General features: G+C 43.6%; 4 protein-coding genes across 4 annotated transcripts in view; 2 read left to right on the forward strand and 2 right to left on the reverse strand.

Annotated features, from left to right (window-relative positions):
- Positions 1–7,263, forward strand: part of amdhd2 (amidohydrolase domain containing 2) — a 13,961-nt gene extending 6,698 nt beyond the window's left edge. Inside the window, exons 7-12 of the mRNA XM_080723812.1 lie at positions 395–483; positions 921–1,065; positions 2,244–2,351; positions 3,256–3,324; positions 4,591–4,692; positions 4,814–7,263. Of these exons, the coding sequence (XP_080579938.1) occupies positions 395–483; positions 921–1,065; positions 2,244–2,351; positions 3,256–3,324; positions 4,591–4,692; positions 4,814–4,887 (587 nt within the window). The 3' untranslated portion in view covers positions 4,888–7,263. The remainder of the gene's footprint in view (positions 1–394; positions 484–920; positions 1,066–2,243; positions 2,352–3,255; positions 3,325–4,590; positions 4,693–4,813) is intronic.
- Positions 7,264–14,240: 6,977 nt separating this feature from the next.
- LOC308282678 (calpain-15-like) lies at positions 14,241–49,678 on the forward strand (the record flags this gene model as incomplete). Its single annotated transcript, XM_080723068.1, has 16 exons — positions 14,241–14,404; positions 26,701–26,901; positions 28,263–28,412; positions 29,083–29,351; positions 30,098–30,251; positions 31,124–31,469; positions 32,111–32,319; positions 33,186–33,369; positions 34,190–34,413; positions 36,259–36,384; positions 38,721–38,873; positions 43,446–43,607; positions 45,476–45,726; positions 47,065–47,210; positions 48,275–48,453; positions 49,501–49,678. 16 exons carry the CDS (start codon positions 14,241–14,243, stop codon positions 49,676–49,678), a joined length of 3,096 nt encoding a protein of 1,031 aa, XP_080579194.1.
- Positions 49,679–56,602: 6,924 nt separating this feature from the next.
- On the reverse strand, positions 56,603–57,580 carry LOC308282679 (RNA ligase 1-like; the record flags this gene model as incomplete). Its single annotated transcript, XM_080723069.1, has 1 exon — positions 56,603–57,580. The coding sequence occupies one exon, from the start codon at positions 57,578–57,580 to the stop codon at positions 56,603–56,605; it is 978 nt and encodes a 325-aa protein (XP_080579195.1).
- A 381-nt stretch (positions 57,581–57,961) lies between these two features.
- Positions 57,962–58,771, reverse strand: LOC308282680 (holocytochrome c-type synthase-like; the record flags this gene model as incomplete). The annotated part of the gene is made up of 1 exon (XM_080723070.1): positions 57,962–58,771. One exon carries the CDS (start codon positions 58,769–58,771, stop codon positions 57,962–57,964), a length of 810 nt encoding a protein of 269 aa, XP_080579196.1.
- Positions 58,772–60,948: the final 2,177 nt, after the last annotated feature.

Raw genomic sequence — 60,948 nt, forward strand, 5'->3', positions numbered from 1 at the left:
AAATGATGGAGAGTTGGCAACCAAATGTACCCTTATAGATATTTAACTCTTTAGAGCGTAACATGCTTTTGTCGCTCTCAAGAGTTAAACTATTGTTAAACATATGCATTAGATAATTCTACAAAATTAGAGAAAGACAAATGTTCATATACTTTCGAACATTTTTCAAATATGGAAATAGACGATCCGATTTTATTTATATATTTTTTAAGTATGAAGTTATTACATATGTCAGTAATTTCTTTGTATATTTTGCTTATTTATCATATCGGCAACTTTGGAACTTCAAAGCCTAAATATTGAATCGCAATTATTTGTTTGACAATTGTCATGTAAAATGTCATAATGTTGACAACCCTAACTGTGCTGTGCTGTGCTGTGCTGTGCTGTGTAGGTCACTCGGTGGCCAACCTGTCCCAAGCTGAGGATGCTGTTAAGAATGGAGCCTCCTTCATCACGCATCTCTTCAACGCCATGAATGCCGTGAGTCCCATCTGGTCCTCTCTGTGTCTGAACTGAGTACAGCCCAGCAAAGAACCGGTTCCAGAACCAGTGCCGGTTCAACTTTCTTGGGAACCTTGGTTCGTTCTTGCGAACCAGCTTGCGTTTCCACCAGATTGAACCAGAGCCAAGGATTTGGCTCTGGAACCACAAAAAAAATGGATTTTGTGGTTCCGGTTCCGAACCAACTTTTACGGTTTGGAACCAACTCCGGTTTTCGTTGGGAAAGCACACCTCTGGTTCATCCCATAGGCGGGAGAAAGAACCGGAACTGGTTCTTTGCCGGTGGAAAAGGCCCTGCAGTTCCATCTTGCTTATTATATTGATGTATTACCTGCTTATTGTAAGTCGCTTTGGATTAAAAGCGTCTGCTAAATGCCTAAATTGTAAATTGTGTTTGTGGTGGTGTGGTCATGCAGTTCCATCATCGGGACCCAGGTATCGTGGGTCTGCTGACCAGCGACCAGATCCCTGCTGGCAGGAAGGTGTACTACGGCATGATCGCAGACGGAATCCACACCAACCCCGCCGCGCTGCGCATCGCCCACAGAGCGCACCCTACTGGTCAGTATTTGCTTTTCTTTCTTTTATTTTTTTCTCTATTTTGAACTCCCAGCTTTGCATGGAATGAACTGAAAAAGGACTTGGCCCTGGTAAAAGCATAGCTACGTGGAGCGCTGCTTGAAAACGGACGTGTGGTTTTGTCTCAGAATGTAATTGGTCCGGTCACGCGTGTACACGCCGTCCCGTATCTTTTTGGAATAGTGTCGTGCCTCTCACGCGCACGGACATGCATCGGTGTTAAACAACCTCAAAGTTCACACATCGACAACGCTTACAAGCGCTTTAGTGTCACACCAGGGTGATTTAACAAAGGGATGAGCCTGTATGCATATCAATAGAACATTGTCTGGTCCTGTTAAAGGGCCTACACCATGAATTTTCATTTTTCCAATTTTTATGTATTTTCTTGGTGTCCCACCAGCAACTTCTATCCTCACAAAGTCCTATTTCTGACCATTGTGTCTTTCTCAGTTTATGGGCAGATCTATGTTAGCATGTCTCAGAACGGTCCTGATTGTGAAATGTCAGATTTGTGATGTCACAAGGCCTGAGAAGGAGGCAGGAGGAGCTGGGAGAGGGTTGGGGAGGGGTGGGCAGGCCTGAGAAGGAGGCAGGAGGAGCTGGGAGAGGGTTGGGGAGGGGTGGGCAGGCCTGCTGAGCAGGAGGTGGGGAGGAGTGTGGGGCCAAATCTGGCTCAATAACAAGGTGGTACTGCAGCTGAAAATGCTCTGAAAGCCAGGCAGAAATGACAGGGGCTCTGTATTCAGGAGTGGTAATTTAGCCTCAAACCTTTTCAAAAACGTTTTTGGGACACAAACAGTGTTATATAAATTATTTTTAAATGCATGGTGTAGGACCTTTAACTCCTGTAATGTAGGAGGTGTTAAGCATTAGGGTTATCATTCAATTTGCGCCGCCCCAAAAATGTAATCACCAATGCAACACTGGCCGCGTAGCTTGTCTCAGACACAATGGATAAATAAGGATTTCACTGTTGGTAACATGAATAGATGAATGTTGAGTTTGTGGGGTTTGTGCTTAGGGATGGGACGATAATCGTCAATATCGTTTATCGTGATAAAAATTGGATTTTGGGGATATTTTGATTATCGCAATAATATCGTAAATTTCTATTCCATTACATTTTCATTATGGTCTCATCCCTATTTGTGCTTCAGGTATGGTGTTGGTGACAGATGCCATCACAGCCATGGGTCTTCCACCTGGACATCACACCCTGGGACAGCAGGTTCTGGAGATCCAGGGGCTCCACGCCTACGTAGCAGGTCCCCAAACTGGCACCAGCCAGTGTTTCATTAGTTCTCTTTTCACCGCTGGACATTGATTAAGTCACTGTGTTAGTCGGCGGTTGGGGTATCTCAGGAGCCATTACCGTTAGCCTAAAGATAACTGTTAGCATGATTGACAGAATATGCAGATTTTGAGCTTTCAGATGATGTCATACACTGAAATCTGATCACAAGTTGAAGAATGATATGCTGTTATTTCTACAAGCGAGCTTGTAGATCTGCTATTCTTTTTTTAAATCATGACATTTTGTGCAAATCTTTGAATATATACAGTATATATTTTCTTCTTTTTTTTGTACATTTTGTAACTCAAATATTTGCTCTTCTGGGGGGTCTCTGATACATAATATTTTGAGATTGGGGTCGGCGGCCAAATAAATATACCAGTAATTCTAGGGGTCCTTGACATGAAAATGTTTGAGAACCACTGACGTAGAAACGTGTGTTTTTCAAAAAACGTTAGAAGGGTTTAGAAGACATTTGTAGAATCGGTTCAAAAATATTCAAAGACTTGCACAAATGTTCATGATTTTTCAAAAATAGCAGATCTACATCCTTGTATATCTGCTATTTTCTAATAGTTAAAGCATAAAGAAGTAATGTGTTCCCGGTCTTAGTGGGTTAAACTTGAAAATCAAGAAGCTGAGGAAAAAGCCTGTCAAAGTTGTTTGTCATCTGACAGCTCTTTAGAAGTTACTAGTTATAGAGAAATTATACCTGTTCTGTGATCCTAAAATGTTGTTGTACAGCCACCGCTGACTGTTAGCTCACCAGCTCGGTTACCAGATGAAATGGATCCAGGGAGACTGCAATGATTCATTCAGTGGCTTTTTACTGAGTACTACTGTATCTGGATGCTGAACACGGTGTCCCATTTTAGGTACCAAGACGCTCAGTGGAAGTATAGCCACCATGGATATGTGTGTAAGACATTTCAAACAAGCTTCAGGTGAGTCCTACATAAATGTTCTCTGAGAAATCCATCCGAATGAATACTTTTGGTTACATAAATACATAATGAGTGTGAGATTTATACTTGGTTTCACGCTGTGTCACGCGCTGCAAATAGACAAAAATAGCGTCCCATTGCGACGCTTTGTGAACTTTTAGATGTAGATTGGCTGTTTTCGGTGTGCGACACTTAACCCTGTCCCAGCCTTTTCTCGTCTCAAGAGGAGAAATGCCTGGAAACAACCAACCAAAAGGCAGAAAGTGTGTGCCGAGTATAGGGCGGAACTTCTGTTGAATGTACTTCCCCTGGAAGCTGTCGTTTTAGACCAATCATAACACTGATTTCATGCCCGGCGAATGTGGGGGGAAAAACGACTTGGGCGGTACTTCCTGTAGACACACTGAGTAGCAGGTCTCGCCCAGCGTGATGCAACACTGGTGCACAACCAAGTGAAACAAAAATCTGGCAATCAGGCATGATACGGCCTGGGCCGCTAGCGTGGTGGTCTGGGCACCCTAGGCTGCAATGCCAGCCCGACAGCGTGTCGCAGGTTCGAGTCACATTCTCGCTGACCTTTGCTGCGGCACTCCCCATCTCTCTCACCATTTCCTGTCAGTCTATACCAGGGGTATAGTAGGCAACCTAAGGGGTAGCACACTGGCAGAAGTGTGAGAGAGGATTTTTATTTTAAAAACAAATCTTTTTTTAAACGTGGTCAATTAAATGAAGTTAGCTAATGTATATATAGCAAATTACATCTAGCAGATAATTCTACATTCATTAAAACTCTGAACTCTGACTGGAGAGGGAGACGGGGAAACTGCTCTGGGTCTAATGATCGTTATAACAATATCCTGCCAATCAAAATATGTCAAAATATTTGTCATTAAAATGTATGTTGACATGATGGCACCCTGATACTCTACAAAATAAAAACATGGCACTTAATTTCAAAAAGGTTGCTGACCCCTGGTCTATACTGTCCTATCAACAAAGGCATACAAGCCCAATGTAACATGTAGTTTGGACATCGTTGCATCACCTCTCTCCATCAGGAATGACATGAAAAGTAATAGTTTATGTCCTATGTCTCGATGCTGTGTGCGTGAAAATATGTTGTGTACCAGTACACAAGATGTACAGTAAACCTTGGTCTTGTGTGTGTATTTGTGCGTGCGTGCGTGCGTGCGTGCGTGCGTGCGTGCGTGCGTGCGTGTGTGTGTGTGTGTGTGTGTGTGTGTGTGCGTGCGTGCGCACTGACAGGCTGCAGTATAGAGGATGCTCTGGAAGCAGCCTCGCTTCACCCTGCTCAGCTGCTGGGCATCACCGATCGGAAGGGAACCCTCAACTACGGCACAGACGCAGGTGATCGATCATTCACTACAGCGATTCTCTTTCTGTGTTTTTCATTCCCAAGTCGAGCTGACAGTCAGGACTTAGCGGTGAGCATACAAACAAAAACATCCAATGTAACCTTTCTTCACAGACCTCGTTTTGGTCGACGAAGACCTCAACATCAAGGCTACCTACATTTCCGGTGAGGAAGTCTGGAGAAAATGACCTTGGGTTTTGGTAGTTGTTTGTCGACGCTGTGAAAAGTAAATCGCTAAAGTGCAAAGTGCCCTCTTCCCAACACCTCTCTGGGGAGACGCTGCCACTGTCCCCCAGCACATCAAGCCTCACGAGGAGACAGGTGGAGTGGAGCCTAGGGATGGGACGATGATCGATATTATCGTTTATCGTGATAAAAAACACTCAGTCGCATCGTGGAGATTTACATTCATCGTGAAATTATCCTCCGTAACATGCACTGGGATCAGTTCACCTTTTATTTGCCAAGCTGCATATCCGATACCATTTAAGCCCTCTATAATTGGTGAAACGGACCTGGAAATAACGTACTTGAATTAATACAGACTTTTTTCCCACTCTCAACCAAATCTCTTTGCCAGAAAAATAGCTCAAAATAGCTACAAGCTCACAACGTTTTGCAAGCTTGTAGATCTGCTATTTTTTGCCAAATGTTCTGCCCCCAGGATAATGGATGTTGGGGATATTTTGATTCTCGCGATAATATCGGAAATACTTTTTTCAGTCACAATAATCGTGACATGAAATGTTCATATCGTCCCATCCCTACTTGGGTTTGGTGGTTGTTGTCGACGCTGTGATAAAGCGCTCTCTTCCCAACGCTCTCAGGGGGCATGCTGTCACTGTCCCCCAGCACATCAACCTTCACAAGGAGACAGGGGAGTGGAGCCCTGTCTGTCTGTCTGTCTGTCTGACACCCAGAGTGCAGCTTCTCCTACAGGAGGAATGCATATAATATAAATATATATAATAAATGACTTCTTTCGTTGCTGTCGGGCAGAAACCTCCTATTTCCATATTTTAAAGGAGCTATAGTCAACTTTTTCTTGAAAAACGGATGCTAAAATAAAAATAATGTTTCGGAAATATTTGATACAAAAATAAGCTTCATACATGTGTTTCTATTCAAAAATGACCACAAAAATCATTTTTGACCATTGTCAGACCATTGATTTGTTTACATTCTAGTCTATTAGATTAGGATGTAAACAAAGTGTCGGCCCGACAATGGCCAAAATGATTATTTTATCATTATTTTACGCTTTTTGTAGTCATTTTTTCATTGAAACACATATATGAAGCTTATTTTTTTATAAAATCGAAACATTATTTTTATTTTAGCATCAGTTTTTCAAGAAAAAGTTGACTATAGCTACTTGAAACTTTGTGTTTTCTTTTTAGGGCTGTCAGAGTTAACTCGATTAATCGTAATTAACTCAACGGTATGTTAATCGCAATTATTTTAATCACAATTAATCGCATGTTTATTCATTTTAGCCATCTGGCCTATTCGTAGTTTAGGACAGCTCTCTATGACAGTGAGCATGCTCCTTATGTTTTGCTGTTGTGGATTTCCATGATCGTTGTAGTTAACCTACAACTTATTAGGCATTACATTCATTTCTTCAGCTACTTCCAATAGGGAGATAAATGCTACTTGTAGATTGGAATGTAACAGGGAAGCTACAATATCCTGCACGACATTTATGTTAACTTAAAATTAGTAAATCAATTTGCCCATCTGTTATTTGTTAGCTTGAATTTATGATTTGGGCATATATTTTTCTCCCATGCACACCTTTTTTATACTTGAAGAAGATTCTGGACAGTATTTGTCATTGTTCCAATTATAAACATTTGCATAAAGCAAGCATTTGTCTACTCCTATGACCCATGTTGATAAGAGTATTAAAAACTTGAAAAAGATCTTTTTAAAGTATAGATTTAGAACGGATAAATAATAAGTGATTAATTTGCGATTAATCATGATTAACTATGGACAATCATGCGATTAATCTGATTAAATATTGTAATCATTTGACAGCCCTTTTTTGTACACAATCGGCGTCACACAAAAGCATCAAAAGTAGCAGATCTGCAAGCTGGGAACGCAGTGTTTTGAGCTTGTAGATCTGCTACTTTTGAATTTTAATCCTTGAAAGTAAGTTTTGGACACCCCACAGAGATGACATGTTGATTTATACGCTTTTGTTTTTCTCCTCTCAGCTGTAATCAACTATTAAGTTTCTGTAATTTTCAGACTATTATTAGAGTCAAAGCTTGACCAGATCCCCAAGGGCTCTATACTAACTATAGTCCCCTTCTGTTTTCCCTCTATATTAAATAATTTCACCAAAAATCGATAAGCTCACAATGCGTTGCGTTGTGAGCTTGTAGATCTGATATTTGTGCCTAATTATTGCCCCATAGCATGGATGCTATGGGTCTTTGAATCTGTATATATTTTTTTTTATTGCGTGAAATGAATGTATGACAGATTGTGACACTTATGTTTTTTTTTTATTGAATATATTCACAAAATTATGTAAATTGGATAGTTTACAGGCTTATTTTAAATCAACCAATAAACTGTTTATTATCACAATAGTTTAATCTGATATTTATTATCTTTGTTGTTTGTATTGGATAATCGCGCTATATAAATGCTGTCCAGTTACCATTTAGTGTGAGGGACAGTAACCGTAAAAACCCCAGGTTTACTGAGGTTACGTTTAGGAATAAGGTTAAGTTTAAGCATCATTTTACTGAGGCTGCATATAGGAACAAGTTTAGGTTTAGGCATAGTTTTACTGACGTTACATTTAGGAATAAGGTTAGGTTTAGGCATAGTTTTACTGCGGTTACGTTTAGGAATAAGGTTAGGTTTAGGCATAGTTTTACTGCGGTTACGTTTAGGAATAAGGTTAGGTTTAGGCATAGTTTTCCTGCGGTTACGTTTAGGAATAAGGTTAGGTTTAGGCATAGTTTTAAATCCCTGGTGCCAACCGTTCTGAGGTCACCAGATTTGACCCGGGGCAAGCGTGTTTTGGGGCGAGTGTTCTCGTATTCAGCCTATACCAGGGGTGGGCAACTTTGATGATGGCGAGGGCCACTATATTTCCACCTTCACTCCAGAGGGCCACATTGCATATTGCTTCATCCTACTTTGTCATTCTAGTATCTCATACAAAAGAAGCAAAAATAGCAGATCTACAAGCTCAAAACGCATAGCAGGATATCGGCTATTTTTGCTTCTTTTGAATTGGAATCCTGAATTATTTTTTGTTCTTTTTTAATTGGAATCCTGAAATGTAACATTTTGCTTTAATTTCAAACTTATTTAGTTATATACTCATGTCAAATTTATGAACTTGAAAAAAATACATTGGACATAAATACTACTAGTCATTAAACTACTAATATAGACTAACGGAATTAAAGCAGGTCGTGTTTAGAATTGTAACAGCTGAGATCAATAATATATCAGTATTCTGGTATTAACCTGCGGGCCGCATTAAGCGAAGGTGGGGGCCGCATGTGGCCCCTGGGCCGCCAGTTGCCCATTGTATGGCCTATACTGTAGGTAAATAATGCCATCAATGGATTGTTAGCAGTAGTGGTGTGGCCACAAAAAAAGAACCTGTGTAACAAAGGATCCGGTGCAGTTAATATGTAGTTACAAGCTATTACACTTTAAATTGGTTAAATATTTATAAATCCCAGCAGACACACTTAAAGGACCACTTCACCTCTGGGACAACCAGATCTTATTTTATTGTTGTTGTTTTTTTTGTTTTTTGTTTTCAATCTGTGTTTTTAGATATTTTAGTGTTTCAGCATGCAACAACTGGTTTTGCATCATATGAGGGCACGTCCTGATACTGCAAACGCCGATAAGGCAAACTAATGTACTAAACCTCCTTTTGTTATGGTGAAATGTGAGCTCACCTGCATCGCGTTTCATGATCCCATTCATGCGTTTATCGTGCGCTTGCCCAGGCCTTATGGCCTGGGCATAAATATAACGATTGCATTCACCACGGCTTCGTAACTCGCAGGCCTTCGCATCGCTTGCAATGTCGTGGACAATAACTGTAACATATAACCATTGTATTGCTCAAAATTCTTTATTCATTTCACCATAACAAAAGGAGGCTACTCTGTTGCATTTTTCCTTAATGGGACGGCAGAAGGAGATTTGCATTTGCCTTATCGGCGTTTGCCTATTGGCGTTTGCCTTAGCAGGATTTCCCCTCATACCAGTTGTTGCATGCTGAAATACTAAAATATTTAGTATTATAGATTGAACAAAAAAAAATAACCCATGTCCCAGAGGTGAAGTGGTCCTTTAAAGCTGCAGTAAGTGATGATATATTATTGTGTGTTATGCAGGGTTCCCACGGTCATGAAATTCCTGCAAATATTTAGAAATTAGAAAAATATTTTTCCAGTACTGGAAACGTTTTGGAATTTACCAAGGGTCCTGGAAGGTCCTGGAAAAAATATCTATGCATTGTCTTTGGTTATTGATTTTGTTAATACCTCTGAAATGACAAATTAAACATTGGCCAAATTGTCAAATATTAGAGGCAGAAACCGTGTTATACAAAATTCCTCAACTCTTAGTGTTCGTCAGGGTGCCGCGTCCCCAGTTAAAACATGATTATTTCGGGGTTCACAGCCTGAAAAGGTTGAGAACCACTGGCATACACTACCTGTCTTTGGGCATTGCGCATCTATCTAATAAACCAGCAAACTCACTCACACACTCACGCTCTAACGCTCACGCTTATCTACGTTTATCTATTCACTCGCTTCAGCAACTGATCCCAAAGTTCACATGGTATTGGCCATTAGCATTATACCAACGGTGACGGAGCCCGAATTTCATTTCTCCCAAATTAAAGCTGTTTATTAGCGTTTCTTAGACTTAGCCTGTTGTCAGGGTTACGGTCCGTTCCTCCAGGCCATGGGATCTGTAGCCCCACACACACACCCCTCTCTCTCACATTTAGGAATGTGCATTCTCTCTCTCTCTCTCTCTCTCTCTCTCCCTCTCTCTTTCTCTCTCTCTCTCTCGCTTTCACCAGGTGTGTTTGATGTGTGTCTCATCTTCCAACGGGTATGAAAAAACTATGTGGAGCAAGCGCATACATTATGCCTTACATTATGATGCTCCCACATATTCTCACGCACGCACCAGTTACAGTAACTTTCCCCACAACCCACACTCTGCACATATTTTGGAGCACATATCTTCGAACGGGTAAGGTCTAGTATTAAATATTCTGGAAAAGTTTTGGAAATTAATTGGTAAAAATGTGTGGGAACCCTGGTTTTGTCTTTCTTCAGACTGCATCCCGGGCCAGTGCACTACAAATACTGAACTTCTGAACCTATTATAGTTAAAACTAGAAGCAGTGCTCTTCCGAGCACAGGTCTCCACCAGGCCACACAAATCGGCCTGTTATAGCGCCACCATGAGGCTGATTTAAAAAATGTGGGGCAGAGGTTCTGAATTAGCATCCAGGGAGTGTGTGTGCTCAGTTTGGCAGCGATCGGGCCAACGGCGCCGGAGATTAGCTGGTAACAACCAGGCCACACAAATCGGCCTGTTATAGCGCCACCATGAGGCTGATTTGAAAAATGTGGGGCAGAGGTTCTAGATTGGCATCCAGGGAGTGTGTGTGCTCAGTTTGGCAGTGATCGGGCCAACGGTGACTGAGATTAGCTGTTCACAAACTGCGAGGACGCACGGACGCACGGACGGACGGACGGACGGACGGAGGGGAAAACATACTCTCCCTCAGCCTTCGGCTGGTGGAGACAATAAGTCTTAAATGGCTCTACATTCTGATAGTAATTACTATGGAGTGTTTGGGGTCTCCGTCTCTCCAGGTATTAGGTAAACCAATCAGGAGAGAGAACTCATACAGGATTCAGATACATTTGAAGTGAGGACTCAAAGAGTGAGCAGACAACATTAGAACTGTCTGTCTGTCTGTCTGTCTGTCTGTCTGTCTGTCTGTCTGTCTGTCTGTCTGTCTGTCTGTCTGTCTGTCTGTCTGTCTGTCTGTCTGTCTGATTGATTGATTGATTGATTGAAAACTTTATTAACAGTTTGCATAGACACGCGCAGGGAAGTACAGTAGGCTACAATACGTCTACAAGGTCTCATGTAGCCTAAAGAAAGCCCATGGCTTGCTTGTTTACATTGGGGTCCTGTTAACTCAATTCAAAGATGTGTGTGTGTGTGTGTGTGTGTGTGTGTGTGTGTGTGTGTGTGTGTGTGTGTGTGTGTGTGTGTGTGTGTGTGTGTGTGTTTGTGTGCGTTTTCACATTTAGTGAAAACGAAACGTGCCCCTCCGGCCCCAACCTACACACAAACCCAACCTATCTCCACCAACACGTTTGACGACCATGCAGGCATGCAGCGCAGCAGCACCGGCAGGCAGCGAAGGAATTCGATCCGGCGGCGTCGATCCTCCTTTAGTGACCCGAGCCTGCAGCCTGCCTGTCTGTTTTGGCTTAAAGAATAGAATAGAGGTCGTTTCAGGCTGGCAGCTTACCTACCGGCTCCGTTCCGATGCGAAATACACTACTACCCCCCACCCACCTCGGCACCCGTTTCGTTTCGTACTTCGTAGCCTACTGGCCCTCACGAGACGCGCAAAAGCCGTCCTAAATTCTAGGGCTTTATTCTAAGGGCAGCAGCAGAGGAGAATGGAGCAGCAGCGGTGACGGTGCACATCAGGCGCTTGCCTTCAGCGTAAATGCATCCATTCCAGCCCGTTTTTATATTACACATCATTATATGATCATCTAGCCTACAGTATGGACTGCCGAGACACTGGTCTTCCTCGTTGAAAGGGTATTATAGCCGCGACGGGGGTAAGTAACCATCTGAAACACTGTCCTTGTAGCGCAGCCACCGAGCGACCGTCGGTGTAATGTAATCGCACATGCAGGCTTTACTGTACTTGAAGTGTCTATTCGAAACTTACTGTATCAGCAGCTCTGACCGGCAGTGGTGGAAAGTAACTAAGTATAGGCTATTCACTTAAGTAGCCAGTAGCCTACTTAAGTACACATTTGAGATGTGTGTAATGTAGCCTACTTGAGTATTTCCAATAGGCTACTCCTACTCCACTACATCTGATCTCGGATCCAAATATTGTACCTACCTTTACTCCACTACATTTATTTGAAAACTTTAGTAACTAGTTACTTTGCAGATAGGCCTATAAATTATAGGCCTACTGGGCTATTATAAAACATAGGCTACCATAACCACTTTGGCCCTATGCACATATGTCTACCTAGACTAGAGTATTGACATTACTTAAGTTGCAATGGAGTATTTCTACATTGCAGTATTGATATCGTTAGGCTACTTAAGTAAAACATTTGAGTAGGCTACTTTAGTAATAGTAAAACATTCTCCACCAAGATGACAGAAGCATCTGCATTAAATTGATGACATTGTAGCCTATAATGCATGCAGCCACATGGAAATATATCCATTTAAATATAGACTATTATTCTGTGTTGAACTTGCTTAAACACTCGCGAAAGAAAGTGATGCATGATTGTTGAAGTGATGGGATATATATAATTCACAAGGTTTGGGTTGTGAATGAATGAATGTGTATGTGTCTGGGTCATATTGCACAGCCAAAATTTCAGTGTTACTTTAACTGACTGAGACGGAGTGTACAAAGGGGTCCATTTGGTTCTATTTGTACCCTCTCATTTTGATGTTTGATTTCTTTTTTAGTGTGACATCTCAAAGCTGGTGTTGTAGGCTACCTTGCACAATAGAGTGAATTTGGGTCCTTTAGGCTATACTCAAGGGCAAAACTGCAGTGCGAGCCCTCTCCTCCCCTAGCTCCCTATACAATAGGCCTACAGATGCAGCACTGAAGGTTCGTGTGGTGTGTGTGTGTGTGTGTGTGTGTGTGTGTGTGTGTGTGTGTGTGTGTGTGTGTGTGTGTGTGTGTGTGTGTGTGTGTGTGTGTGTGTGGGCTACTTGATCATTGGAACGGCGGCAACCTTGGTGGCAATGTCACGTGCAAAATATGTGCCTCTCACATTTCCATAATCCGCTTTGTGTCTCTTTTTTTCACTGAGGATGTTACTAAGATAAAAAAGGAAAAGAAAATCACACCCAGTGTGAAGTGAGCGGTGCTTTTTATGAGTTCATTTCATTAAGCGTCCCGCTTAATTGATTTCCTTAACTGGGGGACCAGCACGGTGCTCTTGTGGTTAGAGTGTCCACCCTGAGATTGGGAGGTCGGGGTTCAGTCGCCGGCCATGTCACACCAAAGACTGTAGAAATGGTAACCTATGCCTCCCTGCTTGGCTGGCGCTCAGTATCAACCAGGGACGTGCAGAGAATGTTACAGCAGAGGCAGGGACTGACATTTCTAAAAGGGCCTTTGGTGAAAATATAGAAAATAGCAGACCTCCAAGATCACAACGCGTCGCGCTTGGCTATTTTCGGTACTTGTCACCACACTAAACTAAGCATAATCAAGTGAATACTGGAGCTGTGGCGTAGAGCATGGATTTCTACACAGAGAGGGCAATTCTTTCAACATAAGATGCTGCATGCGTTCAAGTTCAGGAAAGTTTGGACAAGGCTATTTATTCTCTTGAATGCTGCCTTCAGGTATGGCAAGGACAGAGGGCATTTGCATTTCTTTCACGATAGTAAAAACAGCATTCATGGTCTGGAGAGGGCACTTTTTACAGACGGGTAAAAGGGCTGCGGCTCCTTTGATGTCTATATGTGAACGTGCGTGGTATCAACGGATGGATTAGGTCCCTGGCCTGCGACATACTACATGGACATACATGTCCATGTACATCAAGCCGCCTCGCGCTACAGAAACAGGAGATAGGCACCTGATCTTATGGGCCTCATCATGGCTCAGGAGCCATTGGTTCCAAAGGCTACTTACTTACTTACTTACTTACTTACTTAATAATTAAGAGATGTGGTGAAAGTAGGATAATCACAATTTAGCAATTAGATTTCTGACATGGCCCTCAGAATATAATTTTTCTGCACCGTTAAATCGTCAGTGTGAACTTGTAATGTATAGAGCATACTGTACATTATTTTCATTACATTAAGAAGTATTGACATTTGACACCTCTCATTGTCAAGTCCTTTCGTTTCAAAATTAGCTCCTTATTAGTTCCTTGATGCAATGATTGATATATACCAATGACATTCTCAGTTTTAAATGGCCTATTTTTGTGTTGTGTGGGAATCAGGGGCCCTTTTTTCAGTCTCATTCTTATATGTTCTAAAAATCTGGACCCATTTTGTTCTTACTGTATATGGGTCCAGATTCTGGTCAAAGTAACACAAATGATTTCACCGCGTGCGGATGGATATATATACCCTGTTTCCGAATCCGATACCCTGTATACCGGTGTCAGTACTAACTCACCTCCATGTTAACTCTCCCTCTCTCCACGCCGAGCAGCCTTTTGAGGCCCCGACGCTCACGTTGGTGGAGTCATCGGAAGCCATGGGAAGCTCCACTTCCTCCCTGGTGGACGAGGCGGAGTTGGAGCCGGCGCCCCGCGGTCCTGTGGCCCCGCCCTCGCCCCTCATTGGCTGCCTGAGGAGCAGCCAGAGCACCTTCATACCCCGGCAGCTGGCCCGGACCCCCGGCAGGCACAGAGAGCGAAGGTACCGTAACTACCGGCCTTTTACCTTCAGGGGTCATTGATGTTGTCACATTCAGTACATGGACAAATGTGTCCGTGGCAAAGACTTGTTGGTCTTGTCCGTGGCAAATTCTAGATTTTCTTTTTTTACACACCGTTGCAATATTCCTATTTTGATCATGAGACCCAATTCACTCTTTGTTAGCCTTCTGGTTGGTCCCTGACTGACCAACCAGCAGGCCTATCTGCCTTGTCCCGCCCTGGTTCCTCCTTTTTTATGTTTTGCTAAAACATATTTTTTTGAGAAATAAAAACATTTAAAAACATGCTGAGTCACTAGACTGCCACTGAGCAGCTCCATTTTACTGAAACCAAGTTTGAAATTAGAATTGAACACACAGAACAATACGAAGCAACTGAATTAAAATGGTAGTGGATGGAGTGTCCCACCGAGTGTCCCACCAAGACACAGCAACCAATGGGTGTGAAGAGGGGCGGGACAACTGGCGGGACTTGACAAAGGGTGAATTACTGCATGTCAAGTCTCCACTAGGCTTTCTAGTAAATCATGTGTATGGCACTGATTTACTATATCACACTATGGCAAGATAGGAGTCTAACTATGCTAGTGGTTCTCAAATGTTCTATTTGCAAGGACCCCCTTAACTCTGAGAGTGTACAAATGGAACCAAATTTGTTACAGACCTGTTATGGTCATTCTGGGCTAGCTCTTTATATTCTGGTAATATTATTGTTCCGCTCATTTTGTATGTCCGTGGCAATAAATGGAATTTTGACAGAAATGTCCACCACAAGCCAACATGGCGATCACTGTTTACCTTGAAAGGATAACCCTTAACAATAAAACAGGATCGTCAGGTTTTTGACGGAATTGCTTCATTATACGTACAAACGTCCTCTTTTATGCGTTCCCGAGAACTGTTTTGGTCTTCAGGCAGAGAATCTGAGGTTCTCCGATACACTCACTTTGACTTGGGGGTTGCGGTACCAATGTAACTCCCTGAGATTCGAGCGCGGGTCTCCTGTGCGGGAAGGGACACTGAAGCCAAACAAACTGGGGGAATTCAATTAAAGCTTAGGAATCACTGGTCTAGCTCCCAAAGCCAGCCATCTCTGACCTGCTCACATCAACACATTATAGGGTTGTCTCGGTTACAACATTTACTTAACGATGAATTGTCACACAGATAATTGCGATTAACGATTTAATTGTGTTTTTGTTGCTTTGGACATTGGAACAGTTTGCTTTTTATGCTTTGTAATCAAAAGTTAAATATACAATAACATTACTGACATTTAATAAATTCATACTTGCAAATAAAATTCAAAAACTATGGTAATAGCAGATCTACAAGCTTACAGCACGTCTCAAAGTGAATACGGTGTAAGCTTGTAGCTCTACTATTTCCGCTCTTTTTTTTTTTATATTTGAAAATGTAATAACATCTTTCAACATGGAAACGATAATGACGATTATGCAAACATGCCTACAGTACACATATAAAGGCCTTCTAGTCTTAACACTTTAAAGTCAGATCTAGGTCTGGTGATTGTGGCCACTGTGTGAATGTATACTCTTTGGAACAAATTTCATATAACTAGCCCTTACCCGTTCAAAGATATGAGCTCCGAAATGATGTGCAGTGTGTGGGTTATGGGATGTGCACTGTGCACACAGTATATGAGGGATGGAAAGTAACTTTAACTGGTGCTTGCATGATAATATGTAGGAGCATCAATGTAAGAAATACCCGTTTTGTTTAATGGCTATAGAGATACTGTGTACCGATCTGCATGATTTTTGGACAACATCTGTAACAGGGCCAGACCCCCCCCCCCGCCCGCCCGCGCGCGCGCACGCGCACGCACGCACACACACACACACACACACACACACACAGAGCTGGTTAAACATGTTGCCTCATGCTAGATGCAGAATAGATATGCCTCATGCTAGATGCAGAATAGATATAGATACACCATAAAAATGCTAATATACAGCATATGATTTGTGAAAGTGACAAACGGGCTTCACAGTTATGTCAGGTGTGTTCATTATGCTAATGGTGATGCGATTTCAGATCAATTGCTCCAGCCACTGAGGAGAAACGCTGTGACAGACAGACAGACAGACACTCACTCACTCACTCAGACAGACATTCAGAAAATTTTATGTTTGATGACCTGACATCGGTGGGAACTGGGGCCTTGTTTTAAGACCTTTCTGTTCTGCCAGGCCATTGATGTTTAGAGTGTGTGCTTATGTGTATGCGTGTTGTTGTTGTTTTTTCTAACCTTTATTTACCCAGGGCAGGTAATGGTATGCTGAGCGCTTTTTCAGCAACGCCCTGCGCACACACACACACACACACACACACACACACACACACACACACACACACACACACACACACACACACACACACACACACAGAATGGGTTCAGCTGCTAGTTGTGATAGAGATTGCAGTGATGTGCTGAAGCTTGGCTTGAACCTGGGGCTCCCACTCACCATATCAACGCACAAACCACTGTGCCAATAGGGCTGAGCCTGATTAGCAGGGCAAGGGCTGTTGTGGGGTGGTTCATGGCTTTACTAACTACTAGCCCTTACCCGTTCAAAGATATGAGCTCCAAAATGATGTGCAGTGTGTGGGTTATGGGATGTGCACTGTGCATACAGTATATGAGGGATGGAAAGTAACTTTAACTGGTGCTTGCATGATAATATGTAGGAGCATCAATGTAAGAAATACCCGTTTCGTTTAATGGCTACCCCCCCCCCCCCCCACTACCCCCCCCCCCCCCCCCCCAGCCCGCCCGCCCACCCGCCTGCGCACACACCCGCCTGCCTGCACACACACACACAGAGAGAGCTGGTTAAACATGTTGCCTCATGCTAGATGCAGAATAGATGTGCCTCATGCTAGATGCAGAATAGATAGTAGATACACCATAAAAATGCTAATATACAGCATATGATTTGTGAAAGTGACAAACGGGCTTCACAGTTATGTCAGGTGTGTTCATATGCTAATGGTGATGCGATTTCAGATCAATTGCTCCAGCCACTGAGGAGAAACGACAGAGCTGGTTAAACATTTTGCCTCAAGCTAGATGCAGAATAGATGTGCCTCATGCTAGATGCAGAATAGATAGTAGATACAGCATAAAAATGCTAATATACAGCATACGATTTGTGAAAGTGACAAACGGCCTTCACAGTTATGTCAGGTGTGTTCATATGCTGATGGTGATGCGATTTCAGATCAATTGCTCCAGCCACCGAGGAGAAACGCTGGAACAGACAGACAGACAGACAGACAGACATTTGCAAAATTATAGTATAGATGGGGGCTACAGTAGCATTGTTCTTCAAGAATAGCCTATATTAATTAATGACAAGCATGTGACAAGCCAGAGGCAGCAGCATATCGCTATCAATTACTACTGTGTGTGGGTGTGCGACTGTGCGTGCATGCGTGTGTCATGTACTGTACATACTGTAGATAGCAGACACTACTATGTGGCATACTGTATGTGTTTGTTGCAATATGCGTGGGGGGATTAGTGTGTTTTTTTAAACACAAACTACTGTATATGTGTGTGGGAGGGAGGTTAGGGCGATCACCATTAGTTTTGGTGCATTTTGCTACCACAGTTGTATTTGAAAGTGAAGTGCAGTGAAGTGCATTGGGTTTGTGCTGCAACGCATTGTGAGTTGTCGATCTGCTATCTTTCGTGGGCGACCTCAGTGCACAACTAAATATAAATATGGCTTTATTCCTCTGTGCACTCAGTTGTTCTCAAACATTTTCAAGTCAAGGACCCTCAAATTAATACCCCAGAACGCTCCGGGGGTATTAAGAGGGACCCCATCTCAAACTTTTCAGGCCCCCATCATAATCATAGTTGAACTGGGGACCCCCCATCTTAGCTTTCTTTAAAAAAAATGAGGTAGCCTATTAAAAAGTTAAATTGCCACTTTACTGTCATCTCGAGACCCTGCCCCCGCTGAGGACCACTGCTATAAGCAAGCAGCTATCTCTGAGAATAAGATGACACCAAGACAGTATCACATGGCTTGATACTTATTGTTAAACACACAGAGAGAATATAATACCTTTGCACGAGCCTTATTACTTGACTGGAAGTTATGTGAGTAATGATTGATACAGAAGTGATCAATATGGGATATGAATATAGGAATAGATGAAGACATGCTGTTCTAACAAGCCGTGACACACGACACCATAGTTGTACTTCTGTAGTGGCAGCTTGTATGCTTGATAAACAAGGAAGAGTGCTCTCTATCTATGTACAGTATGTACAGTATATGCTGCGTATGCATACAGTATACAGTACATAATACTGTACATATAGATTACTTTCAACCCGACGTCCCTATATTGCCATTATAGGCGAAGATGTTGAAAAAACATTTCCCCAAAAGCATTCTTACATTTTCCAAAGAAAATCTAAAATGTTCCAAAAACTAAATCTAAAATTAAAAAAAAAAAAAGAAAAGGAAAAAAAGACATACAGTTGATCATAAAAGTGTTCTGTACTTTTTCACATCATGTTTCCCCTTTTAGTTTTAAAAGGATCCCTGGCTAATACTTACATTATAATTGTCCTCTATAACTACCATGTAAAATTAAAAACACCTTAAATATTGTATTTCTTCTAGAAATAGCTAATCCTTCACTCAAAAGGGGAAATGCCTGTTGCAGGTTGATGATGTCACAAAACCATGTGTGGTCTATCCCTATGGAATTTATGGCATGCATGTGCAAAAAAAAAAAAAAAAAAAAACACACACACACATTTGAAATATTGATTTGATGCGCATATTAACCATAGGAAATATTACGTTTGTTTTTATTTTCACATGCATGCCATAAATTCCATAGGGATAGACCACACATGGTTTTATGACGTCATCCACTTGAAGAAATACAATATTTAAGGTGTTTTTAATTTTACTTTGTAGTTATAGAGGACAATTATAATGTATTAAGGCATATTTGTCGTATAATTAGCCAGGGATCCCTTTAAATGTAGTCTTAGTTTTAGTTAACTGTAATATCCCTGATGAGAGAAAGCCCCAAACGTGTCTCGTGTTTCTGTCTGCGTGATTACAATCATTGTAAGGTAGCAGGAATGGATTAAAGCAGGGGTTTTCAACAGGGGGTCCGGGACCCCTATGGGGGCCTCAGAGTTACTACAGGGGGTCCTCCAAATCTTTGAGTGATTGAAAGTTTTTTTCTTTTCTCTTTTTTTATATTTAACCACTCAAACCCTAGTGTCCATATTCTAAGAACTTAGCCAAAAATAGCAGATCTACAAGCTCACAACGGTGAGCTTGTAGATCGGCTATTTTTGGCCAAAGAGGTTTGGTGTAGATGGGAAAAAGAGCAGACTGAAAGCTAAATATTGACAGTTCTAGTGGTTAAATATCTGAAAACACAAATTGACATGAATCCAAAATACACTGATGATTGTGCCGTCAAACAATGAAACTAAATGGAATCTCTGAACAGGTTGTAGGGGTCCCTGCTTCATCTCTCTCTCAACTAAGGGGTCCCCGGCCTGAAAACGTTGAAGACCCCTGGATTAAAGAATGTTTAATTTGTTTGTGTTCTTAGTAGGGACATCCCCGTCTCCCAGAGTGTCCCCCAGCAGTATATTTGTCCCATTCATCTACAGTATGTCCTCAAAACGTGCCACCTCAGCATATCGTCCCTGTCGGGTGGAAACCTCTTGTCCAAAGCTGTTACTGTACTTTTCAGGATGCAAATTCAAAATCAAAAGCATCAAAAGTAGCAGATCTGCAAGCTCAAATCGTGTTTCTTCGCGCCACGCTTCGAGCTTTTAGATCTCTTACTTTTGATGCTTTCTATATTTTTTGCATTACGAAAGGATAGCATAATGTACAGTAGGCCGAGCTATTTTTGAGAATTCCTGCCTAAAATGACATGCCAAAAATAGGGTCGGCAATTAGCACAGGATTTTTACAGTGTAGGCATCTCTCAGTTTGAGTCCCGTTTGAAGAGGAAGCGGGGCCAGCTGCGTTTTGACAAACATCTGCTGCATTTCATAGCTTATTATTCATAGAGAGAGAGAGAGAGAGATAGAGAGCATCCCGTACAGGTGCATTGAGGCGCTAATGTGGCGTCTGAGTCTGAATGCAGGAGATCAATGATTTTCGATCATTAATATGATCAGATCACCCTACGTGATCACATTACAGCGTCACACAAAACCATCCAAAGCAGCAGATCCGCGAGTTTAGAGCTTCATGTAGATCTGCTACTTTGCTATTTTTTAATTTGAATCCTGAAAACAGTTTTTTAACAGTTTTGGAACATAATATGAGGTTTCCAGTCTGACGGAGGCGATAATACAACGAACTGACACAAGAATGACCACTAGATAGATAACTATAACAACAATGATGTGAGTGTCTCACTGATCAACTGCATTCCGTAAACGCGTTGAGCGTGAGTGGCGTGTTGAACTCTTATGTTTGACTTAAAGTCCGGATTCAAAATGTACTTTGTACAGTGCAGAAGTAATGGTATCAACATGTACTTTAGGTACCAAAAGTAGAAAGTTCTTTTTATGAACAAGTCCCATTTCACACATTTTCAAATGTGTAAATGGTATCACGAATCACAAATGGCAGATCTACAACCCACAATTGGGACCCACAATTGGGTCCCGGCTAAATAGGGATGGGACGATAAGCGATATTATTGTTTATCGTGATAAAAAACACTCACGATAATCGTATTGTGGAGATTTCATTTAGCGTGATATCATCCTCCATCATTCACTGGGATCAATTCACCTTTTATTTGCCGAGCTGCATATCTGGTACCACTTAAACTCTCTATGATTGGTAAAAGGTACTATACGTAATTGATTTGATTTACTTTTTTCCACTCTCTATCAAATGTCTTTGCCGAAAAATAGCCGATCTACAAGCTCACAACGTTCGCGTTGCGACGCGCTGTGAGCTTGTAGATTGGCTATTTTTGGCAAATGTTCCGCCCCAGGATAATGGATGTTGATGATTGCGATAATATCGTAAATCGCGATTTCTTTTGTCACAATAATCGTGATATGAAATGTTCATATCGTCCCATCCCAAGCCCCGGCCCACTGTTTGGGAACCAGTGCGTTCATCCTGTATCCTCTATTAGACCTTGGGTCTTTTCTGCTGCCTCTGCCCTTTTATGCCAGTGTAACTGCTCTGGTGCCGTGCAGGAGTCGGGTTACTCACTGACAGGAAACCTAATACCACTGGGGAATCCCTGATCATTGCCTCACTGCCTTTTAGTGTATACTTTATAGTCTGGTACAAGCCATCCCTCCCGTGTCAGCAAGAAAAGGGGAGATTGTCATAGAGGACTCTGAGTTCTCCAATCCTTATATCTCTGGCATGAGGTTAGACTTGAGGTGCAAACAAGAAGCAAGTTTGTTCCCGCTATGGAGGGGATGCTAAGGGCCGAGGGTGGCGGGCGAGAGATTATGTTTTCACCCCCAGTCTGTCGATCTGTCAGATCTGTCCTCTTTTTTTTTATATATTTTTTAGCCCACGATTTTTGTAAACCATTTCTTTTCATGCGGTGTCAATTGTCTAATGTAATCCTGGATGCTGCACTCCCTCTGCCAACGACAGACTGACCTCATGCATCCTTCTATGCATGAGGTGTCCAAGCCGCTTCTTTTCACCTGAAAGGGGGGAGTTTCCCCGGCTGGACGTAGCACGTAGAAGAAACACGTTACTCCAATTAGTTCCTTTCCCCAGGGGGAGGCAGTATAGAGACCAGGATTACTGCATGTTTTTTGTGAGGGTACCTACACAGAAAGGCCCTTTCGCCAGCCCCACCTAGGGTGTGGGCACTGATGACGCGGAGGAGAAAACACGGCCCCAGCGCCCACAGTGTCCCCAGCGGGAATCAAACCCAGGACCTTCCCCGCCCCCTAGTGGCAAAAAGAGAAAACATTCTGGGAACCCAGATTAGCTGTGAGGCGACAGAGCTACGCACTGCGCCCTGTGTGTGCCCCCAATCTGTCTGTCTGTCTGTCTGTCTGTCCGCCTGCCTGCCTACCTGTTTGTGCACACTGCCTGTAGACCAAGGAGGTCACTCCCCGAATATTTTTCCAAATCTGTCAACGACAACCATGTCATTGTAATCGTACTTTCGTGAATGCATTGCCTCAGACCTACCATTCCTCTCGATTACGGAAGTGCTTCCCGTCAGCTACACATACAGATCCGTGTACGTGGGTGGTGACGTCATCACCTCTACCTTTAGTTTAGAGTTACAGGCTCCTGGGTGACCTGATAACCGAGTGGTTAGGGCACGTGCACCACATAGGCTCTAATCATGTCTGACAGCGAGTCCCCGGGTTCAATTCCCGGGCCCGGCCAGGCCGTTTGCTGCATCATGTCACTCCCCTACTCTCTGTCTCACCTTTCCGGCCTCCGTCCACTGACCTATCAAATATGAAAGAGTTACAAGCTTTGTGCTTGTTTGCTTTGACAGCAGTTTTACGATTACTCGGAGAGACATACAAATACGCACAGTGACAACACATAAACACACATACCATAGTGCTCTCGGCTTGGAGGTCGGCTATTTTCAATATTATTGCCCTTTTAAAAAATTCAGCCCTTGCCTCTCTAACACATCCCTGATGCACATCACACACTCCCCCCCCCCCCCCCCCCCCCCCCCACACACACACACACCCCCCACCTTGTGATACGTTGCACATGCAAAGCGGCCCGCTTGTCATCTAAGTATTTATTGAAGCAAACAGTCAAATGGAATCTCATTGGTCCATTTCTATTGCTCGCAACTGAACACTGTGGAAACGGATCTACAAGCTATTTGCCGTATGGTGTAGTAGCATACAAAGTAGATGACGTGTATCGACTCTGTCGGGTGGAAACCTCATACTGTATGTACAAAACTGTGTAGGATTCAAATTCAAAAGAATCCAAAGTAGCAGATCTACAAGCTCAAAGTGCGTTGCAAGCCTTTTGAGCTTGAGGATCTGCTACTTTTGATGTTTTTTGTGTGATGCAAATGATCACGTAGGGCATTCATTTACAAAAAGAAATACTTATATTATATATATATTATAATTATACTAAAATATGGAGATATTAAGTGGTTTCTGCCCGACAGTGACGATATACTGTAGAGTAGGGCTTAAGTGGTTCATTTGAAAATGCTGAGAGATGACAGGGGCCAATGATGTCATCGATGTCATACACACACTTTGCCACACACACACAGCGTGCTGCGTTAAATCAAATGGTATTGATTTCTCTGACTGGTTCTTGGAAGAAAGCCCGGACATAGAATGTCTCCATAGCAACAGTCGTTATGGAATACGTTTATGAGCGGTGCCAGCAGCTCCAACAAGTGACCAGAGTGTGTTTGTGCGTACTGTATGTCTGTATGAGCACGGTCTGTAAGAGCACGGCCGCAACAGCAACCTACCACTAAGCGCTGTTGAGCAGCCTTGAAATGAATGCACAGTGATTTAACACTGTTCCTCTAGTTAGTGTGGAGAACTTTGATGTCACCTAAAGTAAACCTGTTTTTTTGTTAACCTTTTTTGTTTATTGAGTTCAGTGGATGTTTCTTTTGTAACTTTTTCTGTAACCCCAAGAGTCTCTGTCCCTTTTCTGATTGGACAATATAATGACAACAGTGAGTGACATCACAATAACATAACTTTCTATCTTGTCTAAACCCATGAATTACAAGAGTGCAAATGGTTTCCCACACAAACACACATATAAACTAGACCAGGTCAACCTGGTTGTGCCAGACCCCGGTTCTGCCAACCCCCTGTCTGTCATCATCATTTATGACATCATGCCTTTTGTAGGCATGTCATCATCATGTCATCATCATATATACCCTTTATATAGAAAACCCGGACAGACCGACATTTGCTTATGTAGGCCTACCCATTTCATGGGTCTGGCAAATACAAATATGTAATATTAATGGCGAGACAGAATTCATCAAGAACAGAACGTTCTACTATAAATAAACCTATGAATTGCAAGAGTGTAAATGGCTTCCCACATGAAGAAGAGCGAATACTGTACATGAAGAAATACATAGGGAAAACTGGGCAAATATTGGCGCCAGGGAGAAAAATAGGTAAACATGTTTTGCTTAAAGAAACATTTTTCCCCCATGGGATTCCTCGCGACTCGCGTCACTGCAACCACACTTGCAATCAATTTACCACAATTAATTTTGCCTATGTAGCTCAAAGAAAAGTACTCATCAAAGCCACTGCTCACTTCACACTGGGTGTGATTTTTATGCTGTGCTGTTCAGACAGAAGTACCACACAAATTGTGACAATGCAAGCAGCACAGAGGCCTTTATGCATCATGCCAAGATAGCACTGGGGGGAAAGAAATAACTCTGGCCTGCATCAAAGGAACACCTGGCCAGGTTGGTGAGGTTTGCACAGCAGACTGCAGTAAACTAGATAGGAAGGTGTTGATGATGAGTGCGGCTTCATGCCAGCCCCACTAGAGACTAGAGTCTTGAGTTGCCAACTGCAACTCACCCACACACAGCGGTGGGAAAAAGTAGGCCTACTCACAATGTTTTACTTATGTGAAAGTATCAATTCGACAATGTACAGTAGTAAAAGTAAAAAATCTAAAATAAAATAACACTTGTGTATTTTAAGTATTGGTATAAAAATGTACTTGAGTACCAAAAGTAGAGAGTGCTCCTAGAGAGCCTAGACTAGAGAAATGTCAAATTTACCAAGTTTTCAAATGTATAAAAATCTTTAGAAAATAGATCTACAAGCTCACAATGCGTTGCATCGCGACACACACACACGCAAGCGCGTACACACACGCACACATGCTTATGTATACTGTACGCAGGCACACACACTTACACACATCAAGTCAGTTGGTCTGGACACATGTAGTTCTTTCTATGCACAATGCAGGAAAGCAATCTTAAGAGGATTACAGTGTTACTTATAAAGTGCCCCCCCATCAGATAACATTACACTCCATAGTACATGCAGTACAGGCTATATTTAGTATGACGGTGACATCAGCATAGAGCGTGAAAGATGTTAATAATCCATTGTTGTGTGTGGGCCAGCGTTTCAGCGGCTGTGAGGCGGCCACTCAAAGCACACTTTATGCTGCGCAGCTTTTGTGCAGCCTTGGCACATTCAGCAGTTTCATTAAGGTCTTTGAGCTGCCACCGGCCTACAGTAATAAGCACAGTGACATGCTGACGTGTCCCACTTTTCATTTTCACTTACCGTCGTCCCTGGCTTCTTCTTTTTTTACCTGCCAATGCTCCCTTCTGCGAATGTCATCAAAAGTGAGATTTCAGAAATGTTAAAAGCAAAGTTTAAGGTTATTTTCTCTAATTTATCATCGTATGACAACAATAGTGCTTTTCAGCAACATTGCAAATGTGAGATGTTGTCACCTCTCTCTTTTGTCTGTCTGTGTGTGTGCGTGTGTGTGCGTGCGTGCGTGCATGTGTTTTCCATAGTTTCTTTCTTGAAATTGAATGAATTGTAACTGTGATAAATTAATTATTTCGTTATTTTATCTATTTTCAAGTGTATTTTGAGTTGTATACAGGGCAGGAATTTCATGGAGGCCACAAAGGCCATGTCCGCTGTTGCCCCTCAGTTTGGCCATGTGCCCCTCAAACCAATGACATGACCTGAGGCCACAGTGGCCTTAATGCCCCAGCTGACTGTACCAATTTCTCCTCTGTCTTTTTCAATATGTAAACAGTAGACACTGGTGGAAATATTTTGAAATTAGAAAAATATTTTTCCAGTACTGGATACGTTTTGGAATTGATCCAGGGTCCTGGAAGGTCCTGGAAAAAATAACTATGCATTGTCTTTCGTTATTGATTTTGTTAATACTGAAATGACACATTAAACATTGGCCACATTGTCAAATATTAGAGGCAGAAATTGTGAAAATAGCAGATCTACATGCAGCATGTAGATCACAATAAAACCGTGTTATACAAAATTCCTCAACTCTCTTCAAATATGATTATTTCGGGGGTCACGGCCTGAGGGAACCCTGTTTATATCAGGTCGCACTTTTCGGTGGTGACGCCACCACGAACGGTGCTCCCCCTTTGGCTAAAGGCACTGAAAGTAGTACTTGCGTGCTACGCTGGCGCAGGTAATACAACTTTCTCTCTCTCCCTCCCTGTCTCTCTCTCTCTCTCCCCACAGCTTCTCCTCGGGCTCCGTGCCGATGCGGAGCGCCACCCAGTGGCCGTGCGTCTGCTGCACGTTCCTGAACGCCGCCGGCGCCCCCCGCTGCTCCATCTGCGAGGCGCCGCGGCAGAGGCCGGCGCCCCCCGCCGCCGAGGCCCGCTGGACCTGGCACCGCCCCCGCAGCGCCGGAGCCAGGGAGGGGGAGGAGGAGGAGAAGTGGTGGAAAAAGTACTCAAATGTTTTACTTAAGTAAATGTATCAATACTGCAATGCAGAAATACTCTGTTAACACTTTTTAATGCCTAAAACGGAGATCTCCGTTTCATCACTTTTATCCATTTCTGTGCCAGGGTTTTTAGTGTTTTTACTGTGTTTTTGGAGGACGATCGCACGTGTGTGTGCTCCGATTTGTTGCTGTGCTTTCTACACCCTTACTGTGTGTGAGGAGGAATCGAAGGAAAGCGTGCTTCTTCTTCTGCAGTTGGGAGCGGATGGGGAACGGATGTTTTGTTTCCCGGTTATTTCGTCTCCTGGCAACCATTAGCAACCGAGTCTCGATCGAACGGTATACAACCGCGATCTTAACACTTATGTTGCAATGATTTTTTCTCTTCAATGTCTCGCGTTGCCATGGTTACCATAGACTTCCATGTAATTGTGCAATTGTGTAAAAAGTGCACGCCCATGCCTAGATGATGCACCACGTGTGTAGATGCTGTTCACAGCTTTCAAACAAAAAATCCGCTTGGAAATCCGTTCAGGCATTCATGATTTATCAGCCATTATGTTTTCTTCAGATGTAAACAAACATGGCTGCCATATTTGAAATAATCAAATATGCGATCGCGATCATGCCTAATACATTTCTGGAGGTCCAAAAAAAAAATTTGAAAAAAAAAAATTGAAAAAAAAAAAACTTTTTTTTTTTTCAAAAACGGCCCAAACTCGGGAAACTCGGGGTTGGCACAGCGGTAGTACCAATACAAACTCGGGAAACTCGGGGTTGGCACCATATGTGTTAATACGCTGATTAAAAAATAAATTAAAAAAAAGCGATAAGATGGAGATCTCCGTTTTAGGCAAGGCTTATTTAACAAAATCATAAAGTCCAGGTAAGAAATGTGTTAAAACTTAAAGGAGCTATAGTCAACTTTTTCATTGTAGGTGTACATCCTAGTCTACAGACTAGGATGTAAACAAAGTACGGGCCCTGTAAATGTAAACAAAGGGCCAAAATGATTATTTTATCATTATTTTACGCTTTTTGTGGTCATTTTTTAATTGAAACACATATATGAAGCTTATTTTTTTATAAAATATTTTCGAAACATTATTTTTATTTTAGCATCCGTTTTTCAAGAAAAAGTTGACTATAGCTCCTTTAAGTAAAAGTCTGTAATTCTAAATAATAAAAAAAGTTGTCCTTTAAGTTCATCATAATCTGCCCTGCGCAAACAGAAATGTACATATTCATGACATTTCAATGTTTCCAACACCAGAAACACAATACAAATCGTTAACCACTATTATTTGCATGACAATTAATCGTCAGCTTTACATTTTGTAAATGGCTCCAGCCCCAGTCCTCGGCGCTCCATCAGCTGCTCCAGCCCCCTGAAGCTGCAGTCCCACCTTTCACCAGCAGGAGGAGGGCAGCAGAGCCAGGAGAGACGTAAATCGGAGGGCGGCGTCGTCGACAACAAGAGCCTGGCGTGGGACTGTCCCCGGTGTGTAATAGACAATATTACAACACTGAACTGTTTTGTCCATTTTATAGCCTAGTTATGCCTCCTATGAGCCATTACTAAGAGGACATTTTGTTCACTATACATTTATACAAATACAAGCAAAAACCAGATAACTATTACGAGAAAAAAAAATTCGACTACCTTTTTTCACTGACGAAAACTGTATAAAAACGAAGCTATAAGATTAATTATATTGACCCTAACCCTAACCCTAACAAATAAAAACTATGTTAGCGAGGGACTAGTGGAAAAGAGATCCAGTAGAAATAAAAGTCATTTTAACTCTAACTCTAACCCTAAACCTAACCTCTAAAAGTCTGATCCTAACTCTAACCTGAGACCATCCATGTCAGGAAAATGATTCCTTACAAAGTCTAGTTCTCAAATTCTACTGTAATTCTACTGTACATATGTACTACTGTTCTATGAACGCACACACAGGTTCTGCATACGTGGAAAAACTGATCATAGAGTAACTGGAAAATGTTCATGATTTCCATGATTTTTCAAAAATAGCAGATCTACGAGCTCCTAGCACGCTACAAGCTTGTAGATTTGCTATTTCTTATTACGGTTAAAGCGGGTTAAAACCTAAAGCGGCACAGATGCCTTCCAACGTCTCAAGGGGCTTTAATTCTGGTCCTGACAGGTGCACCCTGCGGAACACGCCCACCTCCATGTCCTGCTCGGCATGCGGTGGCCCCCGCAAGCTCTCCCTCCCCCAGATCCCCGCCGAGGCCCTGCTGGTGCCGGTGGTCCAGGGTCAGGCCACGGCGTCGTCGGCGACGACGATGCTGCTGCGGCAGAAGGACTCGCTGCTGTCCCTGTCCATCTCCGCTGCAGGGGAGACCCTCCCTGCGGACCCCCCGTCCGCCCAGCAACCCGCCCCCTCAGCCCTTGGCATGTCCTCCATAGCAGGTACGGTACTGTACATACCTGCTACTTTTCTTGCACAACATGTCTGAACCCATTAACACTTTGATGAGATGAGGCCACCCGGACATCTGGTTTTCCATTCAGACCAATGGTAGAGAATTCCACTCTGAATCCACTCTGAATTTCTGAATTATAAAAACTACCTGGTAGAAAATGTGGTTAAGACCTGAGGCCGATTCTACAAAATATATTTTAGATTTGTTTTTGGGCTTTTTATGCCTTTATTGGATAGGACAGTAGACTGAAAGGAAATGGGGGGAGAGAAAAATAGCAGATCTACAAGCTCAAGCTACATGTACTGCCATGCTTCTATCGTCTGAAACACTAGTACGCCTTCTCGGTTGGCTCCAACGCTGGCCAATCCAGGAAGTAGAGGTACTTCCGGGTGCCTCATGCGCTTGTGAGCAGCTTTCATTGAAATGAATAGCTGGGGTTGGGGCAGTCTACTCTCCAGATATATTATAACTCTATATGGTCTAACCTCATGAACATAGTTGCTACTTTTTGCACGTCTAACCTCAAATTGTTTATGCTATAGAAACATTTACACATCTTAGATTTTTCTTTTCACTTGTTTCTTTCCTTTGCTTTCTCCTTCTCCATCTCTCCCTTTTTCGTCCCTGAAAACTACCGACGGTTGAACTTGCACAAAGAATATCCACCTAAGGTCTGACTCTGACTCTCTACAGGACAGAACAACCCTAAGGTCTGACTCTGACTCTCTACAGGACAGAACAACCCGGTGCCTTGCAGCCGCAGAGAGGTCCCGCCTCCGCCGGCTTGCCTCAACCAATCACAGAATGCCCACCCGCCCCCGTCGCCACTCGACGCCGCCGACTCGGACATCCCCCCCGCCCCCCAGGACGCTCCACCCGGCGGCAGGTAGGGATGGGACGATAAGCGATATTATCGTTTATGGTGATAAAAAAAACACTCACGATAATCGTATCGCGGAGATTTACATTTATCGTGAAATTGTCCTCCGTCATGCACTGGGATCAATTCACCTTTTATTTGCCGAGCTGCATAGCCAGTACCATTTAAACCCTCTAATGGTAAAACGTACTTATAATATACATACTTGATACAGTCTTTTTTTCACTCTCTACCAGGCCTGGAATTTCGTCATTTTAGGGGCACGTCCATTGTTTGAGGGCACAAAGGCCAGATGCCAGGGCAGGAAGGTCATCAAATAAAACAAGATTTTAGTCCATTGAAATAATTTGTTGTATCTAGGGGTTAGGGGTGATAACCTAAGCTGCAGTGAAATAGATAAATGATGGTATTTACAATCTGATCCACGCTCAGCCCTGCACCAGTCACTGGATTGTTTTAAAGATGGGGAGTCGGGGGAGTTAAGATTTCAGAATCTCAACAAAAGACATGACAAGAAAGAGAAAGAGACACCGGTGTCTACGGTCTACATAATGACCAAAAAGAGACAGAGGAGAAAGTGGTACAGTCAGCTGGGGCATTAAGGCCACTATGGCCTCAGGGCATAGCATTTTTTTAGGGGCACAAGGCCAAACTGAGGGGCAACGGTGGCCATGGTCTTCATGGCCTCCATGAAATTCCTGCCCTGCTCTCTATATAGCCGATTTGTGAGCTTGTAGATCTGCTGTTTTTTGGCAAATGTTCCGCCCCAGGATAACGGATGTCAGGGATATTTTGATTATCGCGATAATATCGTAAATCGTGATTTCTTTGGTCACAACAATCGTGATATGACATGTTTAATATCGTCCCATCCCCAGCGGCAGGAGGCTCAGCGTCCTCAGGGAAGAGACGTCGCCTTCGGCGCCGCTCTCCGCGGCGTCGAGGGCGTTCCCGCCGTGCGCCGCGGCCGCCCAACGCCGGAGGGTAGAGCAGCAGCAGCAGCAGCAGCAGCAGCAGCCGTGGGCGTGCCCGGCGTGCACCCTCATCAACGGCGCCAGGGCCAAGCACTGCGTGGCCTGCCACACGCCGCAGCGGTGCCGCGCACGGGCAGGCGCCACCGTGGGGCTCCGGAGGAAGGAGAGCGTCCTGGTGGAGGCGCGGCGGCAGAGCGACGAGGGCGAGGCCAAGGAGCTGTGGGAGAACATTGTCAGCTTCTGCAGGGAGGTTGGTGCACACAGTACAGTAGACCAGGGGTTCCCAAACTTTTTTGTCTCAGGGCACCCCATGAATATTGTTTTAATCCGAGGCACCCCTACATTATAATTTTCACTCCCAGCACCTTATGGTCGTTGTCGGGTGGAAACCTTGTATGTTCAAAACCATTGGTTTTATGTTTATCCTTTATAAAATGTACTAAACTAGTGAAAACAGCAGATCTACAAGCACACAACGCCTCGCATTGCGAGGCGTTGTGTGCTTGTAGATCGGCTGTTTTCACTAGTTTTGTGCAACAGTTCTGTATGATGAAGCAGGGCCTTGCTTTACCAAAAGACGTACACATTTGAAACTTGGAGATATGAGGTTTCTGCCCGACAGTGATTATGTTGCGAGTAAAACGTTGAGATAACAGCCATTTTGGTTAGAACTGACTTTTTAGATTTCCAAAATGCAACGAAAAAACGCACCAATGTTTTAATAATTGCTGGTAAACACCACCACCCAGTGGCATGATGACTGGCAAAGGATGTATTTATTGGTTTTGTGTAAATACTGGGCAAAGTTACCTACCATGCCTTTAATTTCATTGTTGTTTCTGTCTGTGTAACACAAATCCACTTGATTCATTTTTAAACGGATTCCCCCAGAACACGGTGACGTTCGTGGATGACAGCTTTCCCCCCGGCCCCAAGTCGGTGGGCTTCCCTGACGATGACGGGGTACAGCAGCGCGTCAAAAAGTGGCTCCGTCCCCAAGAGATAAACAACTCCAACCCGAGAGACCGTGGCGTGAGGTGGTCAGTGTTCCGCACGCTTCGCCCCTCCGACATCCTGCAGGGACTTCTGGGTAATTGCTGGTGAGCCCAGACTCCCCCCCCCCACCCCCCAAAGAAAATAAAAATAAAATTAAAATTAAAAAAATACTTATAATCAATAATTCATCATTCACACAAATAGGAATTATCTGATTTGGTTGCATTCACTGCTGTACTAAACAGAACATAAGTATGCTGCTGATTGTGATCCTCAATACATTTGAGTATTAACGTTGCACTTTAATAGAGATTCCCTTTTCATTGGATAATACAGAATTTATTTTAGGAATGCATGTTTGGTAGATGAGCTGGCTGACACATCAGAAGTTAAAGATTAAAACGTTAAGGTCCCATACAAAAATCAAATATCATGAATGCTATCCATGCATTAGTAATGCTCAGTAGTGCGAGGGTTGGTGACCTTGAGCAAAAGCTGCCCACTCCAACAGTAGTAGGCGACTCCCTCGCAGATGGAACTACTGTGTGGAACCGCATGGGTGAAGTGAATGAAAAGACAATGTGCAACCTCAGCAACTCTTCCCTGGACGGTGTTTCTTTGAAAAAGACAACTCCATAGACTAGAGCAGGATGCGGTCGTCTCATTTCCAGGTAGATTAGGTTTGACAGTTAATCGTTTCTAACATACTGTCTGTACCCTAGTAGTGCAACCCCTATAGCAGTGGCAATTTCATTGACTAAAACTATGATGGGTAGGCAACCTTAGGCACGGGTGTCAACATTGGCACAGGGGAGGGTGATGTAGATTGGCTATCTGAAGTATTTTGAAATGTTTTTCAAAATTGTAAAAAAAACAAAAAAAAAAGGCAAAGGAGTTTAGGGATAAAGGGTAAGGCATGGAGGAAAATAAACCTACCTCAAAATCTGCTGTCCAAATCTCACACTGTCAGGTTCCTGAGTGCGCTGGCGGTGCTGGCGGAGCGGCCGGAGCTGGTGGAGCGGGTGATGGTGACGCGCCAGCTGTGCCCAGAGGGGGCGTACCAGGTGCGTCTGTGTAAGGACGGCTCCTGGACCACGGTGCTGGTGGACGACATGCTGCCCTGCGACCACAACGGACACCTGCTCTTCTCCCAGGTGGGACCATTTGTATTTGAATATTATTATTAGTGTATTATTAGTGTGGTTGCCCCTGCAGTGGCATCAGTTCAGCAAAAGCTAAGGTATGGCAACATGACGCGAATACCGTGGCAACAGGCATGATGAATTTATTTTAAGAAGTACATTAATCCCCCCCCCCTGTAGCCAAGGTATGGCAGCTGTCATACCTTGCCATGCCCAATTGACGCCTCTGTGCCCCTGTAGGGCAACCAGACTATTACTTTGACGACTTTATTCCATCTTCCATTGTCTCCTTTTTTTTTGCCGCGCCTACTCCTCCCACATTTTTGGTGGCACACACTTGGACCATATGTCAAATTGACCGGCTTCATCGGGACATGCATGCGTGTACTTTTTTAAGAGATATTATCTATAGATGTTATCTATAGTTTAATTTATATAAGGTATCTCTTGAATTAATGAATTTAATTAAAAATGTTACTTTTTATGTAGCAATTACTATTATAGACACTTTATTTTGTTAATTTAATGGAACCAAATGGACTCGTAATTACGGGTCCATTTGGTTCCATTTGTACACTCTCAGATGGTACACTCTCAATGGTATGAAATGGGGGTCCGTGGTCTAATGCATATCTGAGGGTCTTAAAAGGTTGAGAATCACTGCTATAGAGCCACACTGTCAAAATGTTCTCTTACATGGCGGTCCCAATCTTCTCAAATGGGTGTCCGCAAGTTCATATGTTTCGACTTGGGGGTCCTTGGCACTAAAAGTTTTGAGAACAATAATTTTCTTAAATGAAAGAATGTCCCCCCCCTGGTGTTGTGTCTGCAGGCCCAGAGGAGACAGCTGTGGGTGGCGCTGATAGAGAAGGCTCTGGCCAAGCTGCACGGCTCTTACTTCGCCCTGCAGGCGGGCCGCGCCATCGAGGGCCTGGCCACGCTCACCGGGGCGCCCTGCGAGTCCCTGGCCCTGCAGGTCAGCGCCACCAACCCCCGCGAGGAGCCCATCGACACCGACCTCATCTGGGCCAAGATGCTCAGCTCCAAGGAAGCAGGGTGCGTGTCAAAAAGCAGCGCTGCAGGGAATAACGCGTTGCACAGTAACACAGTGACAAAACAACGCGCGTAACTAGGGATGGGACGATATGAAAATGGCATTTCACGATTATTGTGATCAAAGACATTACGATTTACGATATTATCGTGATAATCAATATATCCCCAACAACATCCATATCCTGTTGGCGGAACAATAGCAGTTCTACAAGCTCACAATGCGTCGCAGCGCGACACATTGTGAGCTTGTAGATTGGCTATTTTTTGTCAAAGAGATTTGATAGAGCAAAATGTAATGCCTCAAGTCTTACAACTCCAAGTGCTCATCAGGGTGGGGGTCCCCAGTTCAAATAGGATTATTTTGGGGGTCCCGGTCTGAAAAGGTTGAGAATCACTGTACTAGGCTATCAAAGTTTTATTATTATCCAACTTACTGTACTGTACTGTACTGTACCATCTGAGACCTCCCCCTCCTCTCACTGCACGAGCTGAGGGACTTGGTCCTGTCAAAGTGTTGTTTTGTTAGATAGTGGTGTTGAGGGAAAAGTGGGTTACCTTTCTGTATAGTATCAAAAAAAGGTAATGCTACAAATGTCTGTAGTTCCGACTTTCCGGAAAACTCAATTGATGGGGTGAAATAACTTTTTAACCCGGGTGTATACTATAGCCAGCCTGCCTGTGCCTGTATCCAAGTGTCCTTGAGTAAGACACTTTTCCCCTGGTTGGTTGCTTGCATGGTTTCCTCTGCTGTCAGTATGTGAATGTGTGAAAGCAATGCACGTTTTAAAATGCCTTGCATAGGCTCTATATAAATGCAACATTTCATCAAAATAAGTTCCAGATTGCCACTTTATATTAACCAGTTAAACATATATAATTCATCGACTGGGGTCTCCCGGGGGTCTGTACTTGGCCCCTTCTTTTTTTTCCTTCCCATCTACAGCAAGTTTATTCACCGAAAATAGCTCACGGAACATGGCGTGCCCAGGATAGGGATGCTAGGGTTCATGCGGTTCACACTGTGTGACAAAATTCACCCTCTTTTATGTTTTTAATGAATAATGAAACATGTTCCTTTGATGTGCGGCACCGTGGTTCCACTTTGCATCATGACATGTTGATGTAAAGTTGGCTCACGTCACTGCTGGTATATGAGAGAGAAGCTTTCCTCCAGGCGTTGGAGGGAGGAGGGGGGTGTGGGGTGGGGGGGGGGGGGGGGGGGGGGCGCCTGAGGAACTTTTGTTACCACCCAGTGGTTCTCAAAGTGGGCTCTTGAGGGGGTTCCAGGGGGGTCCCCTACTAAATTAGGTAATACGCCATCAGAATCAGTTTCACCCATTTTCAACCTATCTTAATTTGTTCTCACTAATGCTCATTTCCCAAACTGTGGGTTGGGATCCATTTGTGGATCACAGAACGTTTTTTATGGGTCACGATCACGACTCGACTAAAAATAAATTTATTTTTCCTGCATTTAATTTTTTTTAACTACTTTTATACATTTTAAAAACAAACAAACAAATCCAAGAAATTCCATAAATATAAGAAAGTAATAATGAAGAAGTAGTGAAAATAGCCAATCCACAAGGCGCACGTAGCGACACGTTGTGTGCTTATAGTTGTGTGCTTGTAGATCACTAAAAGACTCCTGTAACCTTTTAGGTGTGTGCTTGTAGATCACTAAAATACTCCTGTAACCTTGTAGGTGTGTGCTTGTAGATCACTAAAAGACTCCTCTAACCTTGTAGGTGTGTGCTTGTAGATCACTAAAAGACTCCTGTAACCTTGTAGGTGTGTGCTTGTAGATCACTAAAAGACTCCTATAACCCTCTCCTGCTGCTCTAGCTTCCTGATGGGGGCGTCATGTGGAGGCGGGAACATGAAGGTGGACGACGGGGAGTATGAGTCTCTGGGCCTGCGTCCGCGCCACGCCTACTCTGTTCTAGACGTGAGAGACATGGACAGCCACAGGTGAGCGGGAACTAGAGCTTAGATCGGGCCTAAAAAAAGTGAGCCCGGCCCAACCCACCCCACAGAACGGCAGCCCGAGCTCGGCCCAAAGCCCGATACATAATTGACAATTGGAGACCGACACAGCCCGCAGCCCGACATTATAAACAAGCTTAATTGCTGCAGCAGCCTTTTTTTCTCATATGGTGATTTGTTAAGAACAGAGTCCTTTTCCAACTGTCTTTATATAGACCTATATATAACACATTGTAGCAAGTACTGTGCTAATTATGGAACAAATAAACATCGGAGCCTAATTCTTCAATCAATCAAAAAGCCTTGCTGGAGAACACAGCTGACGGCCGCCGCTAAATCAGGCAGCAGGCGCACAGGCTATTATAGCTACAACGTTCACACAACGTCTATTATGATTATTAGGATACAAAAAGTGTCTGTGGACTGTTTCAACGATGTCCTCCGCTCTGCTCTGCTCGACCAGCGCTGGCAGCGCATGCATGCACACGCCACAGCAGCCAGCCACACACACACACACACACACACACACACACACACACACACACACACACACACACACACACACACACACACACACACACACAGCAGTCACACACTCACGCTCAACTGTCAAGTTGCGCAACAGCGCAGCGGTGCAGCCATAGAGTCATGAGCGCGCAGTTTACACAGTCACAGAGACATCATGATACTGCGCTGCGCTTGCCTACCGGATTATAAAAGCCCGACCCGACCCATAGCCCGTCATATACATGGAAATTTGAGCCCGGCCCAGCCCGCACCGCGCCGACCCGTCGGGTCCCGTCGGGCTCGGGCTGAATTTCTAAGCTCTAGCGGGAACTGCTTTAATAATAATAATCTTTTATTGCCCCCAAAGGGAAATTTGTCTTCACAAGTCTGTTCAAACAAGAAAACAACACATAAACATATAACATAACACAACATATCACAAAGACAGATCATCAGGTCCCCACTATGCACAGAAAACCATCGTAGCGACGGGGGCGTGGCAGTTTGTTTAGTGCAGCGATGGCTGAGGGGACAAAACACCTGCTAAACCGAACCTTGTGCCACCTCAAGGTTCTGTATCTTCGCCGAGATGGCATGAGGTCGAAGGAGCGATACAGAGGATGATCAGTGTCATTTATTATTGAGAGTGCGTGTGATGGCCTTATTGTTCAGATCAGCAAGTGTGGGTGTGGGAAGTTCAATGATCTTGGAAGCAATGCGGGTAATATTGTAAAGTTTGTTTGTGTTAGGCTTGGACAGTATAGTGAAGAAACATGCTGAGCATTACAACAGAACAGGTTGAATAATGCTTTAGTCTGTGTCGGGGGAGTATGGATGGATGTATGGCAGGGGGGGGGGGGGGGGGGGGGCTTTCATGTAGTCCAGGGTGATCTTGATTGGTTTCCGTGATGACCCTGATCCTCAGCACCTGTGTTGGCCTACAGTGGTTCTCAAACGTTTTCAAGTCAAGGACTGCAGAGTGCAGATGCCCATCTCAAAATATGTTTGTGCCAGGGACAGACATGTTTTAAGATATAGTTTTCAATATTTTTCAAAAATAGCAGATCTACATGAGCTTGTTTCTGCTATTTTGGATAGCCAAAGTATAAAATATGGTACACATTTCTAATTTAGCTGGGGACCCCCTGGAACTCCCTCAAGGACCCCACTTTGAGAACCAATGAGCTACAGTAGAGCCCTATAAGAGAGACATGTCTGCCTGTGATTCGTTCATATGGCGTACGTCCTGCTGTGACTGTGACTGAAACGTTTGTCCTGTCACTTTGAACTTGAGCCCTTGAGGTTTGAGAATGTAAAAAAAATATATTATTTTTTTCCTTCACTTCATTTCTGCATGGTGGTCAAATAGGAAATGCTGGAAAGAGGGGGGTGAGGGAAGGGATTACGGGGGTATGCTTTCAAGTAGGTAGGGGCCTAGTCTCACGTAGCCAGACAACTATTCCACAATCTCCGAATGCTATATAGAGTCTGGAACAACACCTCCTGAAATCCGAGTAATGGAAGCTGTTAATTTCTGCTAAGCAGCAAGCTAAACATGCTTAGATGGTCTTTATTTATATTAGGATAAATTTGCACGATGGTCAAAATTAAACGTAAGTGGAGAGGAGGCTTTACTTCCGCTTTATTATCCCATACTCCTCATCAGTCTTCGGTTGCCCCAGACTGTACAGTATGACAGGAGCATTTGCAAATTAGTAGGAGGCAAACGCCCAAAGAGCTTTTTTCTTCTTCTTGTACTTTAATAGTACTATACATGAAAATGTGGGAGGCACTCAGGCTATCATTTCTTTCAGGTTGTTACAGCTGAGGAACCCGTGGGGCCGGTTCTCCTGGACGGGACCCTGGTCAGACAGCTGGACACACTGGCCTCCCCACCTGAAGAGGGAGCTGTGTGCCCAGAGAGGAGAGGACGGCCTGTTCTGGATGGATTTCTCGGACTTCATAAGGTATGTCAGTTAGCAAGGGTTGTTACTAGATGGCCATCGTTGAAAGGACAGAAGTCCCCGCCGAGTCTGACTCAAAAGCATGTTTTTTAAAACAACATAATACTGCCTCATCAAAGTTATACATCGTCAGATACTTGTGTCATCATTATATTATCATCACTTTGACCAAATCCAGCTCCAGTGTTGTTAGGAGTTTTTTGACCAGTGAATGCGGAGATAGTTCTTATTATGTGCATCATTGATTAGAATGACAAAGTCATACGGAAAGAAAACCTGAGTTGGAGTTAGGTGGTTTGACCAACAGTTTGAGGATATTAAATGGAGTTAGGACTAGGAGGTTTAGTCAGAAGAGTTTTTTAATACTTAGTTTCCATTGGTTCGTTATTTGTTAAACCCACACACAGCCATAAAGGGTGTTCAATAGCAAGCATTTCTTAGAGAAAATTAAACAAAAAACTGACATAGGAGATTTGTGCCCGACAGCGGCGATATAGAGCCCCTGTCCATCCATCCAACTTCAACCGCTTATCTGGAGTCGGGTCGCAGGGGCAACTGTTTCAGAAGAGAGCTCCGGACTTCCCTTTCCTTTTTTTTTTTTTTTTATGACTTTATTTTTCAATTTTCAAATTTTTCAACAACATCACATACAAACAACCCCTTCCACCCACCCGCCCCACCCCCCCTAGGCTAAAAAGAAAACACAGAAAACAGACAATATACAAACAAAACATAAAAACGTAAGCAGCAGGACAGGATATTACACTCTTGGACAGGGACAACTCCCGCCACCTTCATACAACAGTGGCTTCAAAAAGACAGAGTAGATAAGCACAGTACAATCTGATGCTTAGTTAAAGGGATGTTCCTCAGCAAAGGCAATAAGAGGGGTCCAAGCTAGGACAAAGTTCTTGCTGGCTCCCTTGACTTTATACCTGAGTTTCTCTAATGGTATGAAGGAGAGGACCTCCTTCATACCATTGTGAGAAAGAGGGCGGCTTTTTGGATTTCCAATTAAGAAGAATTAATCTGCGAGCCAGCAAGGAGGCAAATGCCACCGCATTCGATTGAGGAGGTGTGACTGAGCAATCGGGGGGAATTATGCCAAAAATGGCTGTGTGGAAAGAAGGAGTTATTTCTGTTCCACATATACGTGAGAGCATATCGAATATTTCTCTCCAGTAGTTCTCCAGCTTAGGGCATGTCCAGAACAAGTGGCCTAATGAGGCTGGGGTCTGGCTACATCTCGGGCAGCCAGGGTCCGGAATGTTGAATAATCTGGCCAGGTTTTCCCCTGAATAGTGGAGTCTGTGTAGTATTTTAAATTGAATCAGACCATGGCGTATGCACATGGAAGACGAGTGAATGCGTTGTAGACTGCTCTCCCACATCTCCTCTGAAAACTCTTCACCCAGATCTCTCTCCCAGGCAGTCTTCGCCTTATCCCAAGTTACCTGTTTCAGGTCTCCTATGTAAGAATAAATCATAGACACTTGTTTTTTGTCAGAGGGGCGAAATTCTAGAATAACATCCAAATGGTTCTTGGGTGGCATGTATGCGGACTTCCCTTTCCTGAGCAACATTAACCACTTCCTCCTGGGGAATCCCGAGGCGTTCCCAGGCCAGTGTGGAGATGTACCGTAGATCCCACCATCTGGTCCTTGGTCTGCCACAGGGTTTCCTCCCAGTGGGTCGCAAAGTGACCTCCCTAGGGAGACGCTTGGGAGGCATCCGTACTTGATGCCTTAACCACTATAAGCTGGTGGCTCTACTGGCTAGTGGCTAGTGGCTTCTCTCGCAGGTGACTGAACTTCTCACCCTATGTCTAGGGGAGAGGCCAGCCAGCCACCCCTCTGAGGAAACTCATTTAGCCTGATTGAGGAACATTGCTTGGTATATCGAGAACAAACCTTCTGGCTCAGCTCTCTTTTCTTCACAATGGTGCCGCACAGCAACTGCATTCCCGCTCCCGCTGCTCCGATTCTCCGGCTGATCTCCTGCTCTGTCCTCTTGTTAAACCCCAAAAAATTACATTTATGCTACCTTTAATTAAAACGCCCCAATCCCCAAACAGTATCGAGCCATGACTAAAAGTAATTCACCCACAACCGACCCCTTGGCTAATTTTAAGCATTCACCATGGCATGACAGCCGCGGCAGGGAGGAAAACAAGGTCACCTTTCCACACACACAAGCTTTCAAGGGTGGCCACGGAGTGAGAACCCAAATGGATACAGAGGATAGTCACTCTGGACGTTGTGTTCCCAACTTCCCACCACCAGGAATATTTATATCATTTCCAGGAGAAGGGAGACAAACTGGGGAACTTCTGTTTCCCAGTCGGCCTGCCTTTCATTCCTTAAGCTGCTTTTTGTTTTATTTTGACAGGAAAAACACATTTTAATTAAATGTTGAGTAGATTTTCTTTTGTTTCACCCATTGAGACCTGAGGACAATTTTAGAAACAGTTTTTTGGAAAACTAAGCTTATATATCGTTGCAGTCGGGAAGAAACCTTTACCTCCATATTCTAACCTTTTGTGTTTCTTCGTAAATCAATGCCCTTCATACTACAGCGTCACACAAAAGCATCAAAAGCATTCCACAAGCCCGAAGCGAAGTGACGCGTGTTGAGCTTGTCGTTCTGCTACTTTTCCTGCGTTTGAATTTGAATCCTGAAAAGTAACAGTTTTGAACATACAGTACCACCCAACAGAGACGATACAGCAAAACAATGTAAAATGACACAGATGCTTTCCCAGATTGAATGGGTTAAATCTGTCTCTAAATAAATGGGGGGTCACTAAACTACCCAAACTATGCAAAACATGCGTACTTCAGAAATTAACTGCATATTTGTAAGTTGTGCTGCTTGATGAAACAATGATACGAAGGAGTCATTCTCTGATCTTTAGCGGTCAAGGGGTGCACGCACATCCAAACATGCCGATGGTGTCGGGTGCTCAAACAAAATAGAGAAGGTCTTGATGCTCCCAAAAATGTATTTAATACCAGAGCAGTCAAACAACGTTGTGCTGTTTGACCGTTCCGGTAATACATTATTTTTGGGATCATCAAGACAGTGTGACGACCTTCTCCTTCTTTCACAACTTTCTGATCGTCACACCTTGAGAAGCAATGTTGGTCTTCCTTTATCTCTCCATGTTTGATGACTGTGAAAACATCCTTGTGGTTTAGAGGTTTTTAACACTAATACTAATATTGCCATCACTTCTGCACTCTATTCCTGTCTCCATGACTGTGTCTGCACCTGGGTTCTATATTAGTATTAATAGCACCCCTATCATCTGGGGCAAGCGTTCGTGCGACGCTTGTAGATCAGCATTTTTTGCTGAAGAGATTTGGTGTAGAGGGAAAAAGGAACTAAGTCTGGACATTCAATAGAGTTGATGTGGTTAAAACAGCACTAACGTTCCTCTTCTACCCGTTTTTTTTAGCCCAGTTCCCACCCAAGTCCAGAAATCTTTACCATTGAGCTAATAGAGCTGTTGGCCTGCTTGCTCAGGGGATGAATTGAATCTTGACCTTTTGACACCATCTAAATGTCTCAATAGAAGAGCAGGGAGACAAAATACAATCATTCCAATTGAATACGTGATATTGTGTTAACCATACAGACTGGACAAAATGACGTTGTCATTAAAAAAAGTGTTAAGCCGAAAACTATTTTTGATATCTCTGCTAAGTTTTTCCAAGATGTGAAGGATCTAGGAAGGAAGGTGTTTGGCTGGTTCTCAACCTGTGACTATAATAAACACTATAAACTATCACTCTGAGCTAACAAGGACATTATTCGTATGCCGGTGGATCTCACCGGGTCCTCCGACGTCTCTAAATGACGCGGAGGGACATGACTCCTGCTGCTGCTGTCCGCTTTGAGTAGATGAGGAAGTGATCTGCGGTGAAAAACGAGTGATAAATCATAGTGATTTTATCATTATAATGGATAAGCCTAAACAAAACAGTTCACATGAACAATACTGATGTAAATAATTTATTTTATACAATTAAAATGTCATGAGCCTACACAGTTATAGGGGGGGCTTGCCCAGGCTTATTTTTCTTCCAATTGCAAATAAGCCTGGGTTTCCGAGGCTAATAAACTATAAACACACAAATTGTCAAATAATATAAGAAAGAGGGGGGAAAAAAAGGAAAATAGCCGATCTACAAGCTCACAACGCCTTGCAAAGCTGTGAGCTTGTAGATCTGCTATTTTCACAATATTCATCTGTGGAACTGAAAATCGAATGTCTTAACTCTTACAACCAAGTGCTTAACAGGGTGGGGTTCCCCAGTTCAAATACGATTATTCTGGGGGGGTCACGGTCTGAAAAGGTTGAAAACCACTGGGTTAGCGGTGCATTAAAATATGTACATGATTGTGCAGAAATGGGATTACATGTAGGCCTGCAATCGAACACAGCTGACACTTCACTTGTTTAAAAGCTCTTGCTCTTTATTGTGTCAAATAATTGCGCTTAGACATAATAATAATGTACAGTAATAATTGTGTTTTTTTTTTCTCTCTCTCTCTCTCTTTTGACTCTCCCAGGTACTTTGACTCGGTGGACATCTGTAAGATCCACTGTGACTGGCAGGAGGTTCGAGTCCCGGGCCTGTTCCCCAGAGGAGCCAACGTCCCAGTGACGGTGGTGACCCTCACCGTGCTGGAGAGGACCACGGTGGAGCTGGCTCTGTTCCAGGAAGGCAGCAGGTATACAGCTCCGGTCTAGCCTGTGGGACCAGAATGCTAATGAGAGCGACCGCATTCTGAACGCTCTTTCTTTGCTTTTTGTCTTTACTGCTTTGGTATATAGGTCACTAGTCAAACAAGGTGACTTGAAGGCAAGCCACTTGACAATTCCCGTTTTCAGGCCAAGGACCCCTTAGTTGAGAGAGAGATGAAGCGGGGACTCCTACAACCTTTTCAGAGATTCCAATCATCAGTGTATTTTGGATTCATGTCAATTTGTGTTTTCAGATATTTAACCACTTGAACCGTCATTACTTAAAAAACGTGACCTTTCACTCTGTCCGAGTGATCTACAGGCTCACAACGCCTCACAGCGCGAGCCGTTGTGAGCTTGTAGATCTGCTATTTGTGGCTAAAGTTTTCCGAATATGGACACTAGTGGAGTACTGTAGTGACTCTGAGGACCCCCTAGGGGTCCCGGACCCCCTATTGAAGACCCCTGCCTTAAAGGAATAGTTCAAACCCAAAAATCCTTTTTTCCTATCGATTAGTCAATCCATAGTCTCGTGTAGCCAGACAACTATTCCACAATCTCCAAATGTTATTTAGAGTCGGAACTACACCTCCTGAAATCCGAGTAACAAAAGCCGGCATTTCCGTTCACGAAAACATATTTTAAACTATAATTTCTGCTAAGCAGCAAGCTAAATATGCTTAGATGATTTTTATTTATATTAAGATAAATGTGTGCGACTGTAAAAGTGAAACTGAAGTCGGTAGGAGGCTTCAACATCTGCTTTATCGATTCTCATGCCAGATACTCATGATCAGAACTTCTGTCTCCCAGACTGCAAGACGGGAGCATGTGCAAATTGTGAGAGTCAACAGTCTGGTGATGCCAGACTACTCCCCCCATGGAGACTTGTCGCATTCCTTAGACCAGGGGTTTTCAAAGTGGGTGACGGGGCACCCTGGGGTGCCGTGATGCCAGTCCAAGGGTGCCGCGAGATAATTTGATAATAGGCCATTTGGAATTCATCAATATCACTTCACTATGCTTTGTAAAACAGACCTGATTTGCACTGTACTTGACGAGTTCTTTTTCCATCTACGACAACTCTCTTCACCAAAAATAGCAGATCTACAAGCTCACAACGCGTCACAATGTGACACGTTGTGAGCTTGTTGATCGGCTATTTTTGGTGAACCTTCCCCCCGGAATAGGCATGCTGGAGTTCAAGTGGTTAAATGTCAAGTATAACGTTATTTTCAGTCAGTTCTGATGGAAACGGATGTTTCTCCAATAGGATGTAAGATTCTAAAAATTAACAGTGTAACTCAGGGGTGCCATGGAAGAAAATGTTATTTACAGGGGTGCCCTGAGTCCAAAAAGATTGAAAACCCCTGCCTTAGACAATAATTTGATTATAATAAATTGACCCCCACTTTATCAGTGGGAGTACATTTATTATAATCGTCTATTTTCAAAAGATCTTTCATACATTTTGAAGATGTTAAATGGACAATGAGTACTTTTACTTTTGGTACTTATATTTTGTTGACGATACTTTGGTACTTTTACTCAAGTACATTTTGAATGATGACTTTTTTTTTAAAGATACTTTTTGGGGCTTTTTCTGTCTTTATTGATATGTTTACCGTACGCTGACAGATGGGGGGGTGACACGCAGCAAAGGTCGTCAGGATCGGGACTCGAACCTGCGATGCTGCAAGGGCCTAGGTGCCTGGACCACTACCCTGTGGCCCAGGCAGAATGACAGACCTCTATATGTAGCAGAGTTTTCATTGCAGTATTGATACCAAGTCAACCCTAACCCTAACCCTTCCCACCACTGCATCGTGTCCTTCCTTCCTTCCTTCCCTCCCAGGCGCTGGGACACGGCAGAGTCCCACCTGCTGGACCTGTGCGTGCTGGTGTTCCGGGCGGGCTACGACCGGTGCGGCGCCGTGACGCTGGGCCGCCTCATGGCCCACAGCAGGCGCTCGGTGCGGCGCTTCGTGGGCTGCGACGTCATGCTGGAGCCGGGGGAGTACGCCGTGCTCTGCTGCGCCTTCAACCACTGGCACAGCAGCAGCAGCAGCAGCAGCACCACCACCACCGCTGAGGTCGACGGCACAGGTAAGGAACAATTATAGGGCTGTCACGATTATGATATTTTACATGACGATTAATTGTCACTCAAATAATTGCAATTAACGATTGAATTGTGTTTTAGTCAGAAACATTCAAATCAAGTCATTTACCATTTATTGCAAAATGGAATACACAATAAGCAGATTTAACCATTTATTGCATACATGGAATACAGTTAATCTTGGCGTTTAAAGGGCTCCGCGATAGGAGATGCTCCCTGAAATTTTGTGCAAGCTTTTCTGAGCATGATAAGCAAAATCAGGGAACGCAAGCAATACCCCCCATAGGGATACAGTAGCAGAATAATAGCAATACATTGACATAAAGGTATCTATCTACATGTAACTTAGTCAAATCACAGTATCTGAGCATAACATTGACATGTAACTTAGTCAAAATCACAGTATTTGAACTTAACAACATTGACATGTAACTTAATCAGACAATCACAAGTATTTGAGCTTAGCCAGACTGATTGTGCAAAGGTGGAGGCTGGCGTGGAGGAGGCAGCTAGGAGCGAATGATTCCGAAGCTTCGGAAACCAAGCATAGGAAGAGAAAGCAAGCCATATTTAAAGGAGCCTTCCCTACTGATTGAGCTTTGATTGGAGTATGGCAGTCATGTGACGTAATGACCAGCAGTTATGATAATGAGGTATGAGAACAGAGCTGACTGACATCTGACTACAGCTTGCAGCGACTTGACTCCCATGTCCTGCATAAACTGACGCTGACACTTCATTTTTGTTGTTGACAATTACATTTCTGTTTGGCTTTTAGGTTTTGAAGTTGCACGTGGCAGATATGACACATAACCTAAATATGCAAAGAAATGACTGACAAGTCACATATTTGACAACTTTATACTTGAATGGCCTATCTACAAGCTCACAATGCGTTGTATCGCGTCGAAAATATATGAAAATGTTCAACATGGAAACGAGTATGGCGATTATGACAAAATAATTGCGATGGGCTGGGGTGGCACCTGTCAGCAGGGAGTGTTGGGCGGGAGGAGTAGGATGAAAGCTCTCGGTTCTTCCAGTGGGGGCTGCTCACTCATTTGTAATAAATCTACTATTTACACAATTATCCCCCTTTTATTTTTATCCCCTTTTTTGAGCAGTGCTGCTGGAAGGAGCTAAGCTCCAAAATGTGGCTTTACAATACATGAACAATACACAAATGGAGGACAGCAAACCGCTCCATTCCCATTGAAATGCAGTGGCAGAATCCGCCCTAACGGAGTATTTCTAGATCACAGTATTTATTGATACTCGCTTACTTAAGTGAAACATTTGAGTACTGCTGTGTATTTGTGCAGCAGGCGGGAGCAAAGTGGAGCCGCCAGGCTACACGCTGGCTGTCTACAGCTCTCGCCTGGTGATGGAGGAGCAGTTGACGGCCTCCACCACCACCATCGCTGACGCCATCATCCAGCTGACAGAGACCAAGGGGGAGAGGCACGAGGTGAGAAGCACGCGCGTAATAATGGATAATATGTCAAAAACTGATTGGCCGATTTGAACAATATTAGAGTGGTTTTGGGGGTTATTGAGGATGCTGAATCCATTTTCTAAATTCAAAATGGCCGTTTTAAACCGGAAATGGCCTTATACCAACTTAAAGTGGGTGATTTTGATACTTTTTTGTTGATTTTCCAGTTGGTATATGGCCATTTCCGGTTTAAAACGGCCATTTTGCATTTAGAAAATGTCAAAAATGGATTCAGCATCCTCAATAACCCCCAAAACCACTCTAATAATGTTCAAATCGGCCAATCAGTTTTTGACATATTATCCATTATTATGGGGGATTATGCTAAATAAATCGAATTATGCAAATTATCAAAATTGCTCAACATATGCAAGTTAGCATCCGGTAGTTTCTACATGCTGGGGACCCATACTCAACATTTCTAACATAAAACCTTACTGTACTCAAGATGCCAGGGTTCAGATTCTGGCAAGTGGACTATTGTAGAAGTACTCTGTTACAAGTAAAAGTCAAGAAATCTAAACATTTCTAAAAGTAAAAGTACAAAAGTTTTAGTGTCAAAATGTGTTAAAGTACCAAAAGTAGAAAGTACTCATTAGGCAGAATGTCCCATTTCACAAGTTTTCAAATGTATACAATTTATAAAAAATAGCAGATCTACAAGCTTTAGCCAAAGAAAATCACTTACCCTACCTTTAAAGCTACATCATGTAACTTCTTTTCTTATTTCTTTTAGCAAATAAAATGTAATTATGTATGGTAGAGTATGTTAACTTACACAATTAGGGTGCTATTTGGTCTCCCTGCTCTTCATTAGACATTATATCCTGTGGTCTGGTTTCACTACAACTGGGGGACAAATGCTACTAGCCAAAGGATAAAGTTTATATTTTTTCTATAACGATAATTAACAACTGCTGTCGTCCTGCTGACAACAGGACGCAACCATCCACTTCAGTTGAGAAAGATTTTTAAAACAATATTATTTTTATCTTCATCACTTGACTCGAAACGCGCTACTCTGCTGCCCTCTGCAGGGCCGGGAGGGGATGACCTGCTACTACCTGACCCATGGCTGGGCGGGTCTCATCGTCATGGTGGAGAACCGCCACCCCAGGCACCACCTGCACGTGTCGTGTGACTGCAGCGACAGCTTCAACGTGGTGTCCACCCGCTGCAGCCTCAAGACCATCGACAGCATTCCTCCTCTACACAGGTAGGCCCGTCGCCGCTATGACGCGAGTGTCTAATAGCTGTGTAATCGTCGTGTTACATTTCTGAATCCTGAGTCGTGACAGCCCTATTCACAGGTGCAACCGTGGCAACCACCATGTGTTGCCACATTTATGTTTCGGTCTGAGCTGAGTCCATGGACAATAGAGCAGGGGTCTTCAACATTTTCAGTCCAAGGATCCCTTAGTTGAGAGGGAGATGAAGCAGGGACCCCCACAACCTTTTCATAGATTCCATCTAGTTTCATCGTTTGACAGCACAATCATCAGTGTATTTTGGATTCATGTCAATTTGTGTTTTCAGATATTTAACCACTTGAGCCATTATTATTAGTCCTAATAAAATTGACCTTTTACTCTGTACTTAGTCTGCTCTTTTTCCCCTCTACACCAAACCTCTATGTCGAAAATAGCCGATCTACAAGCTCACAACGCCTCGCAACGCTTGTAGATCAGCTATTTTTGGCTAAATTTCTCAGAATATGGACACTAGGGTGTCAAGTTGTTAATATAAAAAGTATTGAAAGATTTGGAGGACCCCTTGTAGTAACTCTGAGGATCCCTTAGGGGTCCCGGACACCCTGTTGAAGACCCCTGCAATAGAGGGTATGCGCGTGACATCATCATCATACCCGGAAGTTATGAGGGAACGCCTACTGAGTGTCAAAAACTACTTTCTGGCCTTGACAGCTCCTACATCCACACAGAAAAGTCCTGATTCTGATTGAATCTCATTGCATTATATGACGCGGCGCGAGGCGTTGTGTGCTTGTAGATCGTCTATTTTCAACTATTTTAGATCATTTTTAAAATGATAAATACAAAACGAACGGTGTTGGACATAAAAGGTTTCCACACGACAGCGACGCTATATATGACAAAAGGCTCCCAGGGGCCGACAGTAGCGGTTACCCTCATATAACTCTGTGTGTGCGTGTGTGCGTGTGTGTGTGTGTGTGTGCGCATGTGCGTGCGTGTGTGTGTGCGTGTGCGTGTGTGTGTGTGTGTGTGCGTGTGTGTTGTGCCTCCAGGCAGGTGCTGGTGGTGCTGTCCCAGCTGGAGGGCAACGCGGGCTTCTCCATCACCCACCGGTTGGCCCACCGCAAGGCCCTGCAGGCCTCCCTGGGGAACTGGAGCCCCACCAAGGCCACGCACTGCCCCGCCCTCAGCCCCGAGACCGCCGGCCTCCACCAGCCTCGCCCGCTATGACCCCCGCCGCTCCTACAACCTATAGGGACCCCCGCCAGTCTGGATTACGCATCGCTGGGCCACTGATAACCCCCCTGGAACTCTTAAGAGTTAGAGACCTGTGAGAGGGGCTCATTTGGTTCCTAACTTTATATACAGTACTATAGACCATATTCACACAGTGGCCGTCTTGCCATTAAGTTAATGAAATGCCACCCTGTTGCCATCCAGTTTTTTTCCAATGCAAAACGGTGAATATGGTCTACACCTGCGGCGTTTCTCAAACTTTTATAAGTCAAGGTCTCCCCTTAACTTTGACCGCATACACATGGAACCAAATCCATTCGGTTCCATTTGTAAACTGTATGAGTTACAGACCTGTAAGGGTCAATTTAGACCCCTCTAAAGGAACCCACGTAGAATCCCTGGAATCCACTTGGAGAACCACTGAGCTACAGGACACCGTGGATCCCCCTCGAGGACCCCTGGGGATCTATGACCAGCTGTGGTCCTCAAACCTTTTCATGTCAAGGCCCTCCAATTAATATGTTTATTTATTCCGTTTTTCAAAAGATGCTATGACCACTACCAGCCTCTCTTTCGAGGAATGGACCATCAGCTTGACGGACGTGTAGAATGTTTTGCACATCCCTTTTAAAGGGGCATTAAAGGGACCTTTTGCCGATATGGAGATATCTAACTCTCCAGGTTGGTGGCTATCGTGTCATCAATACGACGTCACAGTAGTAGACTGGCCTCCGAGTACACTGACAACGGGTGCTGACATCATGCACAGTGCACCGTTGCTGTCGGGCAGAAACCTCTTATCTCCATATTCTAACTTTTTCGAGCTTGCGGTTCTGCTACTTTATTAATTGCTACTTTTGAATTTGAATCGTGAAAGGTAACCGTTTTGGACATAGGAGGTTTCCACCCGACGACGGTTATACGATATACTGTATACAAATGTGGGCAGAAATACCCTACCGTACAGTATGTCTTATGTGTATTCCTCTGAGAATGTACATTTGTACTGTCTCAAAGTTACAGACCTGTTATGGTCATTCAGGGCTAGCTCTTTATGTGTTTCTGGTAATATTATTGTCCACAAATTTTTGTCTGTGGCAAAAATGGAATTTTGACAAAAATGTCCACCACAAGCCAGCATGGCGATGACCCCAAGCGCATTTCACAGAGAAATACACAAATGATATAATACAGGTACGTAGGTTTGTTTCCCCATATTATAAGAGGATTTCCTCTCATCGAAACAATGGGGTTTCTGTTCAGGATCGGCAACGTTTCCCTTCAAAGAGCAGACTCCATAGTGCACTTTACATTTTTCCAAAGATGTTATAAATGATAGGACTTTAATAGCACTGGTCAAATCATTAAGTAGCAGTTGTTCGTTTTGATGTCCTGTGTGTTTAGACTGTCTTGTTGGCACTCACGCAAATGCCATGTTAGGATAACAGGGTACAGTTCTCAGCACTAAAGTATTACAACAAAAACAAAAAAACTGATTAGAACTCATTCATTACAGCAGTGGTTCTCACATTCTTTCATGTCAAGGCCCCCCAATTAACAAAAGATGTTTAAGATGTTTTGGAAATAGGCGGTTGTGCGCTTGTAGTTTGGCTACTTTCACATTTCCGATGTGTATTGGTTTAAAGTGGCTAAACTGATTTTGATGCTATATAAACACATTTTGCTGCGGATCCCCGGGACCCTCACCCCCAACCCTCAAGGACTCCCTGGGGGTCCCCTGGCCTTTGAGAACCACTCATCATAGTACTGCACTGACTTAGTGATCATTTTGACCCTGTAGGCTTTGTCGTTTAGGAAGAGAGCGCTCCTATCAAGATAGAAATGCCTCATTTGTTTTAGAATGACACTCACTGTACTCATTCAGTATGTTTGGTTGATTTGGTTTTACCTTGGTTTACCTCGTCTTTGGAGGGCTGGATTCAGAGTTGGATCTCACCTGTATCCATAGGTGGGTTTTTAGCCTCTGCAAACTTGGGGGGCAACATTTTGATATGAGAGAAGAAAAACACTGTAACATTTTAATTTAAGTAATACAATGTAAACAATTATGCCTGATGCATCAAACAACGTTCTTCCAAACACCACTCATGTCTACATGATTTATCTATTTAGTTTAGGACTGACAGAGCGCCACACACTTTTATAAATGATGGCAACACACAAACAGATAAAAAACCCAATTGCATTTATTCATCATAGTCATTTTGCTAGTAATCTAATTTAGTGGTGCACAATATTATCGGTAGCATATAGATATCGGCTGATATATAATGCAATATCAGTATCGAACAGATGTCAAAATAATTCTGATACTTTTTCACTGATATTGACGCAATAATAATGTGACCGTTAATGGCTTTGATTTATTATAATTTAATCAGCAAAGAGATCAATATAAATATAATATAATAATTAAATATATCGGTATCGGACGATTTGACCCTGCATTTATCGGACATCGGATATATCGGCCAAAATGTCAATATCGTGCATCTCTATTCATTACTAATAAAACAAAAACCAAAGGGCTGAGACCAGAGCTGGGTCGACCAGTTAGCAAATGCTCTCCCCACTACTGCCACAGCCTGTATCCAAATACAAAAGCTGCTGTTCTGCCCCAGCTCTGTGCAGGTGCAAGGAGGGAGCGAGCCTCAGGTATATTCAAATGGCAGGTCTCACATTTCTTATTCGATACCACACAATGTAGAAATACTCCGTTTAGGGCTGTCACGATTATGTCATTTTACATGACGATACATTTTCTCTCAAATAATTGCGATTAACGATTTAATTGTGTTTTTCTCGTTGACAATTACATGTCTGTTTGGCTTTTAGGCTTTGAAGTTGCACATGGTAGATATGGCACATGACATAACCTAAATATACAAAGACATTACTGACATATTTAACAACTTTATAATTAAAAAAGAACATTGATAGTGGAAATAGCCGATGTACAAGCTCACAACGCGCCTATTTTCAAATAGGCGCAATATATAGAGCTTAAGTGGTTAATGTATCTTTTTTAGTAATAAAGATCTAAAAGTTAACTAGTAACTAAAGCCTTCAAATAATTGTAGTGGAGTAAAAGTACAATATTTCCCTCAGAGAAATGTTGTACTTAAGCACTTGAGTAAATGTACTTGGTTACTTTAGACCACTGCAGGTCGCATTTACAGCAACATGCCATGGCATTGGTAGTTGACATAGTTGCCCCTATCTTAAAAAGCTTGGCGAGAGAGATGGTGTCGAGGGATGAAGGAGGGGACCAAGTATACACCCCTGGGGGACACCGGGCAACTATAGGGTTTAAGTCATACATGGGCTTAATGCGCCCCACAGGTTAATAACGGAATACTGATATGTTATTGATTTCAGCTGTTACAATTCCAAACATGCAAACATGACCCGTGTTAATTACTTTAGTCTATATTAGTAGTATGTATGTATTTGTATTTAAGTTCATAGATTTAAGAGTAAAAACATATAAATGCATTGGAAATTAAATTAAAAAAAAACTTTTTCAGAATTCCAATAAAAAAGGGCAAAAAAATATCCAGGATTCCAATTAAAAAATATATCAGATCTACAATCTCAAAACGCGTCGCAGTTCTGACTGTATTGTGGCCCTCTGGAGTGAGTGTGAAAATATAGTGTCCCTCTCCATCATCAAAGTTGCCCACCCCTGGTTTAAGTGGTTAAGTGATTAACTGTTCCTTGTGTGTTCATTTCAACTCTGAATACAGCCTTATAGGGGAGCTAAACCATGCCAGGAAAACACACGTCACAACCAGAACAGGTTTAAGAACAGTATACCTTCTATTTCTCATTTAGTCAAGCGCTTCTTTTATTATGGACGTTGACTGGAAGAGGAGGGCTCCAACTAAAATGGTTTTATAATAGAGAAATGCTGTTATTAACTACAGAAATCCACTTGTGCACTGCAAATAGCACTTTATAAACATCAGTGTTTGTTACATTCCTGTGGAGTTTCTATTTGAAACAAGTGAACAGTCTTAAGTGTGTCTGGTAGCTCAGTCGGTAGAGCACTCAACTTTTGAACACAATGTCATGGGTTAGATCCTGGGCACCGCCAACCCAGCGTATGAGTTGCACGGTAGGGCATTAACGAAAAAGTCGACTCAGTCGACTTCATTACACAAGTTGACTCCCACCAGAGAAAGTCGAAGTTGGATTTCTTTTTCTTTTTGTTTTACTTTCTATTGTGAAAATAGCAGATCTACATGCTTAGCCTGATTTCAGACTCAGTCCGCGTTGCGAGGCATTGTGAGCATATAGATCCAATATATCACAATTTCTGCCTCTATATTTGACAATTTGGACAATGTTTAATTTGTCATTTTAGAAGTATTAAAAAGTCCTTAAATTGGCACTTTAGAAATGTGAAGATACCCTAGCCTAGTCTATACACTTAAACTTTATGTTGGTTTGTTTACAGTTGAGTGAGAAAACAATGTTTCACATTAAGTTAATCATCTGGGGACCCCGAAAATAATTGGGGGTCGTGTGTGATGTGATGACGTCATCAACCGATAAAGTCGACTTCCAACTCAACTTTTTACTGAGTTGAGTCGACTTGCAAACATCACAAGTCGTTAATGCCCTATTGCACGGCTTGGGTGCAAGTCTAGCGGTAAGCACTGGGAGCTGATGGTAGGTGTTGCACTCCACCTCAGCAATACATCCCCCAGGGATCTAGCACCGTGTGAAATGGGGATAGACTCCTGCACCCTGGCTCATACCGACAATAAGCCTCTCTGACCTAGTCTTACATGTCAAGGACCCACAAATCAGCAAATATTCGGCCACGGACCACCATCTGAAAGGATTATTGTGTTATGCATTAAACATTTTCAAAGTTTTTTAAAGATTTCATAGACTGTCAATAGACTGTCAAGTTCGTATTTGAGAAACAAGTAAGATTTGCCTGCTGTCTGAACACAGCTTTTTTTTTTGGCGAGGAGGACAAAACTAATAAAATTTGAAATGACGTTACTGTCGGGCAGAAACCTCCTACGGTTAGCCTGACACTCAGCCTGAATTGACATTTCGTTTCACCCCATCGCCGAAATGGGCGGCATAGCTCAGGGGTAGAGAAACTGGTATTAGAGCACGAAGGGTATAAATCCCGAAGGGTTCCCAGTTCTAATCCGGGCTCCCCCTGAGTTAATGTCGAAGGGTCCTTGGGCAAGACTCTGAACCCCTAATTGCCTCCGGTGAGTAGGTTGGTGCCTTGCATGGCTTCCTCCGCCACCGGTGTATGAATGTGTGTGTGAATGGGTGAATGTAATGCACAATCTATGTAAAGCGCTTTGGATTAAAAGCGCTATATAAATGCACCATTTACCATTTACCATTTAAAGGAGCGTGGATAGCGATTCAGGGTCTGTAACCATGCTATCCTACGGTATCTTCATATTCTAAAGCCCTACTTGATCATGCTACAGCCTCACACAAAAGCATCAAAAGTAGCAGATCCGTGAACTTGTAGATCTGCTTAACACTTAACACTCAAGTAACAGTTTTGGGACGATTTAATAGTCAAAGTGCATTTTTTGGTTTCCCTCGCTTCCTCAGTTTTGTTTTACAATCTCAAGTTAACCACTGTTTATCGTTCATTTCATTTCCAGAGTTGTGCTTTTTTTGTATAATTTATAATTTTAATTATTATTTTATTTTGTCATATTCATATTTGCCATTATCTTTTCCATTTTACTGTCATGTCAGTCTCTTCACCACTGCAGTGGTTGCCAATATCTGCACTGTTAACAGGATAAAAATAAAATAAAAACAATATGAACGATCTTCAAGTTAATGCGTTCAGTTGCTACAATACAATATTAAATTAAGCTTCAGTGATCCTGTGTTTAGCTAGTTGAAGTGGTGTCCCCTGTTTTGGGCATGTCATTATAGGCAAACTTAAAACATTTAATTAAAGAAATAAAGATAATGACAAATGTTCGAAAATAGCAGACCTACAAGGTCTGTGCTGTGACTGTGAGCTTGTAGATCGTCTATTTTAAATACATACGACTTACTGTAAGTGGATAACATAATATTTTAAGAATATTTTGTCTTCATGATTCATGCCACATTCAACAGTCATGCACATATTTGAAAATAGTCACATTGTGAGCTTGTAGATCTGCTATTTCCTAAATATTTTCTCAATACATTTTGGACATAATGATAACTTGTGAAACGGGACATCCTGCATAACCAGTAGGCGAGAAGGTTGCGCTGAAACAACAGAGACTGACACAATAAGTCCATATATGGACTTTGGGAAAGTCCATATATGGACTTTCCCAAATATGGGCTTAATATTGATGACATCAGGGATCTCCATATATGGGCATAAAGGGACATCAGACAGGATTCGTCATGCTTCACTTGACATGCTTCACATGCTTCACTTGACATCACAATTATTATAGACTATTTCACAATATCTAATAAATAGTTGCTATAACAGTCTAGGTCAGAGATTTCTTTTACCAGCAAAGCGAACCTGCTTTTTGTTAACCTTTTGAAAGTTTCCCAGAATTGCACCTTTCTAGTTCTAGCTATTATTTTGATTTTGATGTCATCTGACCTTTCAGTAGGGGGAGGTCTCTGATTTGTCTGGGTACACAAGACTATACAACTTGCAATTTGTATAGTAGGCCTAAATAGCCATCACAGCGAAGCTTGGCGGGGGGGCCGGGGGCTATAAGCGAGACATTCCTCCCAAAGATCTCACTGTATTTTTCCAAGATTTCCTTTTGACCTTTCTATGCCTTTATTGATAGTGAAGTGACGTTAGACGGGAAACGTGGAGAGAGGGCTTGGAAGCGCTCCCCTTTCCTGTGTAACTTCACTGACTGTATTTACAAGTCAAATGTGGATGTCCTGCAGCCGACTGAAGTGCTGTCCATTCAGCCTGGAGAAGGCAGTCAACATGTCCATTCTGCCCTCGCTGCTGCCTCGCTGTGGTATCTGTTCACCGTCAACGTTAACGACCACAGGCCTGCTGCCGAGGTACGTGGAACGACCACCCGGCCATGCCAGACGCATGTGTTGACGATGGACCTTGAACATCGTGCCATCGTGACAGTGCCACACAATGCCCTCCACGCGTCCATCTGGGCTGCCCTTGAACCAGGAATGCAACTGCTGGAAGTCCAGAGGCGGAGGGTTTCTCACGCGCACCGTTCCGTGAGCCACCAGGAGGTGGAACCCCACTTTATAGGGGTTCCCGTTGATCTTGGCTCCGATCAGCTCCAGTGTCTGTCCCAGCAGATCGGCCAGTGGAACCATGGCGATTTCCAGCAGCTCTTCTTCGTTCTCGGAGCCTGGCCTCAGGACAATGGCCGCGCCGGCATCGTAGTTCGCCACGGAGGAATGCCAGGGGTACAGCTTGTCGTCTCTCTCTACCAGAACCCAACCTAGGATGTGTCCACGTTTATCGGGCCCAGGGTGTCCGTTGTGATGTTCGCCATCCCCGCGAGCGGGAATCCATGTATTCGGCACCGTCTTAAAGTCCTCTTCAAGGTTCCACGTGAAGCCTGCACCGCAACCACGGTGAGATTCTTTGTACTCGTTGCGCCTCTTGCATCCTAGGACGCTACGCTTTCTGTCTAGCCGTGCCCAGAGGTGAGGCCGACCTTCATGCTCTGCAACATAACAGCAGGTGCCGTCCAGTTTCTCTGTGGCAAGCGCATCATCAATATGAGATTCCAATGCTACAGGATTCACATTTTTAGTTGCGACAACCTGAAATGGCTGGCCTTCTCGTTTGCTGGACGGTTCCTCTTTCACTTCCCTCTGGAAAACACATTCCATTTTCTGCTGGACTGAACCAAGACAAGGCATTTTGATATAATATGTAAATATTCAGAGTATAAATTACTTCTCCAAAGGGACTGGTTTCAAGGATTAGGACCCGCCGCAGTGGTGTCCGGTAAGAACTTAACTGAGATTTCTTGAATCGTATGGAAGGCTCTGAGGTCTTGCTGGGAGAACTAGCTGAAGGTCTTGAGATGGTTGGATGTGATGATAATAAGCTATAAGCTTCGGTGATCCTGAAGATAGAGTAAGAGTCGAGGAATGCTTCTGAATCTTCGGTGAGAAAATGCCCCTATTTATTCATTCGTGTACGGTATGATATCAGTCTGCGACACACAAATGGGTCCCGACGCAGTGTTTGGGAAACTTTATATCACTAGAGGTAAGGGCTGCTACAGAGCCCTCACATTATGTCTCATTCTCAGAAGAGAACCAGCGCCACTGGGCCACCTTCATGCGGTCCCGGACTGCCCCCGGGGAGTCTAAAGCCGGACGGACGTCCAGGACGGCGAAGTTGTATGCGTCCTTCTTGATCTCTGCGTCGTAGAAGTCGATGACGTAGCGCACCTCCCTCCCGCAGCGGTCCACGAACCAGTCGTGGCGGTCAAACGGCAGCTCGTACCCCATCCAGTGGCGAAGGCGTGCCCTGGGGGAATACTGTTGGGGTTTACCCTCGAATCGTTTGAGAGAGGGACCGGATGGGCACTCATGTGCGTGGAGAGCCTCCCACTTGAGGATCTCCTGCCAGGCCCGCTCGTTGTTCTGGTTGTGGATCTTAATGATGTTGGCCATGTCTTCAGGACTCAGGTCATCTTCACGCCACTGCCAGCCCTTCCGGCGCATGGCGTTCCAGAACATCTGTTCGGAGGGGTAGACCCAGTTCTGGCCGGTACCGTACCGGGGAGCGGTGGACTCCTGCCGGTTCAAAGAGAGAGGGAAGGGCTGGTCCGGAGCTGGCACCTGGTTAGGAGGAGGCATCATGTTTGTCGGGTTGATGTCGCTCTTTGCGCCCGCTGGACAGCCCACAAACTCATAGGCCCTGTCCTGATGGGCTGGACCCTCTGGTGCTGGTGCCGCTTGGTGCATGGGACATTCTGACGGAGATGTGCTGACAGGCTGTGGGTGGTCCTGGCATTGGGCAGAGCCCTGGGGTGGGGCGTTCATCACCTCTGCAGTCTTCACCGTTGGAGCAGCTGGCGTCGACATCAAGGCTCCCATCCTTCCACAGCCCTCTGGATATTATTGTCTGTTAATATTCTGTCAGATTGTTTCCAATGTCTATGCCACTTTTTTCTCTTTTGTCTGTCTCTCTCGTCTTCAACTGAATTAATTCTCCATTTTCTACTTCTACTTCTGTTCCACTTTTCTTCTGATCAATCTGATGTCACACATACAATGGGTACGTATGACTGTGACATCACGCATGACATCACGCATGACATGTCATGTAAGCTGTCCTATTCTATATTAAAATTGGCTAGGAGGACAGGCATACCACCCAGACACTATGACTCCATAACCATAACCATATATAGAGGCCAGTTGGCGGCCTGTCGCTAGATATGACACAGACCTAACCCATCACATGCCCATATATGGGCATATAAAGTTGACATCAAGTATCTCTATATGTGGGCAGAGGGAGGACTTAAGGAATGACAGATACATAGATCTCCATATATGGGCATATTGGTTGGATCGGCAGTGCAACATACAGTAGGTGTGAGGGCTACGTAGTACTAGTGACCCAAACTCAAGATGTGAGGGCAGCGTAGCGACCCAAACCTAGTATATTATATATTTAAATTGCCAAATCAGGCGTCCGGCAGACCACCACAGTCAGTGGTGTCTCTTTTAGCTCTATAGTATTTACATATTTTACAGATTCTGGATTTGTACTAATTTATATTTATATTATTTTTACAGGGGTAAAGTTCAGCTTTTTGCCAGACCCATGAAATGGGTAGGCCTACATAAGCAAATGTCGGTCTGTCCGGGTTTTCTATATAAAGGGTATATATGATGATGACATGATGATGACATGCCTACAAAAGGCATGATGTCATAAATGATGATGACAGACAGGGGGTCTGGCACAACCAGGTTGACCTGGTCTAGTTTCCATACAATATGGCTCAGGTAAGGTTCTCTGAGCCTAATTTGTACTAACCTTTCCCTGATCTTTCTAAAATAGTGAAAATGGTGGATCTACAAGCTCACAACGTGTTGTGTTGCGAGCTTGTAGATCGCTTACTTTTTGAAGCGGTGAAAGCCGCTTCTAAGGAGTGACTTTGTGTGTCCCCATGCCCATACAGTATAATGGTCATTTCATTCCAGAATGAACAGGTTTTATCTGTCCGTAAATGTGTGTCCCCCATGTCCATATATGGTCATTTCAGTCCAGAATGAACAGGATTTATCTGTCCGTAAATGTGTCCCCCATGTGTGTCCCCCATGTCCATATATGGTAATTTCAGTCCAGAATGAACAGGTTTTATCTGTCCTGTACGTCCAGAATATGTGTGTAGTGTCCGTCCCGGTGATTAAAAATCAAACCTCGGTTCGAATTGAAGCGGTGGACAGATAAAACTTCTATTCTGAATGTATTTGGAGAGCTGGTATGACAGTTGGTATAATAGGTTTAAAAAATAAAATAGATTAAAACACATACATTAAAACTAGACCAGGTCAACCTGGTTGTGCCAGACCCCCTGTCTGTCATCATCATTTATGACATCATGCAGAAGGTCTCGTCCGTGTTCTCCACCAGCTGGTGCACGGGCAGCGTGGCGTTGTAGGACTCCACCACCACGTCGGACACCTTGGGCGAGGGCGCCACGCTGAAGGTGTTGTACTGTCGCCGTTGTACGTGCCGGTGGGGTCAACGCCGTGCTCGTCGCTTAGAACTTGGACCCGATCTGATTGCCGCACTGGCCAGCCTGCATGCTGACTATTTCCCTCATGATATCTAAGTCCTAAAACCTTCTCTGCAATAAATGTAAATACAAGCTTCTACCTATAGGCTTCTCTCCTTATCCCTGTCTATGTTTGAAGTTAAAGAGATTGTTTGACCTGGCAGGTTATATGGTCGACCAGAACTCTGGCCTGACGTCACACACAATACAAACCTTTGCCTGACAACCTTTGCCACAAAGCCTTTTATAGGCCGACCCAGAGGGTCTGAGGGTCTGTCGGTCAACCTGGTTGTGCCAGACCCCGGTTCTGCCAACCCCCTGTCTGTCATCATCATTTATGACATCATGCCTTTTGTAGGCATGTCATCATCATGTCATCATCATATATACCCTTTATATAGAAAAGGGACAGACCGACATTTGCTTATGTAGGCCTACCCATTTCATGGGTCTGGCAATAAGAATTTGTAATTAAATAAA

Source organism: Nannobrachium achirus (genome assembly GCF_963921795.1).
Source record: "Nannobrachium achirus genome assembly, chromosome: 4".
In the NCBI taxonomy this organism is placed as follows: domain Eukaryota; kingdom Metazoa; phylum Chordata; class Actinopteri; order Myctophiformes; family Myctophidae; genus Nannobrachium; species Nannobrachium achirus.